General features: G+C 32.1%; 3 protein-coding genes and 3 pseudogenes across 3 annotated transcripts in view; 5 read left to right on the forward strand and 1 right to left on the reverse strand.

Moving 5' to 3' along the window:
• Positions 1 to 3,038: 3,038 nt before the first annotated feature.
• LOC129308458 (protein SENSITIVITY TO RED LIGHT REDUCED 1-like) lies at positions 3,039 to 4,288 on the reverse strand. The gene is made up of 2 exons (XM_054949572.1): positions 4,236 to 4,288; positions 3,039 to 3,996 (listed from the first exon to the last, which is right to left on the reverse strand). Exon 2 carries the CDS (start codon positions 3,955 to 3,957, stop codon positions 3,049 to 3,051), a length of 909 nt encoding a protein of 302 aa, XP_054805547.1. The 5' UTR covers positions 3,958 to 3,996; positions 4,236 to 4,288; the 3' UTR covers positions 3,039 to 3,048.
• A 30,301-nt stretch (positions 4,289 to 34,589) lies between these two features.
• LOC129293445 (trypsin inhibitor DE5 alpha chain-like) lies at positions 34,590 to 40,709 on the forward strand (annotated as a pseudogene).
• Positions 40,710 to 43,012: 2,303 nt separating this feature from the next.
• On the forward strand, positions 43,013 to 44,006 carry LOC129293523 (trypsin inhibitor DE5 alpha chain-like). The gene is made up of 3 exons (XM_054931569.1): positions 43,013 to 43,031; positions 43,192 to 43,207; positions 43,304 to 44,006. The coding sequence occupies exons 1-3, from the start codon at positions 43,013 to 43,015 to the stop codon at positions 43,986 to 43,988; spliced, it is 720 nt and encodes a 239-aa protein (XP_054787544.1). The 3' UTR covers positions 43,989 to 44,006.
• A 3,497-nt stretch (positions 44,007 to 47,503) lies between these two features.
• LOC129293599 (kunitz-type trypsin inhibitor alpha chain-like) lies at positions 47,504 to 55,265 on the forward strand (annotated as a pseudogene).
• An 11,275-nt stretch (positions 55,266 to 66,540) lies between these two features.
• LOC129293682 (kunitz-type trypsin inhibitor alpha chain-like) lies at positions 66,541 to 67,175 on the forward strand (annotated as a pseudogene).
• A 4,174-nt stretch (positions 67,176 to 71,349) lies between these two features.
• The window catches only part of LOC129305055 (trypsin inhibitor-like), an 853-nt gene continuing 113 nt past the window's right edge, over positions 71,350 to 72,089 (forward strand). The window contains exon 1 of the mRNA XM_054944969.1: positions 71,350 to 72,089. This exon is cut by the window's right edge and continues 113 nt beyond it. Within this exon, the coding sequence (XP_054800944.1) occupies positions 71,356 to 71,991 (636 nt within the window). The 5' untranslated portion in view covers positions 71,350 to 71,355 and the 3' untranslated portion in view covers positions 71,992 to 72,089.

Genomic DNA, 72,089 nt, shown 5'->3' on the forward strand with positions numbered 1-72,089 from the left:
GGCAAAAATTTAATTTTCATCAAAAATATTTTTCTTCATTAAAGAAATTTAAACTCTGAAAATTTTTTATTTTGAATTTGAGACTTCGAAAAAAAAGTCCCTAGAAGAAACATGTGCCTGCATTTTTTTTCTTATTTTATTTAATTTTTAAACTTAAAATCTAGGAAAAAGAGTAACTGTGCATGTGATTTTTCTAAGTTCGAGCTTTATTCTTGAATTTTTATGTGGTTGAAGATCACCTTTCATCTGAATCTATATCTCCATTTTCAGCGTTATTCAATAACATTGAGAAATGGCCGCTAAGTCTGAAAAAGAGATAATTAATGAGATTTAGTTTGCTATTAATTTTTTTAAAAAAAGTTACAAACATTGATTCAAATAATTATAAATTCAAAACTACAAATAATATATTTAAATTTTAAATATAAATTCAGTTGAATTGAGATTTTTGTATATAACTAGCTAGATTAATATTTACAATTCATTTTTCATAATATTATGTCAGAGAATTAATTGTAATTAATTTTCACTTTGGAGACTTTTTCTGTCATTCTCCTAATAATATTTGGAAGAACCACCATCAAGGCCATGAGAAAAATTATTCTGTGGACCTATAACAATAGAAAATTTAGCATGCACAATTGAATCATTAAACTTTGTCCATTACATTGCTAAACCTTCTATTGTTTGGGCCCTCAATGTCATTTTATCTCACCTCGGGGCCCCATAATGTTTCATCCGGCCTAATGATTTACTATTTATTTATTATTTATTAGATTTTTGGTTCAAATATGAAAGGATAAATTAAATAGGTCTCAATAGATTAATTTGATTGTAGATAAGTCCCAAGTTATTCCTAAATTCCAATAATGGCCTAGGTCCTCATTTGATATGAACAGTTAAAAATACAGCAAAAATAAAATAAAATCAAATATTTTAGAAGAGAACAAATTTAGACCATCCAATAATTTTAAATTTAATGGTTGGAAATTAGAAAGAAGGGAGAGGGGAGGACTCCTCCTCCTCATTATTATTATTATTGAAATTTTTATTTTCTTTTGTTTATTCTAAGCCACCAAATTAAACTGATCTATTTTTTTAAAAAATATCTATATATTTAGTCTTATATATTTAAACCGCTTGTTTACAATTACATTAAGACTTGTGAATTTTTTTATATTATCTATTCTATAAAAAATACTCTATTATTAATATTATGAGCACTTTGAAATTCACTTGGTCTAATTTAATTGAATATAAATATATTAAGCATATAATGCTAAGCAGGTAATTTTTTTTTCTCATTTTTGAATAAATTCTCTAAGGCCCTGTTTAGAAATAAAAATTAAAATTCTTGGACCTTTTCTTTCTTCCTTTTTTCACTCGAAGGATATCCTATTTGACCATCTTTTTTGAATTTTTAAGTTAATTGTTCATAAGGGAGCAGTCCCAGACCTTATTTTGTTTTATATTTTTGATATTTTAAATACTAAATCAGGGGGATAAAAAATTAAAAAAATGTTAATTGAATTGTGACAAAAATGCTGAATATAGAGAGGATTTATTTTCATTATTTTTAAATTATTTGTATTTACAAATGTTTGAACAAAATAAACATACTTATAGATCAAGTTTTTTTTATATAATTTTAAATCCAAATGAAATAAAATATTAATTTAAAAATAAAAAAATTTACTTATAATATCTTAACATCGTGTTTTGATAATTAAAGGGGCATTTTGTTTTAATTTTTTTAGAATTTCAAATAAACATTATAATCTAATTATTTCAAACGTACTTCTTATATAATTATTTTTTTCTTCCTGATAAAGACATGCAGGCTCCTTCATTCCCTTGCTATCATCTAAGAACCTGTTTGGTAGGCCTGCCTTGCTTAGCTCGAAGATATATATTTTTTATTTTTTATAAAAAATAATTATTTTGTAGCATTAATTTGTATTAAATTTTTTTTATTATTACTATATATTTTTTCTACGGTTTTAAATTTTTATAATTTTCTTAAAAATTTTAAATTTATTTTTATAAATTTATAAGTTTGTATTATGTAAAAATAATAGGTAAATTTTAAGTATATAAAAAATTAAAAATTATTAATTTTAATTCTAGAATTAGTTTTTTTAAAAAATATTTTAATTTTTTTGTTCATTAAAAATTTATTTTCACCCTTTAATTTATTTTCACACACGCTCAAATCCCTTCCAAGTTCCAATGTCATTCAAACAATAATTATATATGCTTATATATCTTTTAAAATTGAAAGTACATATGCTCGTTTTGTTTTTATAGCAACATTTCCAAACTCTTTCCTATTATTATAATAGGCAACAAAAATACAAATATTACATATAAGTTTTTTTTTGGCAGAATTTAAGAATTGTTGTTTATTGTTTTTCTTCCCATAAAAAAATATTTTTATAGATTTTTATAATTTTTTATATATTTTTATTTATTAATTTTATTAATTTTAATTTATTATTAAAATTAATCAAAAATTAATTTAACAATGATCTATATATATATATGTATGTATGTATGTATGTATGTATGTATGTATGTATAATATTTTTCTTTATAATATTTAATAGTTATGTTGGAAGAGTGGTTAAAGTTGCCAACTCTATTGAAGAGATTCAAGGTTTGAATTTTAGGTGGAAAAGGAATATTACATTTTGCCTATTTAATGTTCTCACAACAGTTCATAAATGTTGCCTATTTTATGTGATAAACAACAATTTTAATGAAATGTGGTTATCAGTGCCAGTTTTCATAGTTCTTGCCACATATTTTAAATTTTCCTAAAAAGCAAACATGTTGTAATGTTTCTAAAAAAACTATCAACGAGCTAGTCAATCAAAATTGAATACACAAGAACCAATAAAAGAAGGAGAAATAAGAACAATTTATTCTGATATAATTTGTTTGTTTGAAATAGAAAAAAGAGTACAATCTTTCACGTACTTTATTGGCCAGATGATAAACATCAAATGTTGTTAAAAACTAACAATTTTGTTCTGGAATACGAGCATTTTATATATGCTTAAATAAATATTTCTTAACATCTAAGTAACCTTCATCAAGACTCAACTTTGTCTCCGTAGCATTGCTGAAAAAATGCCAACTTAAACCTTTAAAAGGATGGAAACTATTACGACCGGGCAATTCATCATAACCAGGAAGACCATAGTCATCGAATCTTGTTCTGATTGGAAACTCATTTGCAAATTTTTTAGCAACCCAAATATACCCTAAATCTGATTTCTTTATTTTTTGATCATCCCCAGAAACTAACTTCAGATGCCTAACCGAAATATCAATGTTTCTCTTAAAAGAGTTCCCTAACAAGACAATGTTCTTCAACAGACTAATTTTCCAATTTGTTTGTAGGAGGTTGTCGATTAACGTTCTCTGACAAAATGGCATGAAAAATAGAGTTGGCTTTAGGGCCTCCCTCCTTCCATGTTCATTGAATGAGCAAACGGAACAGCCTAAAGCTTTCATAACTCGACATTCAATAGTTTGAAGAATAGGATCAAATATTTCTATATCTCCGATCCATGTAAAGTCTTTTTTCATCAATATTGGAAGACTAAGTTGCATCCTATTTCTCTTCTCATGCCATTCAATATTGCCAATACCGTAAATTATCACTTGCATCTTCGACTCCGATCCCAAAACCCTCCGCATGTGTTTAGAAATCAGTGGAGATTGCAATTGTTCTTTAAGTTTACGATAAAATTCAGATTTCTCAGTCTCAATTATGCATCTTTCCATTTCATCCAAAAGTACTTTTTCTCTCAAAGGATCAATGTCCAATACCTTTGGAATCCATGGTTCAGGTGTTTCTTTCAGAACTATACCTTTGTCAGAAATTTTCCACTTGGTCTCAGTTTCATTCGAATGATCCATAAGATTGTTGCCTGATTCTGATTGTGCCATTATCCTTGCTTGTCTTTGTTGTTTCTGATGTGCTCACACCTGGTGGGGATGAAATGGCGAAATATGAAATTATAGAAGATATAATAATATAATTCAGGTATGAAATTAATATACCACGAGTCCACATTATTTTTACATGAGAAATTAAAGAAAGAAAAGACTATATTTAACAGATTACATGAATTATACATGCCTTTATTAAAATAATGACATTAAGATTATATAGAAGCTAAAGAAGAAGGTAAAGATATGAAGCACTAGAATTTAGAAGGACTAACCTGTGAACCACGAATTTTGATAAGATAGATGGGGAGTGGAAGGGAAGGCTACCTACATCTTAAATAGATTTTTAGTTGTCAGCTGGAAATTTAAATTTAAATTAACGTTAAATATAGTTATATGTTATGATATTTTATATGATATCAAATTTTGGATAAAAATAAATTTTATAGTATTAGTTAGTTATATCATGCAAAGTTACACGATGACATTTCTCAAGTAAAATGCGGATCGGAACAATAAACTGGATAGGAACAAGTCTGAAGGAGGAAGAAAATGTTGAAGGGTTTAATTAAGTTCAGCATTTCACCAATAAATATTTTCATCACTTTATTCTCATGTTTTTTTACATTATTTAATAATTTCATTTTTTTTTTCAAGTTTCAAAACTGTAGCCGAGTTCAAATTTTAAAAGCGAACGAGTTTGAGGATTAGAGCGAGAAAAAATGGGAAGTAATATAGGAAGTAACTAATTAAGAAAAAGAAAGGATCTCAAGAGAGGATATCTAGCCAATAATCTAGTGTGGGTTGTTGTGTGCTGTTTGCTAGGTGTGTATAACCCCTTCTAGGGAAAAAAATTGTTTTGATTTTATTTATAATTGTCAATGATTATTGTATTTATTTTTATTTTTTTATTTCTATTAAATATTGGAAAAGTTAATTACTAAATATTAGATTATTTTATTTTTAAAATATATATATTTAACGTGGATAAAGTTAGATGAAACTTATTGAATTTTTATATATAGTTAATGAGGTTTAAGTTTTTTTTTTAATTTTGATGAAAATATTTGGAGTGATTTATAAATGGGATAGGAAGGAATATATTTCAATGAAAACAATATATATTATATTGACTTATTTATTAATATTCCCTTTTCATTTGTAAAAAGGAAAAGTACTTCATATTTATGGCATATACGTACATCTAGTCTTTTTTAATTAAATTGTACTAAATTCATCATCATAAAAATTGTCTATTTCTATGAATCTATATTTAATATTTTTGTTATTCAATTTGAACACAATATAAATTAAAAATAATTTAAATTTATCAAACATTTAATTTTTTAATGAATTTATTGGTTTATTAATTTTTTTCATAAAAATTTATTATTTTCTATCCTAATATTTTTAAAACATCAATATGTAATGACAAATGAAAACATATTTATAATATAAGCATTGTATTTGTTATATTTAACTTTTTCTCATAATTAATATAATAGATATATGGTATCTTGTATTTTTTTTCAGTTTTCTTGAAATGCTTATGTAATTATACTTCTAATAATTATCATATAATAATGCATTTTAACTGATAAAATTATTTTAAAAATTTAAATATACATTTATTTTCTTAAAAATTGGCCACCTACAATTTGAAGGTTGGTTCCGCCCTATATATCCCCTTCCTGTAGGATAGAGTTAGCTAGGTTATCAAAAAAAAAAAAAAAAACGGAGAGAGAGAGAGAATATCTCAACTGCATACTTTCATAATTAAATAAATAAATAATTAATTTTAAATCCTTAGGATTATATTATATTATAAACTCAAGAATAACCCTATATTTTGTCAACTAATAGTATATCTCAGTGCCAAATGAAAATCATATTTATCGAGCCACGTGAAACTAGTTTAAGTATATATGGGTCAAGAGTGGAGTGGTGTACAGGTTAAGATTTAATGATTTTATTTCGGTGACAAAGATTTAATGATTCAAACCAATAATTTTGAAGGATAAAAAGACACAAACATCGATTCTCAGTTAAATGTGATTCTGTTATAATTTTTATTTGGATTTTTTAAGGTTTATTTATAATAACAAAATAATAACAATAATAATAGAAAGCATATGGTAGGTTAGTCATTCATAACGCATAACAAGTTAAATAATGACAATTCCACTAATAGGGGTTATGTTTAAAATTAATTCCTTACAACATGATGAATTAAAATTTAAATCCTCATAAATAAGCAATTTATTTATATAGACGTAGCCTACATCTAATTATATCATATTTATCTGGTGAAAGGTGATGGATAATAATTGGGATTAAAAATAAGTGTCTCACATAAATATTTTTTTTAATCTTTTAAATGAATGTTTACATTTCTATTCAGGGAAAATAAAATAATCCATGAGAATAAAAGCTTAGATAGGAGGCAATTATGTCTACCAATATAGGGTTCGGTTTTTCGCGCGCGCGCGCACACGCATATGTATGGTTTGGTTTTAATGACTCAAGACTAAAATAATGAACACACAACACTTTCACAAACCGAACAAAACTGATTTATTGAAAAAAAAAATAAAAAAATCAGAATAAAACTAGAATATTTTAGTTAGATTTAGTTCAATCCACCCCATTTTCGAGCCAAATTTTATTAGCATTTTTTTCTTGAGCCTACAAATTAAAGTTAAAAAGTCATCCCAATTTTAATATAACAGATCAGAAATAAACTTGATAAAATTAGAATTGTAGTAAAAAATAAAGTTAGACTAGTTGCAAAAGATTGTAATCAAAAGGTATTGATTATGATTAAATTTTTTCTCTAGTTGCCAAACTTGAGGCAATAAGGCTTTTACTTGCATTTTCCTGTATAAAAGATTTTAAATTTTTTTAAATGGATGTTCAAAATACATTTTTAAATGGACTAATCAATGAAAAGTTTATACCGAACAATCTCCAAGATTTGAAAAATTATCTTTGCCAAATCATGTTTATAAATTAAAAAAGGTTTTATATGGTCTAAAATATGCTTCTAGAGCTTGTATGACAAGTTAAATATTTTTTTACTTAGTAAAAATTTAAAAGAGATTTAGTGGATAAAACTTTATTTTTTCAAATTGAATTTTGTAAGAAATTTGTTGAAATAGGCATACTCTTCATGTAAGCATAAACCTTGTTTTTTGGTTGTCTTTACATTTTTCCCCTACCTCAACAAAACAAGAAAGCTCATAACGGAGGAGAGGACAATACAAAACCGGGATACTGGTCCCCGACGCGTCCTTTCTTTATGCATCCCTGTTCGGCTCACACATCAAAGTCGTTCATTTCATCCAGCGTTCTGCATTGTGCCATGTGTCCAATTTGATGGGAACCAAAGAAGTCCCGCTTTCCTCACCCTTTTCTCAACTTTTGACCAAATAGGAGCCAACTCCATCCTTATTGGGCCTCCTATTAATTTGGAGTGTACAAATTTAATTTTTTTATTTAATCTTTTTAAAAATTATAAAAATATTTTTATTATTAATTTGGATTTAATCAGAAAGGAATAATTTAATGTTACAAAAAATTATAATTTTTATAAATTGACTTTCAACATATGTATCCTGTACAATTTATATTTAATATTAAAATTAAAAATACTTAAAATTCATGTAAATTTTTATTTTGGCAAATACAATATAAAAAATAATGATAATCCCCTTATGGGTATTTTTTGAAAAAATAACGAGGTGTAGGTTAAGTTAAGAAGTGGTGCATTGCATGGTATTGGAAGATCACGTAAAAATTAGCACCATTTCCCTCCACAATTGTGAAGGTAGTTTGGCCAAGTCAAAGGGAGGTTGAAGACCACAACCACTTAATAAGTTTTCCACACTTTCTCTCATTTTCCTTCTATCATATTTCGTGTACTAGCTCTCCCATTCAGATTCTCTCTCATTTTCTCTCCTTCAAACACTATTCTCTCACTTTCTCACTTGCTCATCCACTTTCTCTTTCATTTAATCACTCATATTTCTCTCATTATTTCTCCAACAAATCACTAAACCTATCTCATTCTCCTCTGCATCTCAATTTCATCCTATCCCTAAGATTTGTTCAAGGCTTCAAGTTCTCAAATCTTCATTGGAGATGAAGCAAGGGTATGGTCTAATAGGGTTTCCTCTTGAAGATTTAAAGACACTAGTGCAAAAAGCATATTTCGCGACAGTTGAAAACTCCCTTTCGCGACACAAGAAGCGGTGTAGTAGAAACGGGTGTAGTTATAAGTCGACACCTTTTACGACAGTCTCAAGAGGTAGAGAAAAGTATTAAACTTACCACGACAGTTATATTAATAACTATCGTTGTAACTACAATTTTCTGCGACAGTTATAATAACATCTGTCGTGAAAAATAGCTAGCAAATCAATCCTTTATGGGTACTTTTCGTGACAGTTATAATTAGAACTGTCGCGAAAAATACACTTTTAATGACAGTTATCACCACAACTGTTGCGAAAAGATATATTTTACTACAGTTTGGTACACAACTGTCGCCGTATGTGTCCTTTTTAAAAAAAAGAATGCATATTCGGTATTCATTCAATCCCTTAATTACAAAAGCCTGCATATATACATAAACAACAGCTCCAAAGACAATTACAAATATATTCATTAAAATTTCTATATATCCAATACAAATATCTATCTAACTATTTACTCTAACTTATTAATTTTGGAAAGTAAGTAGACCACATATTCTGTATATGTCTCAGTTCTTGTTTGAAAAATAGCTCTAAACTGTTAAAATACTGCATATCAATAAAAATATGTGCATGCATATTAATTCAAGTGTAGGGTAAAAATGTAAAATATAAATTATTTTTAACAAATTATTACCTTCTTAAATGAGTAGGTAATGTCTTGAGTGATAATTTCATACATAAAAATTATCACGTAATAACCACACTCTACACTTTTTGGTCGTCGAGCACACTGTTAAAAAAATTAAAACTAATTCAATTTATCAAATCAATATTATAATATTTATTCTAATTTGGGAAAGAAGTTAAAATACTTACTTGTATATGCACCCACTTGATTTCATTTTTTTTTCTTGTCAACTATATCCCCCATCCTTCAATAACAATGTAAAGATCTATTTTTCAAATATACAGACTTAGAATATATTAAAAAGATGCTATAATATCACAAAATAATTATTTAAAAAACTTACGATTCAAACAATGACTTCATTTCGTCGCTTACTTCCCATTGTAATGAACAGAACCAATATATAGTATTTTCACGGAGACAAATGATAGGAAGCATCCAATGATTGCTACAAAACATTAGTTTGTATTAATATCACATAATTATGCAAATATTTTATAAATAGAGAGATGAATAGGATGTTTGATACCTTCCAACAATTGGTGCAAAAAAACACCTCTTCTTTAGCTTATTCATCGCACTTTCAATATAAGATGCTTTTTGATTCGGTTTCCCAACTGATGTTAAGAGTGGGGATAAGAATCTATAATAATGATTAACATCAAGTTGGATGCACAATTTGTGGAGGAACCTTTGATAATAACAAAAATATTAACAATAAATAAAAATATTCAATATTAAATTAGAAATAAAAATAAACACTTACATGATAAAAATAAAACAAACTCTTAAATTAGGTGTAACTTCTATGACAAGAGAGAATATGATTTAGGTCTAGCTTTCAAGTTCCAGCCCCCTACCAAAAGAACTAACAATTAATATTAATATACTAATAAATAGAGCTGCCTAACATGGCTATTTCCACGTACAGTCAGAGTAGACAAAAAAAGATTGAAAAAAAGTCAAATAATAGCACAGGTTTAATTAATAAAAAAATGCAAAGAGTATGGAAGAAGTGATGAAAGCAAGAATAGGAGATGGCAAGTGGCGACGCTAGGGAAAGGGCGTCCTAGATTTGGCAAAATTTAAAGCCAAATTATTAATAATTATTATTATTATATCAATTAAGAAATAGATAAATTTGCCAATAGCAGCCGCCTAACATTTTCAAATGCATCTCCTATTATTATACTCCATGGGAGAAACGGGAACCTAAATCCATGTTTTCTTTTAAATATCCTTATTGTTAGTACAAAACAAAATCCTTACTATTAATGTTTAATTAAAATGCATGCACATCTTCATCTAAGGGTGTATAGTAATTGAAAATGTTCATAATTGGTGTTAAAAATTATACACAAAAATTTTATATCAAATTTATATTAAAAATAAATAATTAATTTAATACAAAAGAGAGCTGAACATGCATAATGTGTGTTAAAAATTATTCCTAAAAATTTCATTATATTAAAAATAAATAATTTATCTCATACAAAAAATAAGAAAACAAAGTTACCTTAACATGCACATGGAGAAAACCTTAAAAAAAAAAAAATCAAAACACCAAGGAGCTAAACGAACTTACTTGGACTGATGCGTAGAGCTGGAGGCCTAAGAAAGAGAAATGACAGCTGGGTGAGCTAACGATGGAGAGGAGAAGTTGAAAGGCAGAGAGCAGGAGCTGAGGGTGGAGAGAAAGCAGCTAAAACAGGACGGTGGGAGTAGCTAAAGGTGGAGGGAGAGGAAGCAGTTCAAGGAAGGGAGCTACGGGTGGAGCTGAAGCTAACAGCGGAGTTGAAGCTAAGGGAAGGCGCGAGACTAATCTTTACTGTGAAAATTGAAAGCAGGCTGTCAAGTGTGGGTGGGTAAAAAGTAGCATAATTATAATGATAGTTAATAGGTAAAACTGTCATTATGGCAACCTTAATTAACGATAGTCATTAATTCACTGTTGTTACACTTGCCTTTCGTGCCTTTCACGCATAGCTATATATTTATTACTTGCCATAACTTAGCTGACAAACACAGGTTCCCATGCATGTTTTATTTATTATTTAAATACTATTATGTTATTAAATACAAATTTATAATAATATATGTCATTAAATATTATATTTATCTATAGTTAATATTATTAATATTATTTATTTTATAATTAATAAAATTATTATTTATATTAATATTAGTTATTATTTATTACTATTAATTTATTTTCTCATAAATGTATATCACGATAGGTGAGATAACACCTGTCGTGATATACCATTGTTTTATTTTTCTTTATATTATAAAATTGTGTGTTTAGTAATATAATTATTATAATATATATTAATATTTTTTAATATTATTTATTTTACAAGTAATAAAATTATTATTTATATTAATATTAGTTATTTTTTATTACTATTAATTTATTTTTTAATTAGTCAACATATATCACGACAGGTGAGATAAAACCTATCGTGATATATACCTTTTTTTTTTCTTTACGTTATAAAATTATGTGTGTGTATATATATTAATATAATTATAATTAATTATTATAATATATATCTATTGTTAATATTTTTGATACTAATAATATATTACTATTAATATTACTATAAATAAAAATAGTATATATAATATATTTATATCATTTAATATATGATATTAAATTTATCACCCTATTAATATTAGTTTTTAAATATATTAATAAATAAATATATTAATACGATAAATCTAAGGGTTTCCAACGAAAGGTCCCTTTGGACGAAAAGTTGAGGGTTTTTAATGAATATATAGTAATAAATGAATATATAAAATAATTAAAATTATAATATTAATTAATATTATATATATAATATTTTACATGTCTAAAAATGTTAGGGTTTCAAAATATTAATGACAGGTCTCTTTAGACCTGTCATTAATATTTATATCTAATGACAGGTCATGCTTGACCTATCGTTAGATATGTAAATTTAAATTTATAATATTATTTCTATTAATAATATTATTTATATTAATAATACTAATAATAACAGAATTAATTATTTGTGAAGACATAGATGACAACGACAGTTGAATTAAAGACCTGTCATGATAATATCATAATATTTACTTTTGACATTATAACCACAGTTATATTTATAAGTGTGGAGAAAATAGTGTCGTTAAATTTGTATTTTGCACTAGTGAGATGATGATGAGAGGCTAGAGTTCTCAAGGGATCCTAGAGGGAAGATGAATCAAGGGACTACACTTGGCTAAGACTCTCTTATCTGCTAGTTTTTCTCATTTGATTTGATGATTAATTCCTTAGTCTAGGGTTAACTCATCATTGGTTTGTAATTCTAGTTGAATTCATATACTTGTAATGAGGAATACTTGTTTGGTTTACTATATTCTTGTGAATTTGTTGATTTGATTTTAGCCATCAATGATTAATACATAGTTTTGTATTTTTCTATTGGTGAATGTCTTGCTATCCTCTTACATAGTCTTGCAGGTATTGTTAAGGCACTATAGAGGATCTTACACAATTTTGTGGTTTGCTTAAGCACACTTATAGCCACAGTTTCACTAAGAAAATGGTTAATTAGAACACATGGTCAACTTTAAAACCAAATGAGGGAGATAACCTAAGGGCATTAGTTGATAACTTAGAGAATTAAACTATCGAGGTTAAGTTTTCTATAATAGTCTTCTTAAAAGCTTATATTCAGCTAAAGAGGAGAAATCTAGTATAAATGCCATAATCAATAAAAAAATAATTCTTCTTTTATCTAAACTCTAGGGTTTCATTTCATCATAAGAGATTCACAAACACTTTCACTAGTTTAGATTTTACTTGCATTTTGATAGCTTAGTTCACTCAACAATCATTACATTTGGTTAACTTGTAGCGCTTAGATAAAGTCTAGCTGATTTGGCCACTCTCTAGAGAGATGACCTAGGTTGCACTAAAATTAAAGAAATACACTAACAATATTGTGTAAAGCTAGAGGATTAGACACTACCAAAAAAAAAAAGACTTTTGGTGCTAGCTGCCAAAAGTCGTTGCTAACTGTTTTTGGTTGTGATAATACTAATAGGTTTTTGTGGTAATAAAATATAGTTGTCGTCAAAGGTATACCTTTAGCAGCAACAATTGTCACCTCCAAAATTTTTTTGTCTCTTAAATTTTATCTTTGGTAGCGACAAAAGTGCCCTTAAACTTTTTAGTGCAATATTTCTCTTTAACTTTTAAAAGTAGTACAATTTGCCCCTTACTATTAACAAAAGTTAACTTTGATTATTCGTTGATTAAAAAATGATACAAATGTTAACTTTAACAAAATTTATCATTTTTGGTCAACTAACGATTAAAGTTAACTTATGTTAACAATAGGGGCCATGTTGCATTATTTTCAAAAATTAAAGAGGAACATTGCATAAAAAAAATAAGTTTAGAGTCCTAGAAACTTTTTGACCTATAATTTAGGGGCCAATTTGCTATTTTACCTTTGTATTTTTCATTTTTAATTCATGACAAGTTAAGGAGCCAAGGAACTTATGTGAAGTTTTTATAATTGTTGAGACTAAAATCACTTCTTTCAAAACTTAATTTTCATTTTTCTTTGTTCAAATCGTCCTTTTGATCAAATTATCCATGTGTTCAATTTTCTTCTTGATCAATGTCAGATGTTAGGGAAATTGACAAAAGGGTGATTCACTATTACTATTATATTGTTGTTTTTGTTGAAATTTTTATTTTCTTTTATTTATGATAAGCCACCAAAATAAACTGATATATTAATTTTTAAAAAATTATTATATACTTAATTAGTATTTTATACTTAAGTTGTTTGTTTTTGTAACATCCTAATTTTTAGATAAAAAAAATTTATGAAATTTAAGTTTTATTAAAAAATGATGATAATAATAGGAATTTATATTATTTAAAATTATTCAAAAATAATAATATAGTTAGGCATTTAATTATGAATTAAAAACTTAAGTTTAAAATTATATAAAAAATAATTTGTTAAGATGTAATTTTAAGATTTAAAATTAAAAAAATTATGTGTGTGTATGAATTAAAAAAAAAGAAAAGAAAGTAAAAAAAAGGGACTGTAAAAGTCCTACATCGATTAGATGTGGGAAGGTGAGGCGCTTCCTCACATATAAAATGAGGAGGCACAGGCGAGGAGACGCAGGAGGAAGCAAAAGAAAAAGTTTTTTGCAATTGTAAAAATTACAACTAATGGCCCAAGATGCAATTTGTAAAAATTGCAAGTAATGGCCCAAAGGTTTGAATAATTAAATTCAGACCTATAATTTTTTTTAATATAATTGTGGGACTCACAATCTCATTTTTATATTATTTTTCTCTCTTCCTCTCACGTTGCTTGGCATGTTCTCGCAAGGGGGATTATTTTCTTTTTCTTCAGGTATGCTCTAACTTTCTTGTTTAGATTAACATTTAAAAAATTATTTAATTACAAAATTAATTTTATAATTATTTTCTAAATAGTATTAGCTTTCTAGTGATATGATTATTTTGTAGAATAGAGCAAATATTTTGATTAGGATTTTTCTATAGGATAGTTAATCTGATGATATGATGGATTAAAAATATAGGTTGAAGTTCTTAGAGGTATAATAAATATTATAGAATATTTTCTTGAGGTTGAAACTCATGTTTAAGAATTTTTGAGTTAAACTCTAGATCTATATGTTTGAATTTATATTGAATCTGAGATGTAGGGATGATCATCTGATTATTAAATATTTATTTAAGTATGAATAGGTATTTTTGAGGTTATAGAAAGGTGATTTGAGGCTTGAGGATAATTTTGAAATTTTTAATTTATTTTTGGACGAATTTTTAGAATATAAAAGGATGAAATTGTGATACTAGAAGTGATTTGAGGCTTAAAAATAGTTTATTAGGATACAAAAATTTTAGAAAAGAATTTGGAAAGTTAAATGAGGAATAAATCTTAAATTAGTGTTAATATAGATTATAGATCTAAGACTTTTTAACTCTTTAAATTAGAGTTATTTATTTTAATGTAAAATTAATATATAGTATTATGAAATAACTATGTAGATTGTGTCGACAAAGATAGTGGTGAAAGAGGAGTTGTGAAGGGAAACTTGTTATTCAAGACACAAGGTAACCATTATTAATGTGTTGTGATGGGTGTGTTTGTAAATGGTTATGTGTTGTTTTGTTATTTGGAGAAAATTATGAATTATTGAAAATAAATACTGTATATACTTGTTTGAAATTATTACCAAGTGGGTTAAAAATTTATTTTTATTTATCATGATGAGATATTATTGTTTGGATATATTCTTGTTTGAATATTTGAATGACGTATAACTTGTCAGGGTATTTTAATGTATGGTGTTAATGGGAATTTCTGTTTGATTAATTATTACCACGTGGTAAGCCCTCATTGGACCCAATGAGTGGTGTGTCGCTTGGTCCAACTCACCTTTGGCCGGGTGATTTGGCGTCCGAGCATGGTGAAAGGAGAACATAAGGTGCAGTCATGCAATTAAATACTTGTTCGGTTTGTTTGAAAATATTGTTCGGTTAAATGTTTTGTGTGCCCACTTAGCAATCGCATGATTAGTTACATCTGCATGCATCATTACATATTAATTTTTGATTATTGGGACTTTTAAGTCTCATTCCCTGTGGTTAATATTTTTACAGGAGAGAGTCCGGCCGAGAAAGCACCAAAGGTGTAACTTTGGTGTATGAGACGCCATCTTTTACGTTGCCTCTCATTTTGTATTATATAATGTATCTTGTGCCAACCTAGGACATACCTTATTTTGACAACATGTAAACTCTAATCCTTTTTATTAAAAGAATTTATATGACCAAGAGGATTATGTTTGTCCCTCTTGATTCATGACCTGATTCAAATATCATGCCATGAGGATCCTATCTGTCCCTCATGGTTCTAATTATTTTTTGAGATATTTTAAGACCTGTGGTATATTGTCTTGGATGTATCATGGTAGAAATTTTTTTACCATGATAAGGGTATGATAAGGGTTCAATGAAAAAAAAAGATTTGTTGAATTAATAATTTTCAAAAAATCGGTTTGTAAATTTCAGGGTGTTACATATTGGTATCAGAGCATCATGTTTTGAGCCTCTATTTTAGTGATACTTATTTAAACTTTTGTTTGAAACTATTACTTGTGTGAATTTAATATGTATTTATTATGTATGGTGCATTGCATATAGTTGGTTGGCAATATATATTGTTATGGTGCTTCTCATTGTATGGCCATTATATAGTTTGGCTAATTTTATTATTTATATCTTGTATCCTTTAGGAGGGGAGAGAAAATGCCTGTTATTCGCGGTAACTCAGGATTCCAACATGAGCACCTACCACCGCCACTGCCAAATAAGGAGTATGACTTGGCGGAATTGAGAATGCTTGTAAAAACATTAACAGACAAGGTTCAAGGATACGAACGAGAGTTGACAGAGCTAAAGAGGAAAAAGGTAGCTGAAAATAGAGATAGGGCTCATGTTGAGAGTTATGTAGGGCAAGGCAGTTCCTCACATCCTGCCATTTCGAGAGATCATAAGTCTAGAAGGGAGGAAACTGGGCAGGAGGAACAGAGAGCCCCACCAACCATTACTGATGTGTGGGAAACTGTTAAGAAGTTTAACCCTCCTACATTTGATGGTAACCTTAAACCATCCGTGGTAGAGGAATGGGTGAAGAGACTCGAGTCCATCTTTCGAGTAGTCACGTGCACCAGTAATCAGAAAGTGCAAGTAGCATTAGTGTTCCTAGTGAAGGGAGCAAGAGATTGGTGGGAGACAGCAGGACCCAAGGATGATTCTACACTCACCTGGGAGGAATTCAAAGAAAAATTATTCAGGCATTACTTTCCATCAGAGTTAAAGTCTGAGAAGGAAGCTGAGTTCTATGCTTTTAAGCAAGGGAACCTCGATGAGGACACATTCATTGCTAAGTTTCAGGAGTTATCTAGATACTCCACATACCTGCAGTATAGGGATGATTCTGAATGGAAGGCCAAGCGTTTATTGAAAAAAGCTAGACCAGAATTAAGGGAGCAATTGGCTTACCTAGATATCCGAGACTATGATGAAATGTGCATAAAATTACAAGTAGTAGCTCGCAGTAAGAAGGAGGTCGAGAGAGAGAAGAGGGGTTATTCATATAGTAGACCCCCAACCTACCCTTGATCTACCGGAGGCATTACGAAGAAGAACCATCAGGGTTCGAGTAGCTTATGGAACCAGGGAAGGCAGAAGGGTCCATTTCAAAAGGGCCAAGGACAGAGGAGCTATCATAGTGGTTATCAAGGGTCACAGAGGGGCCTAACTGTATCTACACCTGCCCCGAGTATAGCGAGCTCTTAGCAGTGCACTAAATGCAGGCACCGTCACTTAGGACAATGCTGGCTTTGTTACATTTGTGGCAAACCCGGTCACATTGCAAAGTTTTGTGGGGACAACCATGGATCAAATATGAAGAACCCTTCCCAACATTCTACTGCCTCTGGCCGTGTGTTTGCCCTTACTCAGGACACGATGAACTCCCCAGATGCCATTAGAGGTAACATCAAAATCCTTCATCATGATATTGTTGCACTGTTTGATTCAGGTGTTACACACTCTTTTATTTCTGAAACTTGTGTAAAGAACCTTGATTTGCCTGTGTGTATTTTACCTTTTGAAATGAATGTGTCTACTCCCGTGGGAGAATATGTGAGGACCGCTAAGGCATGTCTTAACCTAGTGGTCGAGTTTAAAAATAGGAAAATAACTATGGACTTAATTATCCTACCACTGAGAGGTATGGATGTAATTGTGGGAATGAATTGGATGGCTGTAAATGATACTATGCTAGATTGTAGAGAGAGGAGTGTGTCTTTATCTTCTTTGTCGGTGACTCCAGTCGAGACTCAAGATCATATTTTCTTGTCGGCAGTGCAAGTTGATAGATATATGAAGAAGGGTTGCCAGGCCTACATGGTTTTCTTCTCTATCCAAGCTGAGATTGATGAAGGCGTAAAGAATATCCCTATTGTCAAAGAATTTGCAAATGTATTTCCAGACGAAGTCTCCGGTTACCCCCGAAGTGCAAGGTAGAGTTCTCAATTGAATTGGTACCTGGTACAGGACCAATTTCTAAGGCTCCTTATTGAATGTCCCCCTCAGAGTTAGCAGAACTGAAAAAGCAAATTGAAGAGCTACTTGAGAAGGGTTTCATCAGACCAAGTGTTTCACCTTAGGGATCTCCAGTTCTTTTTGTGAAGAAGAAAGATGGAAGCCTTTGATTGTGCATTGATTATAGACAATTGAACAAAGTAACCATCAAGAACAAATATCCACTTCTAAGAATCGATGATTTGCTAGATCAGCTTGTAGGATCAGCAGTTTTCTCAAAGATTGACTTAAGATTAGGGTACCACCAATTGAGAGTAAGAGTGAAGGATATATCTAAGACAGCATTTCGAACGAGATATGGGCATTATGAATTCATGGTGATGCCGTTTGGACTTACGAATGCTCCTGCGGTATTCATGGATTACATGAATAGGATCTTTCGACCTTATTTAGATAAGTTTGTAGTAGTGTTTATTGATAATATTCTTATTTATTCAAAGGATGAGGAGGCTCATGGCAAGCATTTAAGAATCGTCTTGCAAGTTTTGAGGGAACATAAGCTTTATGCCAAATTAAGAAAGTGTGAATTTTGGCTCCAAGAAGTAAAGTTTTTGGGCCATGTTGTGTCCAGAGATGGAGTTGCGGTGGATCCTAACAAGATTGATGCAGTGATGAAGTGGGAACAGCCAAAATCTGTGACGGAGATACGAAGCTTTCTAGGTTTAGCAGGTTATTATCGTCGCTTTATTAAGGGATTTTTGCAAATTGCGATGCCCTTGACTAAGGCTGTGCAAAAGTCTCATGGTCTCGTTCGGTCCGGTCCGACCCATGAAAATCCGGTCCCGTTTAGTCCTGTAAAATGCTGGTCCTATAGGAACAAAAAGACTAAAAAGACAGGACTGATTTTTCGGGTAAGACCAGACTAGAGACCAAGCATCTAGACTAAGTGGTCCGGTTTGGTCCTATATAATTATTTTAATATAATTAAAATTAATTTATAAATTATTAATTAATAAGCCTTAGAAAAAAAAAGTCTTAATTCTGCCTTGCACTTTGCACTTTGATCGAAAAAAAAACCTCAACACTGTTACTTAACAGCACTTAGCGTCTCAACCACTCACTCAACTTTGCTCTCATTCTCAATTTCTTCAGTGCGCCAAAGCCCTGGCCCCTGCCTTGCACTTTGCACTCTGATCTTGATCTGTTCGAACTTTAAAGGAACATATTTGTGGGCTGATTTTTATTACTTCTGTTCTTGCTGATTTTTTTTCTCTGGTCTATTTTTGGTCTTTCCTCTGGTTTTTTATTGAAGTTATGTATTTAAATCATTTAGAGTTTGGACTGTAACTAAAATATTATTTTCTTAGTGTTAGAAATTATTATGAATTTATTATGATTATAAGTGTTTTTATTATCTTAATTAAATTTGTTAAGTTGAAATAGATTATTGGTCATCATAGAGAAAAAAAAGGAAAAAAAAAGGCCAAGTGAGTATTTGACTAACAGGACCAGTCTCCCAGTCCTATGGACCAAGTCCAGTCTTGTTAATTTTTAGGTTTTCACAGGACCAGACCGGACTACGGGTTACCTAACCCAGTCCTTTTCATGAAAAGGACCAGACTCCAGGTTAGGCTAAAGTCCAGTCCCGTCCAGTCTTTTGTGCAGCCCTACCCTTGACTAAGCTGACTAAAAAGGATGTCCCATTTATTTGGACTGACAAATGTGAAGCTGCTTTCCAAGAATTGAAAAAGAGGTTAACCACTACTCTAGTGTTGACTATTCCTGACCCTGTGGTGCCGTATACTCTGTACACTAATACTTCTTTAAAGGGTTTAGGATGTGTTTTGATGCAAGATGACCGAGTGGTTGCCTATTCCTCTAGACAATTGAGGCCACACGAGGAAAATTACCCTACACATGACTTGGAGTTGGCTGCAGTTGTGTTTGCTCTGAAGATATAGAGACACTACTTGTATGGATCTAAGTTTCAAATCTTCAGTGACCATAAGAGCCTGAAGTATTTATTTAATTAGAAAGAGCTTAATATGAGGTAGCGATGATGGATGGAATTTCTGAAGGATTATGACTTTGAATTACATTACTATCCGGGTAAGGCTAACGTGGTAGCTGACGCCTTAAGTAGGAAGACTATTCATGCTGCACATTTGATGGTTCATGAATATCATTTGTGGAACAGTTTTCATGATGTTTCAGTGGATATGATTGAACATCAAATGGCCGCACTCCAGGTAGCAGACTTTGAGGGCAAATTTTAAGAAGATCTCAAAGTCTCACAGTAGAGTGATGACTACTTGAAGAATATAAGAAAGGAGATAGTGGCAGGTAAGGCCCCAAATTTTACCATCTCTGATGACACAGTGATGAGATATAAAGGTAGAGTTTGTGTACCTAATGATCTAAGATTGAGGAATATTCTTTTAGAAGAAGCTTATAGGAGCAAATATATAATTCATCCTGGTATAACTAAAATGTACCATGATTTGAAGCGAGGTTGGTGGTGACCGGGAATGAAGAGAGATGTAACCGAATTTATTTCTAGATGTTTAACGTGTCAGAAGATAAAGATAGAACATCAGAAGCCAACTGGAATGCTGCAACCGTTAGATATTCCAAAGTGGAAATGGGATGATATTTCCATGGATTTCATCACTGGACTGCCAAGAACACCCTCGGGTAAAGATGCTATTTGGGTAATCGTGGACCGACTCACCAAATGGGCTCACTTTTTGGCGATCAAGTTTACCTCTACATTAGAAAAATTTGCTGAGATATACATTAAGGAGATAGTTAGACTTCATGGTATACCCTCTAGAATTATGTCAGATCATGACCTAAGGTTCACTTCAAACTTTTGGGGTGCGCTACAGAAGGCTATGGGTACCAGACTGAGTTTTAGCACGCATACCACCCCCAAACAGATAGACAAACAGAGAAGACGATCCAAACTTTGGAGGACATGTTGAGAGCTTGTGCTATTGAACTACCAGGTAGTTGGGATAATTATTTGCCATTAGCTGAACTTGCTTATAATAACAGCTATCATTCTAGTATTGGGATGGCGCCTTATGAGGCCTTGTATGGAAGGAAGTGTAGATCGCCTTTATGTTGGACAGAATTGAGTGAGAGGAGTATCATTGGTCCAGAAATTGTAGAGCAGACCACCCAAAAGATTGCTATGATTAAGTAAAAATTGCTAACAGCTCAGAGTCGACAGAAGAGCTATGCCAATAAGAGGAGACGGCCGTTAGAGTTTGAAGTAGGAGATCATGTATTTTTGAAGGTTTCTCCGATGACAGGCATTGGTAGATCCATTAAGGCAAAGAAGTTGACACCTAGATTTATGGGCCCGTATGAGATCTTAGAGCGAATTGGATCTACTGCATATAGAGTTGCATTGCCTCCACAGATTGCAGGTATCTATAATGTGTTCCACGTATCATAGTTGAAGAAGTACAACCCGAATCCCTCCCATGTTATTGAATTTGAAGAAGTAGAATTGAGGGAGAATTTGACCTTTAGATATGAATCGGAGCGAATTGAGGACTTTAAGGACAAACAACTGTGCAATAAGACCATCCGACTCGTGAAGGTGATTTGGAAGGGTGGAGCCCTAGGTGATGCTACCTGGGAGACCGAGGAGAGTATGAGGCGAGATTATCCACATTTATTTGCTTAGGTACATAGTTTTTAAGCTTACCAACATTAAATTTTGAGGACAAAATTTCTAAAAGGATGGGAGAATTGTAACATCCTAATTTTTAGATAAAAAAAATTTATGGAATTTAAGTTTTATTAAAAAAAATAATGATAATAATAGGAATTTATATTATTTGAAGTTATTCAAAAATAATATGGTTAGGCATTTAATTATAAATTAAAAAATTAGGTTTAAAATTATATAAAAAATAATTTGTTAAGATGTAATTTTAAGATTTAAAATTAAAAAAAATTATGTGTGTGTATGAATTAAAAAAAAGAAAAGAAAGTAAAAAAAGGGACTGTAGAAGTCTCACATAGATTAGATGTGGGAAGGTGAGGGGCCTCCTCACATATAAAATGAGGAGGCACAGGCGAGGAGACGCAGGAGGAAGCAAAAGAAAAGTTTTTACAATTTGTGAAAATTGCAACTAATGGCCCAAGATGCAATTTGTGAAAATTACAAGTAATGGCCCAAAGGTTTGAATAATTAAATTCAGACCTATAGTTTTTTTTAATATAATTGTGGGACTCACAATCTCATTTTTATATTATTTTTATCTCTTCCTCTCACGTTGCTCGGCGTGTTCTCGCAAGGGAGGATTATTTTCTTTTTCTTCAGGTATGCTCCAACTTTCCTGTTTAGATTAGCATTTAAAAAATTATTTAATTACAAAATTAATTTTATAGTTATTTTCTAAATAGTATTAGCTTTCTAGTGATATGATTATTTTGTAGAATAGAGCAAATATTTTGATTAAGATTTTTCTATCGGATAGTTAATCTGATGATATGATGGATTAAAAATATAGGTTAAAGTTCTTAGAGGTATAATAAATATTATAGAATATTTTTTTGAGGTTGAAACTTATGTTTAAGAATTTTTGAGTTAAACTCTAGATCTATATGTTTGAATTTATGTTGAATCTGAGCTGTAGGGATGACCATCTGATTATTAAATATTTATTTAAGTATGAATAGGTATTTTTGAGGTTATAGAAAGGTGATTTAAGGCTTCAGGATAATTCTAAAATTTTTAATTTATTTTTGGACGAATTTTTAGAATATAGAAGGATGAAATTGTGATACTAGAAGTGATTTGAGGCTTAAAAATAGTTTATTAGGATACAAAAATTTTAGAAAAGAATTTGGGAAGTTAAATGAGGCATAAATCTTAAATTAGTGTTAATATGGGTTATAGATCTAAGACTTTTTAATTCTTTAAATTAGAGTTATTTATTTTAATGTAAAATTAATATATAGTATTATGAAATAACTATGTAGATTGTGTCGACAAAGATAGTGGTGAAAGAGGAGTTGTGAAGGGAAACTTGTTATTCAAGACACAAGGTAACCATTATTAATGTGTTGTGATGGGTGTGTTTGTAAATGGTTATGTGTTGTTTTGTTATTTGGAGAAAATTATGAATTATTGAAAATAAATACTGTATATACTTGTTTGAAATTATCACCAAGTGGGTTAAAAATTTATTTTTATTTATCATGATGAGATATTATTGTTCGGATATATTCTTGTTTGGATATTTGAATGATGCATGACTTGTCAGGGTATTTTAATGTATGGTGTTAATGGGAATTTCTATTCGATTAATTATTACCACGTGGTAAGCCCTCATTGGACTCAATGAGTGGTGTGTCGCTTGGTCCAACTCACCTTTGGCCGGGTGATTTGGCGTCCGAGCATGGTGAAAGGAAAACATAAGGTGCAGTCATGCAATTAAATACTTATTCGGTTTGTTTGAAAATATTGTTCGGTTAAATGTTTTGTGTGCCCACTTAGCAATCGCATGATTAGTTACATCTGCATACATCATTACATATTAATTTTTGATTATTGGGACTTTTAAGTCTCATTCCCTGTGGTTAATATTTTTACAGGAGAGAGTCCGGCCGAGAAAGCACTAAAGGTGTAACTTTGGTGTATGAGACGCCATCTTTTACGTTGCCTCTCATTTTGTATTATACAATGTATCTTGTGTCAACCTAGGACATACCTTATTTTGACAACATGTAAACTCTAATCCTTTTTATTAAAAGCATTTATATGACCAAGAGGATTATGTTTGTCCCTCTTGATTCATGACCTGAATTAAATATCATGCCATGAGAATCCTGTCTGTCCCTCATCGTTCTAATTGTTTTTTGAAATATTTTAAGACCTGTGGTATATTGTCTTGGATGTATTTTTCAACCATGATAAGGGTATGATAAGGGTTCAATGACAAAAAAAAGATTTGTTGAATTAATAATTTACGAAAAATCGGTTTGTAAATTTCAGGGTGTTACAGTTTTCAATAAAATTAAGACTTGTGAATATATATATATATATATATATAGTAATATTATCAACAATTTAAAATTCACTCATTCTAATTTAATTAAACATTGTTAAATTAAATATATAATGCTAGGTAGATAAGTGTTTTCCTATTTTCTAATCAATTCTCCAAGGGCCTATTTAAAAAAACAACTAAAATTCTAGGATTTATTTTTAACACGAAGTATATCCTTCTTGACCATTTTTTGGGATTTTTAAGTTAGTCCCCCAGAGCATTAACAGACCGTATTTTGCCTTATATTTTTATATTTTAAATGAGAAATTAGGAGTTTGAAAAAATTTAAAAAGTATGCAAATTAATTTATCTCAAAAAATAATTAAAGTAGAAAGGAATTTTTTTGCATTATTTTTTAATTTTTTGTAATTACAAAGCTTTGACCAATACAAATATATTTAAATCAATTGTTTTTCATATACTTTAACCAAAAAAAAAGAAAAGAAAGTTAACACACTTTCAGATCTGACACTTCAAGCCTATTTCCGTAGTTCATATTTTATATTTCACCCTACCTGACTGTAACCAAATTATTTTTTTTCTTTTTCATTTAGGGGGTTTAGAAACTTTCAAGCTATACTAACTAAAAGGTAAATTAAAAGAGCATATTAGCCTCTAAATTATATCTAGAACTCTAAATTCATTTTTTGTATAATTTAGTCTTAGCCTTTAACTTTTGAAAATGGTACACTATGACTCTTATTGTTAACAAAAGTTAAATTTAACTATTAACTGATTAGAAAATAATACAAAAGGACCCAAAAACTATAGTAAAGGAACCAAAAACTATAGACAATGATCAAGAAAATTTTATTAGTCATTTTTGTAATTTTTAAGCCCTTTTTTGTCATTTTCTAGTTAACCAATGAGTAAGGTTAACTTTTGTTAGTAATAAAGGTTAGATTGCATTGTTTTCAAAAGTTGAAGGAAAACATTGTGCTAAAAATGAGTTGAGGATTTTAGACATTTTTGGACCTATAATTTAGGGCCGGGGCTAATTTGCTGTTCACCTTCAACGTAACTAAATGATAATTAAGTCAAGAAAATTTTCTATTACCATACTAGAGCATTTTATATTGTAAATTAAAGGCTTCTATAAATTGACTTATAAAATAATCCCATATGTATTTAATTTCCAGTGCTGGTCACACATAAAAGAGCTTTTTCTTTTCTTTTGTTTTTTTTTTTCTAGATGCGCTCCTGTACGTGCAATCTCAGATCATCATATCACATTTTTATAGCAGCGATGGCCTAATTAATTAATATTTTTTGTGTTATAATTCTCTACGTAACTTAACTTTTCATAGGGATGTAATTCATAAGGATATGATTATATGCCAGACAACATCTCTTCATTTTGAAAATTGAATTTCTTTTCAGAATTTCAGGTCCCACGTACACAAGTTTCACTACAACAAAATAAGTTAAATATGGCACCATATATTTAATAGTTATAAGTTAAAAACAACAGATAAAAAAGGTGCAAAATACTTAACAGTTTTTTCAAAACAATCGTCAAGTATTTAGTATATATTTGATGATTATATTATAATAACCATCAAATATATCTGTATCTCAGATTATGTTTTTTTTTATAAATAAATTTGATGCTTTTTTTAATATAATCATCAAGTATATTTTAATGTACTTGATGGTTATATGTAAACAAGCATCAAATATATAATTTAAATAGAAAAATAAAAATAATAATTACTTGACGTTTGTTTTTTAAGAACCGTTAAGTATGTATCTGGCTATTATTTGACAATTTTTTAGTAACAACCATCAACTAAGGTATACTTAACGATTATTACTAAATAACCATCAAGTATACTTGACTTTTGTACTGAGAACCTAAGCCATGTTAACTATGTTGAACTATCAAAGTCTCGACATATGAGTATAATAGGTGGAGAGGGGATAATGGAAAATAAAGTTGTTACTACCTCAAGTGTATAGTAGGAGCAAGCCTATTTGTATGTGTTGCACAACACCGAAGAGGTTGAAGAGTATGTAGACAAACATATGGCTGAACTTAGGAGGGATAATCTCAATAGATTAGAAATTTGCTATGTTAGGAAACACAATAAAAATTTTACAAGATGGTTTAAGGAGTACATTCTTTAAATGTTAACTGTTGATTCCAATTTAATTTCTAAAAAATTGAGATAGTTAGCTAATGGTCTAAGTAGACAGGCCATTTCTTACACTGCTTACCTTGTCAATGGATACACATTTTACACAAGGGAGCAATATGATAAGAGCACAATGCAAAATAGTGGTGTAACTCTTTTAGCTCATTCCATGCATATTTCTACTACTAAGGATAAAAATTCTATTTATGCAAACATGTCATACTTTGGTGTAATTAAGCATATATGGGATTTAGATTATATATCCTTTCAGGTTTCGATCTTTGGGAGCAAGTGGATTGATAAAAAAAATGGCTTAAAATTTGATTATCAATTTGAATTTGTACAAGTGAATTTGAGTAAGGAAGGGTATAAAGGTAAGCTTTTTATTTTGGTGCAACAAGCTAAACAAGTGTTTGATGTCCCTAACTCTACTAATAAGGGATGGGCTATTCTTCTGTTACATAAAAAATTAAATGAAGATGTAGCAGTTGAGGATGATTCATTTGAAGGGACATCAAATTAAAGTAACGACACTGCAGATGATACTTTATACATAAGAAATCATCACAATGAAGTCATTTAGATTTTAAAAAGGGGTAAATTATTTTAACATCAAAAGACAATATTTTAAAGAAGGGGAAGTAAAAAACAAGAGTCAAGGAAATGAAAAAGAGCGATTTAAACATGTAACCTTTGAATTAATTGTGCCATTTTTGTTTAAGTTAACTAATGTTTGAATTATGTGTGCCATTTTTGTTTAAGTTGATTAATGTTTGAATTAATTATGGTTGATTAATTTTTGAATTTCTTGCGTTACAAATACATGGCTTCAAATTCTGTATCAACTGAAATCTCTCTATCAGATCTAGCTACAACTTCTATCGATGCTCTGTTGTCACAAAAAAACTGGAGCAAGAATATAACAACATCCAGTGGGCTTAACAAAAATAAAAGAAGTTAAAAAAAAAACAAGACCTATAGGCAAAAAAAAAAAAATAGCAGTGCAGTAGAACAAGAAAGGGCAAGCAATCAAATTTACAAAATTTATAAGTTCTATCAAGGTGGTGGCAAAGGCAACCGTACCTATCACACAGAAATTATGGCGCAAAGTTGATCAAGCCACAAAAGGACATTGTTTAGGAGACTATGGCTATAAGTTACATTTTACTAAGTTATATTCTATTGTAGTATTTTAAATTGATGCACATAACATATTTATTTTATTTTGTAGTCAGGATTTGAAATAGATGAGAGTAAAAAGGATTTTGCCCCTTAAAAGGCTAGAGGGCACTACGGTCTTTAAGACATTTCATCACACATAAATATTTGAAAAACTTTGATGTTGAATTTGTAGCCTGAGTTCCTCTCCTATTACAACCTTTAGTAAGATAGGAAGCTTGGTATGCTTTTGGTGCCTCTTGGCATGAGAAGGAATTCAAGGTGTTTGTATTTATAAAATTTAAATTTTGGTTTATTTTATTGAATGTATATATGTGTACTAATAGGATATTTTTGTTATTGATTCAAGAAACTAAACACCCAAAATAAGGAGAGAGTGGCCAAGAATAAATATTCTTGCAAAGAAGAGAGATTGGGTTATGCAGGCATGGAGCAGAAACAAGTGAAGGTGGAGGGATCAGATGTTACCATATCCTACCAAAGATTTTGGGCATTAGCTCGAACACACAAAAATGGAGTTTGTCATGCCTTGAAAATATGGGAGTAATCAGCATGAGATATGCACCTCAACGCACATCCCTTAAGTTTAATTTAAAAAAATTTATTTTTTTTATACTTCACTTAAATGAAGCCTTAATATTTTGTGAAAATTCTGGCAAAGTTTCTCCTATAAATGGAGTTTCTCAAAATTTTATAATACAAATGTTCAAACAGATATTATATCAATTAGGAGCTTTGCTCCTTCCAACTAGTAGACTAAGTATTTAACAAAATAAAGACCCTAACCATAACCTATGTGGAGCACCTATAACATTATTTATATAAGTACAATATATAAATTAGAATTTTACATCAAAAATAAAGATTAACCAAAATGGTATCTCAACTTTAATCTAGTAGCAGATTTGTTGAATGATTCGATGGAGGTACAAGCTATCTGAGATCAAAAATATTTTTTAGTGAATAACGTCCTAACCATAATATTTTGTAAAATAAAAAAAATAAAATATAACCATTACATAAATTAAATGAGAAATCAATTCAAGGTAACAAATTTGTAAACTTAGAATAAAAATTTTACAAAACTTTATAACAAGAACATTTAAATCTATAATAACAAAGTAGCTTTAACATTTGATATTGACAAATCAAAATAATTAAATAAATTTATAAATGAAAATAATAACATTTGCTAATTAAAAACCATTAGAGTGTGAAATCATCAATTAAATAAAAATTTAAATTTTCAAGGATTTAACAGAACAGTTCACAAATGTGGACACATAGTCCACGAGGGAAAATAACCAAATGCAGCTTATGTCACAAAGATAAATATAGACACACAGTCCATAAGGATAAGTAACCAAACATAATTTGAGTTAAAAAACAAACATAGACACACAATCAACGAGGGTAATACTAACCAAGTGCGACTCAAAGCCACAAAAACAAACATGAGTATGAGATTCACAAATAACAAATGTGAGAATAGAGCTCACAAAAATCAAACTAACTAGTTATCGACCATGACATGCCAAGGGCTAACAAAACTACTGTTAGCAACTAGTATTCTGTATAAAATTCTCTCCAAATTCATTTTCAAAGATGAGAGAAAATCACCAGTATAAAAATATAGTTCCCATCTCAAAGTCAAACTCGCATGAATATCTTTGAGCACTAAAAACTTGCCAAAATAAAATTTCATGACTAATATCCATGGTTGGCATTTATTTAATAATTTAAAAATAACCAAAGTTGATGAAAATAATTCATCAATCATGAAAGTATTCTTCATAAAGAAAAACATATACACATGCCATAATTCAAATATCCTTCAACATCTTTTTATAATTTTTCAAGATAAAAATAATTTAACTAATAAAGTATTAAATACATAATATAATTGTTATTGAATGACCTGTGTGACAAAAAAAATCTTGAAAAAAGAATTTAATTGATAAATCAGTTGGGACGCTATCTATTTACCTATAGTATCACCTGTAGTATCCTCAAGGCTCAAAGTTCATTTCTTATGACCCCAATCGAGCTTCCCTTCTTCCAAACATCCTATAACATATAACAATATTTTAATAAACTTTATTTTTAAACTATCAAGATTCCTTTTTAAGAAAACCCACTCAACCAAAGTTAGCAATAATAACTTTGAAGTTTTAGGAACACAACTCACGCATGAAGGTTTTTCCATAACATTGAATCATAATTAACTATTCGATTAAAATATAATATTTCCTTGGGCTTTTTGTTAGACACCTACTATACAACATTCCAAACTACTCAATAAAAAGTTATAACTTTTAATTTTTTTGCCCAACAAATTCCAAGTATCCAAATATAATTTCTAAAATGACAATATATCTTAAGAATTATAAGCCATATAACTCTCAATAATTCAAAATTTAGATAAGATCTCATTAATTCCTTAGATAAATTCCTTCACAAAACTCAATTTAGATTAACAAATTAACAATCCCTAAGCCCAATCATGCTTCTTGTGAGATTAACAAGATTACATAAAAAAAAAAAAATTAATCAAAACTCTCCTAGGCATTTTATCGAATATTTTGCAAGCGTTCAATCTTAAACTAATATCCAAGTTCTTCTTCCTTGATATCCTTTTCAAAATTTCTTAATATCAATATTTAGATAAATCAATCTTCCTAAATTTCATTCTTTTAACTGAATCAAAATAATGCTCAAATAAAATTCAAACTCATACTACATCTAGCTCTAATTATCTGAAAATTTCAGCTTACCTAAACCTCTCCTTCTCCATTCGAACACGTGCAGCAGCATAGTAAGGGGAAAATCACGATATCTATGATTCAAACACTCACACAAGATCATCAAGAAGGAGATTTCAAAGCCCTTTGTCACTGTAGCAACAATTCCTTCAACACATATGCATAGAACCGAAGAAGGAGGAAGAGAGCTGATAATTTTTTTTACCTCTGATCAACAACAGTGAAAGCTAGAAGGAGACGCTGCTGCTCGCACAAGAAGGAGGACGGAAGAGATCTTCACGAGTCCACAACAGCCACCCGAATAGAGACCAGAAAGCATCGCGAAACAGGGGAGAAGAAGAATGTACAAACCAGAGACAGGTTCAGGGTAGTAGCAACAGACGATGGAGCACTACACCAACGACATGAGGGAAGAACGAAGGAAGGGATGGATGCTTTTCAAAACTGTGTCTCACTCTTGCTCTCTTGATGCGCACAGACGAAAATCAGATGAGATGAAGAGGGAAAAAAATGATGGCCAGGAGGGCAAAATGGTAATTTCAAGAGGTTGTGGCCCAAAAATAAAATTTCCTTCCTAGCACCTAGGGGTTCGAACACTAGACCTGTAACTCTAAACCCACAATAGTTACCACTAAGCTACAAATTTATCTTGTTAAACTAATTCCAATAGTTAATAAAAATACGCTTAAAACGTTTAATTACTTTTTTCCAATTTATTTACTTTATTTTTTGAGTCATTACATAGTTATTGACAACCCTCATGTGAAGTAGGTTACTAAAAAAAATTATAAACATTATTATTATCTATCAATTAATAAATGATTATGAAAATGCATACTAATCATATATACTTTCCACAGGATTCTCTCTCTCAAGAAGTTTTATAGGGAAAGCTTTTGAGCATGAGGATATCTTAGCTAGAGTGTTAGAAACCCTTGACCACCCTGGTCGTGTCAAGGGCGTTAGCCTTAGTGTCATGAAGAAGCAATACTTTGGCAAGATTAAGAAGCAAATATCAGCTTCTTCATCCGAGGACCAAGAGCTGAGAGAAAAGCAAGCCATTATGAAGCAGCAAATGAAAGCCTAGGTGAAGTTAATTAACATGCTACTGAAAGGGAAGATCCTTGGGAGGCTTTTGGCTGACATTAGCCCTAGCAGGAAAGATAGCTACACAATTCCTTCAGACAAAATACTTGAGGTAATACATTTTATCTTCTAAATTTACTTAACTATTTTTTTGTCGTAGAAACTGACATTGTTTGTTTATTTAAGGTGAGAATGACTACAACTGTCTAGCAGACAATCCTTTAAGCAAAGTAGTTGCAACAAGACACATGTACAATATTGTCGGGGACACAATCCATGACCTTTCCTTCCTACTTGATTGCTTTAAGGTTTCCTTGCTTGTTGCAATTGACCCCGAGTATCCATTACCTTATCTTACCGATGAGATGCAGATGGTAGAAGATGTGTTGGGGAGTTTCATTGCACAGCCTAGCCACCTTATAATGGTGGGTACACCAAAGTTGGTAAAAGACTCAAAGTTGTCAAAAGACCCATTGCCAACAAAGAAAAAGGTATATATGATTTGAATAATTGTTTAGAATTTTTTTAATATACATGTCTAACTTTTTTGTTGTATAGCTGAAAGGGAAAAGCAACTTGAAAGGTAAGGTATTGAGCCGTACCAAAGAGTCAGTCACGGTTTCACAGCATTCAGCGTTTATTCCTGTTGTAGAAAACAAATTTTGTGGCTCTCTTGAGACTTATGCCAAATATCGATTGGGGATGTCATTAATTTTAACGATGGGCTATTTGGTAGAGAATCATTTGAAGTCGTTTGGGATGAAATTTTAAATGAAATCCTCAAGCACAATATGATGAGTATTAGTTTGATGACCTTTTACTTGAGGTAATTCTTAAATATTGCTCGATTAATTACTTGAATCATATATATGTGTGTATCCACTCACTAACTTATTTATTTTTTCACCCAAGTCACCTTTATATCTCATTCGTGGTTCCTGGTGGCCTTGAGTCAAGGATCAAGCTTGTTAACCCTCATGATGTCTCTCCCCACAATGATATTACGAAGGAAGCTCTTGAAGATCAAGCAAAAAGGCTTTCAGATCAATTTTGAGAAAGGGGAGCAGACAATGATACTTTATTTCTCGCTTCTTACTGCCAAGGGTAAGCTTCTAATACTTGTTATGAGTAAATATTTTTTTTATATTTACTTATTTAACACGTACTATTTTTTGTTAGAGGATACTGAATGTTTATTATGGTTAATCCCATTAGTCCAAAAATATGGTATCTCGATCCCCTTAATGGAGAACCAAGCAATAGAGAAGATATGATCGTACTTTTTAACAAGTAAGTTGGATTTTTTCACTTGTTATTTTTAGTTTTCATATACATATATTTCTCACATTCATTCGATACTTCCTTTTTAGAGCTATAGTATTGTATCGCATTGCAACTGATAAGAGTATGTCCCTTAGGATGTGGGCATTCAACTCTTTAGAAAAATGAGTCATTGTTAAGGTACTCATCTAATTGGCCAAGTTTTTTAATCAAAAAATTATGTCATGTTTTACAATTTCATTGATATGTGTTTTTTTTACAGTGTCCACTCTAGCCATATCAGAGTAATAACTATGGTTATTGGTTGATGAAGTTTATGAAAGTCGTTATCACCCATGCCCTTATTACATTATCTGACAAGGTTTATATATTAAATTTAATTACATTTCAATTTTAAATTTTAACCAATTTTAATTAGCTACCTATTAACTTAAAATTATTGTGACCATTTGCTTATAATATTTTGAGGACGTCTACTGTGTTCGTTATGTAGCTGCATATGCAGAAAAAATCCTTAAAGAGGTGGCCAATGTGTTTTCAATATGTGGGTAGCGACAATGGTTATGCTGGCATAATAGTTAGTTACGTATATATATACATTTTACACATTATATTATATTTTTTTAGCCAATTTTTATGGGCTAGGCCACTTAGTTTTGAAACTTTAGTTTGCAAATTAGCTGAGTATAGATTTTTTAGGTTTTAAGGCTAAAAGTATAGGAATTTTAATGTTACCTAGATAGTAAATACATATTATTAAAAACATTCATTATATTATTTGTAGTTGCTGGTTGGCTGTTTCGTTTTGTATCTATATCTTTATGTAGGGGGCTTTCTTTTAAAAGCAGCCCCTTATTAAAAAAATGCCATAAATACTTGACGGTTATTTCGAGATAACCTCAAATATTCCTAAATACTTGATACTTATTTGGAAACAAATGGTTCTGGCCATAAACACTTGGCGGTTATTTTGAGATGACCGTTAATTATTCCCAAATACTTGACGCTTATTTGGAAACAAACGTCAAGTATACAAATATTTGACAGTTTTTTTCAAATAACCATCAAGTAATACCTAAATACTTGATGGTTAAAAACCATTAAGTATTGGAGAAAAAATAAGTATCAAATATGGGGCTTTTCTATGGTAGTGTTTTTTGTTTTAGTATACAAATGAGCTAGCTCCTTGTAAGATGCAAAGCGTCACATATGCATATACATTGATCGATCAAGAGTATGGCTCCACATTGCTTTGATCTAAGTCCTATAAGAAGATTATTGATGTGACTTCATCAGGTAGACCTAGTTTGGGTGCTTATCACTATGATGAGATCTAGACCATTCAGATTTTGATCTGGATGGTCTAGATTTAAATGTAGATCACATTATAATATATAATAATGGTTTAAATTTGAACCATCCAGATCAAAATCTGGATGGTCCAAATCTCTTCACAATGATCAATACCCAAACCAAACTCAACTTTATCATGTTAGAAAACGTGCACTATATGTTTTGAAGACATAATCTATATTAATAACCAAAAATGAAAAGAAAACAATTAAACAAAGGACTCGTATGGCATGAAAGGTGTCTTTAATGCACATAACAAGATGTTTCTTATTTAAAAAGCACGACATCATTTTGTGGATACGTATAAGGAATCACGCAAACGCTATACCTAAAAGAAACAAAACACCTTGGATTCCATCCAAGCACTGCCGTTGAAATAATGAAACGTTTTGCATTTAAGAGGGCCTCTCTATTAGATGGAAAAACACACAAAAGTCAACATCCCATAATGACTCAATTGAATCAATCTCGCTTATCTGCAAAATGATCACCCCCTAATCCAATAAGGTGCATTGATTGTTATTAGCAAATCTAACCTAGACTTGTTTTGGTTTCAGCAAGGTTTCACTGTGGCCATCACATTCCAAAAAAATAAAATCAGAGAAAGAAAGAAAGAAAGAAAAGATCATCATTACATGATCCAATGTACATCTACAAATACAACCTTAATCATGTATATAAAAGCACAGCATATTAATTACAAGCCATATATAGCTTTTCTCAAACCTTGAACAAGATGAAGACTGTGTTGCCTCTGCATGCCTTCATCTTCTTCCGCTTTCTCTTTGCCTTGCCCACAAGTAATCTTGCCAGAGAATTGCTCGATGCAGATGGCAATATATTAAGAAATGGTGGCTCATACTATATTCTTCCTGCTTTCAAAGGAAACGGTGGTGAAACAGGCTGAAACAAATAAAAAAAACTGATGCACGAGAGTTACAGAAATGAAGCCAAAACGTGTTCCGTTACCCCTTCATTAAGCCAATAAAAAGTCTAGCATTTACATTTGTAACATTTTAGTTGTTTGCCTGTTTTCGTTCAGATTCCTAACACTATAAATAGGACTCGCTTTGTTGTAAGAGAATTCAGACTTGAAAAGAATAAGATTTGCTTAATTTCATTCGGTTTCTGTGCCATTTTGGTATCAAAGCAAGGTTTAAAGAGCGAGAGAGTGAGTTACAGTTGAGAAAGTACGCCGGAGAAAAGAGAGATTTAGTGGAGGAGCCCCTGATGTCTTCGCATTTTGAAATCCAGGCATTTTCTCAGAAAACTAACATCACCATCGTGCTCAGGAGGTCTAAAAATGTGGAACAGAAGGTTCACCATCACCGAAAACCAACACACGTGCTGTCACCCGCTGCCGTCGGAAGTCCACGCACCTCGCCGCCGTTCCACGTGCTAACACATGCCAGCCGAAGGTTGAAGACGCTGACGTCATCTAACATGTTATCGATCTAACCAATCAATGACAGGTCAGCCCAATAGTTGTCTGCCACGTGTCATCATCGCCACGTCACTAAATCTAGTTAGCCATATTTCCAGAAATTACATTTTTGCCCCAAATCTTTCAATAATTCCATATTGACCCCAATATTTTCCTAAATTCCATTTTTATCCCTAATCTTTTTGAAATTCCATTTTGACCCCTAATCTTTCCTAAAATTACACTTTACCCCTTTATTTTACCTGAATTTCATTTTGACCCCTATATTTTCCATAAATTGCAATTTGACCCCCTTATTTTCAGAATCTCAATTTTACCCCTAAACTGTCCAAAATTCTCATTTTACCCCTAGCCTTTCTAAAAATCCCATTCTATCCCTATATCCTTTCAACGTTTCCATCTGCATTTCAATCTTTCCCATATCCTTAGTCTTGACACTTATCTAAAATGCCTCTAAGACGAAGACATGTGCACGAGGTTAAGATAGAAGAGATGAGACATAGGATACGAGAGTTGGAAACCACTGTGGAATTGCAACAAACTCTGTTAAACAACAACAGAGAAAACTTAGAGGGAGATTCAGGAAGCAGCAGTTTGTCATCAACCGACAACCGCCACCATCCACGACAACAACAATTCCGCCCTAATGATATTAAGGTAGACATTCCTGAATTCGAGGGAAGACTCCAGCCAGATGAGTTTGTAGATTGGCTATAAACTGTTGAACGAGTATTTGAATACAAGGAGATTCCAGATGCGCAGAAAGTCAAAATTGTCACCCTAAAACTCAAGAAACATGCTTCTATTTAGTGGAAAAACCTTAGACAGAAGCGGGAACATGAGGGAAAGCGCAAGATTGAGACCTGGGAGAAAATAAAATGCTAGCTCACCAGGAAATTTCTGCCAAATCATTACTACCAGGATAATTTTATCCAGCTATAAAATCTTCAACAGAGATCTTTATCTACAGAAGAATATACTAGGGAGTTTGAACAACTCATAATGAAATATGACATTCAAGAGAAGGAGGAGCAAACAATCGCCCGATACCTTGCAGGCTTAAACACAGATATCAGTCGTCCAGTTCAACTTCAGCAATATTGAACCTTAGATGATGTCATCCGTCTAGCCATGCGTGTTGGGAAGCAGATGCCCAAGAGATCCACTTTCCAGCCTTCGTCCTCTAGGGGTTATCCAGAAGGCCGTAAGGCAGAATTTCAGCAGACCAACTCCTCAAGCAAGCCACAACCTACTACTATGCACAAACCACCATCCAATGTTGCTAAGGAATCTGGTTCTAAAGCAGTCAAATGCTTTAAATGCCCAGGATTTGGCCACATTGCTGCAGACTGTCCTACTCGAAGGGTTGTCACCATTCGAGAAGGATTAGGGTATGAAGCACTTGGAGAAGATGAGGAGGACACTAAGTTCTACAGCACTGATCCCATATATGATGAGGAGGTCACACCTGTTGATCAAGGAGAAGCATTGGTGCTTAGACGAAGTCTGCATACAATAGTAGTCAAAGAAGAACCTTGGCTACAACGCAACATTTTTCACACTCGTTGCACGACCCAAGGAAAAGTTTGTAATGTCATCATTGACAGTGAAAGCTGTGAAAATGTAGTATCTGACTACATGGTGGAGAAATTGAAGTTGCCAACACAAGATCATCCGCAACCTTACAAGCTTCACTGGCTCAACAAAGGGAATAAGCTAAAAGTTTCTAAATAATGCCTTGTGACCTTTTCTATTGGGAATCGATATTGTGATGAAGTTTTATGTAATGTTGTTCCCATGGATGCATGCCACCTTCTCTTAGGGAGGCCATGGCAATATGACCGACATGCTATGCACAACGGGAGAGCAAACACCTATTTTTTTTATGAAAGATGGTGTCAAGTTTACACTAGCGCCTCTACCACCCAGTGAGATTAGCCAATCTTCAAGGGAATCTAATGTCTTTAAGCCGTTAGTGTCTTTGATGACTAAGGAGGAATTCAAGGTGTCAAAATTCGAAGCCTAAATGATGAGCTTTATTCTGGTGCTTGAGGTGAACGATGAGACGACCAATCCACCTGGAGTCATTCCGCTATTGTCAGAATTTCCAGATGTAATATCTGATGAGATACCACCAAGGTTGCCTCCCATATGAGACATATAGCATGCCATTGACTTCGTTCTAGGAGTAGTCATTCTTAATAAGCCTGCTTACAGGATGAGTCCCCAGGAACATGCCAAAGTCTAATGGCAAGTTGAAGAGTTATTGAAGAAAGAGTTAGTTCGAGAAAGTGTCAGCCCTTGTGTTGTACCTATTCTTCTAGTACTTAAGAAGGATGGGAGTTGGAGAATGTGCATTGACTGTCGAGTCGTCAACAAGATCACTATTAAGTATCAGTTTCTAATACCTCAGCTTGATGATCTGCTAGACCAGTTTCATGGTGCCATTACTTTCTCCAAAATTAACCTTCGTAGTGGGTACCATCAAATCAAAATTCGGCCAGGAGATGAGTGGAAGACTACTTTCAAGACCAAAGATGGCTTATATGGGTGGAATGTGATACTTTTTGGGTTAACAAATGCCCTTAGCACATTTATGTGCCTGATGAATTAGATATTGAGACCTTTTATTAGCCAATTTGTTGTTGTGTACTTTGACGATATTCTTGTTTTCAGTAAGAATCAAGAGGAGCATTTAGATCACTTGCGACAAGTTTTGCAAGCCTTGCTTGAACAAAAGCTTTATGCAAATCTCAAGAAGTACACCTTCCTTACCAGCGAAGTTGTGTTTTTAGGTTACATCATTACTGCAGAGGGTGTTCGCGTTGATCCAAGCAAAGTTGCAGCCATTGACAGCTGGCCAATTCTAAAATCTATCCAAAAGGTTCGAAGCTTCCACGAATTAGCTTCTTTCTACAGGAGGTTCATCCATAATTTTAGCTCAATTGCTGCACCACTTACAAGTTGCACTAAAGGAGAGAAGTTTTATTGGATAGAGCCAGCTCAAAAAAGCTTTGAGGAGCTTAAGAAGAAGTTGACTGAAGCTCCAATCCTAGCTCTTCCTAACTTTGACCAAGTATTTGAAGTTAGTTGTGATGCTTTTAACACCGGCATTGGTGCTGTCTTAAGCCAGGAGGGCCATCCATTGCCTTTTTTAGTGAGAAGCTTAATGATGCTAAGTTTAGATATTCTACCTATGATAAGGAATTCTATGTCATTGTTTGAGCTCTCCAACATTAGAGTCATTATCTCTTGAATAAAGAGTTCATACTTTTTTCGAATCATGAGGCTCTCAAGTATTTGAGTTCCCAGCAAAAGATCAGTTACAGACATGCTCGTTGGAGTGAACTTTTACAGTCTTATCCATTCCTTATCAAACATAAGGCTGGAACTCTAAATTCCGTAGCTGATGCCCTTAGTCATCGCCATGTGCTACTTATAACACTGCAAACTAAGGTTGTTGGATTTGACCTTGTCAAAGAGTTATATCAGGATGATCTTGATTTTTGAGGAGTGTGGGAAGTAACTGTAAATCAACCTTTCCACTAGTTCTATAGACATGATGGTTTTTTATTTTGAGGTAAAACCCTCTATATTCTACAGGGTTCCTTGAGAGAAGCCATAATTTGAGAAGCACATGATGGTGGATTAGCTAGGCATTTTAGACGGGATAAAACAGTTGACTTGGTGAAGGAGAACTTTTACTGGCCTCGACTTGAACGGGATGTCAACAGGCATATACAGAGATGTAAAATGTGTCACTTGGCCAAATCCAAGGGTCAGAATACGGGATTATACATGCTTTTGCCAATTCTAGAAGCACCTTGGGAAGATATAACTATGGATTTTGTTCTGGGTTTACCACAAACTCAGAGGTAAAAAGATTCTGTCATGGTGGTTATGGATCGTTTCTCAAAATTGGCCTATTTCGTTCCATGCCAGAAGACTAATGATGCTGTTCAAGTAGCAGACTTATACTTTAAGGAGATTGTGCATCTTCATGGCATTCCCAAGACTATCACTTCTAACCGTGATGTGAAGTTTCTCAGCCACTTTTGGTGGACACTATGAAAAAAGATGGGAACTAAGCTCCAGTTTAGCAGCGCTAGTCATCCCCAGACAGACGGCCAAACTAAAGCTATAAACAGGATTCTTGGTAATTTACTTCGTAGTTTCGTGGGGAAGAATTTAAAGTAGTTTGATCTCATTCTTGCTCAAGTTGAGTTTGCTTATAATAACTTTGTCAACCAAGCAACTGGGAAGTGTCCGTTTGAAGTTGTTTATGGTACTCGTCCCCTTAGTCCACTAAACTTGACCCCTTCACTTGATAAGCAGCAATATAGCTCTAATGCTGATCAAAGGGCTAAGGAAATTAACAAGTTGCATGAGCAAGTCCGCGAGCGAATCCAAAAGCAGAATTTGAGATACAAGGCTCAACGTGACAAGCATTGAAGATAGCAGATTTTTAAGGTAGGAGACTTGGTTTGGATACATCTATGAAAGGAATGATTTCCTAAATAGCCAAACGCCAAGTTGTCCCCAAGAGCTGATGGTCTATTCAAGATAATGCAAAGGATCAACAACAATGCTTACAAGGTGAAATTACCTGGTTCTTGTGGTGTATCTGCTACCTTCAATGTTGCTGATCTATCCCCTTACATTGACGATAATGCCCAAATTGACTCGAGGGTGAGTTCTGCTAAACTCGAGAAGGATGAAACGGACTGAAACAGACAAAAAAAATTGATGCACGAGAGTTATAGAAATGAAGCCAAAACGTGTTCCGTTACCCCTTCATTAAGCCAATAAAACGTCTAGCATTTACATTTGTAACGTTTTAGCTGTTTGCCTGTTTTCGTTTAGATTCCTAACACTATAAATAGGACTCGCTTTGTTGTAAGAGGATTCAGACTTGAAAAGAATAAGATTTGCTTGATTTCATTCGGTTTCTGTGCCAGGTGGTGGCCTTGAACTCACCAGAACTGGAGACGAAACCTGACCACCGTCGTCCAGACTTTGTCGGAGACTTCTAGAGGCCTGCCGGGGAGATTATGGACCCACCTCTAATCAGTATTCTCTCACCAGGATTTTATCTCACCATTGAATTTCAACCTCAAAAGCTCTAGGTTACAGTGGAAGGTTGAGTAAGAGTCGCGAATGGTGAAGATTGCGTCACCAGAAGAAGAGAAGATGTACAGTCAGTTCCAATTCCACCCATATAGAGATGACTACAAACTTGTTTATTGTGATACTGGCTCATAAGTTAATAGTGATCATCACTGTAAGGATCAAGGGGTTTCCATTGACGATGAGAATAACAAGCTTTTGGTTGTGAAGGACGGAGACCCACTAACAGTTCGGTTCGTGAAGATTAATCGCAGAGACAACTATGATCGAATGAGAATTTTTTGACGTTCATCACTCCTCAATTGTTTCTGTTGTTAGTTAAAGTTTATGCAGTTATTTTGTTCTAAGGGAAGTGCCTCCGTACATTTCCTCGTTAGTTTCCGTCGCAGCTATATGTAATAAGACTGCACTGTACTTGTCGGCAAATAATAAATTTATTCAAGTGATCACTTCGATCATTATTGACTAATTTTATTTGTTAATTTTTTTAATTTCCAATAGCCTTCAATATATAATGATCTGAATCTAAACTAAAATCATTTTATATCTTATCTCAGACTTGAAGAGCTCTTCTGATTCAATTGTAATTTTCTTCCACAGCATCAGTAATGAACTCAGGGATCAGATATGAAACCATTTTTTTCTATTTTTAGCACTGACCTACATGATGCACATAGTGTCTTTATGCATGAATGTAACAAATTAAACTGCCTTTCGTTATTATATATGGATCACAAAATGGAATCCAAGAATAAAATTACAATATTCACACAAATGTCAGCCTTGCACTGTTGTACATATGCTGGATGGACAGAATTCTAGCAAATTAGTGTGCATTCTCGTAGTGTGTGAGGTGCCTGCCAAGCTAAATGAATAAAAGAATGAAAAAATTTCAGTTAGAGATCCTTGACCAAACTTAATAAAATAGAGAACCTCAAATTTTTTGAAATTTCATTGAAGGACCTATATGGAATTTATGTTGAATTTGTAATAGAAATGATAAAATTACTCTCATTTAAATAAACAACATAAACGACTTGTTTATTCCCTTACTGTATGTTATTCATTTACTTACGAAATATTATTCGTTTCTTTATTTTATTTATTTATAGCCTTAGTTTCACTTGATTTTATTTCTTGTTAGTTTCATGATAAAATGACTTGTTTATTCTCATATTGTATGTTGTTCATTTACTTACAGGATGTTGTTTATTTTCCCACTTCACTTATATATATGTCTGCTTTCACTTGATTTCATTGAAAGGGCTATACACCAGTGAAATAGGAAAATGAATAACATTTTATAAATAAATGAACAATATACAATATAAGAATGAATAAGTTATTCATATTGTTCATTTAAATGAGGGTAATTTTATCATTTTTATCATAAATTCAAAAAAAAAAATTTCGTACATTATGTTTGATCAAGGGTTCCTGACTAAAATTTTTCCTAAAAGAATACTACAAGACGTCAAAGAAGAAAACATGACGTGATCTCTGACGAATAAAAAGAAAAAAGAAATAAATGAATAAAAGAATACAATAGTCTTAGAGAATACAGAAAAGAAGGCCCAATACTACGTAACAGACTTAGGCTTTGTGAGTTTGGGCTTACTGCTGACATTGATTAACAACAAAAAGATCCATTAAATATTCTTCTGACATGCTTGCCTAAAATTTACACAAAATGAGCTTAACTGATGATTAAAAAAAAAAAATCATCTCCAAATCATATCAGTCCATAATTCCTCTTAATTCATCATACAAAACACTAAGCACATTTTCAGTTCCATGTAATATTATTTGTTTGATATATCCAATAAAATATTTCTAATATACCTCAAAATTAAAATAAAAAAGGTGCTAATAAACATAAAAAAGTTAAGTGATCACTTTTTTTTTACACATTTTATGCGGTCTGGCTTTTGTATTAATATATATATATATATATATATATCATGAACGACAGCCTAACACGTGGATGCTCAAAGTCCGCGATAACCCGCATATATATTCAAATAGAACTGTGAGATTTATGCATTTTCCCTGACAGCAATTATCTCCAAACACATAACACAAATACACACCCCGCCATAAAAAAATGAAAATGAAACACTTTATCACAAATATGCACTCCACCACAAAAAATGAAAATGATCTATACCCTTTATTAAACAGAAAAATAAAAGGCCACAAAAAAATGATATATTTTATTTTATTTTTTTCTGAACATTTGGCAGACTATATACTCTTCTGGAAGTACGCATGCATGAGGTGTCTCAATGCATGTCAGAAACAGCCGTTCCTTTAAACACCACAAACTTTTTTTTTAAACAAATGAAAAAAGAATAACATATTGTCCAAGGTAAAAGTTATAGTTCATCGTTAATTTTGACAAGTTAGGAATGATTGAAAAATTAGTCAGTATTATTATTAACCCACGAAACACACCTAAAATCATCAAATATTGAAATCGCTTGCGAGAAATATCAGCGAAACAAATGAAACTATACCAGAGTTTACAACCAACACGCCATTCCAATCATAATTATTGGTCCCATGTACATGTTTTTGTTTTAGTATACATGGGTGTTGATAGAAATGGTAAGTTGCATGCATGGTGCAAAGTGGACGACATGCACACATATATAACAGAGCAGAATACACCCTCCAGTCATGAACCCAAATCCTTTTCAAAGACATACATGCATATGTAAAAAGAACTGTCTTCATACATGAAACAAATTGCTTTTCATTATGACAGCTCAACATGTTGTTTTGTGGGTATAAGGTACCACGTAAATTAAATTGCTATGATTGAAAGAAACAAAAGACCATCACATGGTGCAACGTAAAATGCATCAATAAATACAAAGCCTTCATGGAACACAAACTACATGCAAGCGATCGACATGGCTTTTTCTCTTAAAACTAGAACAAAATGGCAACTATGCTGCGTTTGCATGCCCTAAGAGCCTCTTCCTTTTTGCCTTCACCACAAGCACTCTTGGCCATGGTCTTCTTGACATGGATGGTGAGCCTATGAACAATGGAGGCTTATACTATATATTTCCAGTTATAAGAGGAAAGGGCGGTGGCCTTGAGCTTGCCAGAACTGGAAAAGAATCTTGCCCTCGCACCGTCCTCCAAGCTCCCTCGGAGACCTCTAAAAGCTGGCCAACAAGATTGGCGTCCCCAGTTCTAATGCTTACTCTCAACCCAGGATTTCCTCTAACCATTATATTTCACCATCAAAATCCACCCTGTTGCCACCGCCACTCAAGGTTACAGTGGAAGGTTTCGAAAGAATCTCAGATAGTGAAGATTGCATCCAGAGAAGAAGAACAGATATTTGGTCCATTTCAAATCCAGCCTCATAGAGATGCCTACAAACTTGTTTACTGCGTAAGTCACTCGCGAGATAATCATGGCTGTAAAGATCTCGGAATCTCCATCGACGATGACGACAACAGGCGTTTGGTTGTGAAAGATGATGACCCGTTCATCGTTCAGTTCAAGAAGGCTGATCGCAGTGGCGACGAATTACATATGGTCGAATGAGCAATTCACGTGATATGATCGTCATCCCTTCCCTCGCTAGCTTTCTTATGCAGCCATGTAATGATAAGCGTAGCTTCTTTTCGATCAGTTTCTCTCTCGTAGCCATGTAATAAGACTGCAGTTAAATCCTCCAATAACAATTAAATAATTTATACATATAGACGTATACAGTATATAACTATGTCACCACCTCGCTATTAATTTACATCTTTATTTTAGTTTATTTTGTTCTCTATCAACACATTTCATTCCATTCCATTTCTTTTCAGGACCTAATACTAGTCTCAATTAGCTTATTCACGATTCTATATACCCCTAATTTACTTCTTACCATAAGGTGTAGGAATTTGCTTTTTTAACAAATTGAATGTATCCAGCAGCCACGTGCCATGAACTAATTTTTTTTTCCCCTTTAGATGGTCTAGCCATGGCTATTATATTTGAAAAAATTAAATCATCATTTGGGTCCGTTCAGTATGTAGAATTTACAACAATACAAAGTAAAAAAGTAGTCTTGGAATTTGGAACTTGCTTATTCACTAGCATCATCATGTGGATGCAGAAATCACGATTGTATATACCCCTTCCCATACGGCGTAGGAATTTTCTTTTTAACAAATTGGTGTAAGTGTAACCACCAACCACGAGCCATGAACTTTTTTCTGTTTGCATGGTCTAGCCATGGCTATTATATTTCAAAAAACTAATTAAATCATTATTAGGGACTGTTCAACATGCAGAATTTATTAGAGAATTTACAAGAAAACAAAGTAAAAAAGTAATCTTGTAATTTGGAGAGTATCTCTTTTAAGTTACTGAATAACTAAATTAATGGAAAACTCTTTTTCCATAAATTAATTAATGATGCATGATAAAGTATAATCAAAATTAATTGTCTCATTTATTGTAAAAGGAAAAGAAGAAAATTGAATGGATGATAGCCAAGTTAAGTTTTCCGTATGACATACCATGTGGTGGTGGAGACAAGAGAATCAGGGCTGGGGAGCCACAACTCCTCTACTTTTTTTTAAATTTTTTTTTAGTAAAGTATAGGAGTTATATAATTTCAATCATCCCAAATATATTTGATATTATTAAAATTTAACTTTACCTAAATTGTAATAATCACTTATTTAAAAGTTAAGAGAGTATAGTTGGGATTGTCTTATAGAAAAAAGTTACTTCTTTAATTTTGGAACAACAAAGCTATTGAAATTTCTTATATGAATTAATTTTTTACGTTGATACAACTTGATCTCATTAACACAAATACTATGTGTGACAATTGATCATCATTATTGCGTTGATATATTTTTTTTATAAAATTGTGTTGATATATTTAATTTGTCATAGTTTATTGATTGAAAGAATTAAATAATAGATTAAGTGAGCAAGCAATAGAGCTTCTTAAATTGAGCATAACATAGAATCCTAATGATATATTTGAATCATTTAATGCAAACAACATCTACAATCTTTTTGAGAAATTTTATTCTTCATATTTTTTAATAAAAAAGATTTGATTGGAATATGAATTACAACATTATGAGCTTGATGTGTTCAAAAATAACCCTAATTTTCATAACTTGATATGGGTAAATTATGTCAAAAGTTTATTGAGATTGGAAAGTCTAATTTTTATCCCCCGATTGATAGATTACTAAGGTTTGTATTTACTCTTTCTAAATCAACAGCAACCATTGATCGAATGAATTTTTTAAGCCATAAAAGTTATAAAAACAAGGCATGGAAGATAATTACTTAAAAGTTTACTGCAAATATGACAATTGATTTTTTTTGGGTCATGAATCGACAGTTAAAATTTTAAAACTGAAAGTAAATGTTTATTTTGGTTATGTATTTGTAAAATTGATTGTGAATATGTTAGAATATTAATGTTATATATATATATATATATATAAATTTTCTTCAATTATTGTATATACTTTGTAATTACGGTCCCCTTGAACTAAAATTCTTGGCTCTGCCCAAGGTACCATGGATCGCAATGGATTTTTAAAAATGTTATAAATAAAAGATAAATTTAGTCTCAATTAACGTTAAGTAAAAAAAGTTGAGCATTTTAATATTTCAAAATTAAACTATTAATAACCTCATTCCAATCCGAATATTAGTCGAGTAAATGATACTTAAGGACCCTTGAAGAACACTGATTACAATAAGAACTATACATTTTATAAATTTCAAAAAAGATCAAGATCATTGGTTGGAATAATTAAAATTTTCTTAAGTTCATTTTTCACTACGCGTATTTAATTTTATGATATTTTTATTTATTTTTTTAGCATTAACTGTTTCTATGTCTATATTCAACTTTGATCTTTTGGATACTGATATTTAAGATTTTCGGTAATGAAAAAACTCAAAGATAAATGTTAAAAACATGGAATACTATAAATGAGTTAGGGAAATGTTAAAAATGGGTACTAAATATAGGAAAGTAGAATGCTGAAAACATCAAGGACAAGTACCAAAAAACAAGGTCAAACAATTTTTAATTCCAAGGATCAATTTTTAAAATTTCATAAATTCATGGTCCTAAATTGTAATTAATATTCTTTAAGGGTCCTTAAATAAAGTAATTTACCCTTTCAGGTCCCACACAACATTTTAGTTTGTTGGTTGCCGTTACCGGAAGTAACCATACGAAATCGGTGCTTGTTGGTTTCCAAGGAGTGGTTAAGAAGGCCGTAAGGCAAGGCGGTTGGTATTTTCGCTTGAAACTTGCGCCAATTTAATTTGGATTACTTCGAAAATGGATATCAGTATTTGTGTTTTGAGTTTTTGATACCTTGTGTTTGTGTTGACGTCTTATTCCGCTTGATGCTTGTATTTATTTCCCATCACTTTCACAAGTTTATTAAATACATTAATTTTAATATTATTCTCTCTCTCTTTATAATTAATTTCCATTACTTCTCTTTTCAATATATTAAATGATGAGTATTTTGAGAAGTTTATATTTTTATTTTAAAAAGATAAGGTTGTTAAGTATATTTAATAAGTTTTATTGTTATGTGAGATTTTATCTAAAAATATTTTATAATTTGAAATAGAGGGAGAGTAAGTTTTAAGCGCTAGAGGATTAGTCAAATTTTTAGATTTTCTTCATCTCGTCAGTTGAGTATTTTAATATTTCTTCATGCTCTAAATTAAACCATTAATTACCTCATTCCAATCAGATTATTGGTCGACTAAATGATATTTAAGTACTGTTTAAGAACATTAATTATAATTAAGAACTATACAATTTCGAAATGTCAAAATGATCAAGATCATTGGTCGGAATAATTAAAATTTTTTTAAGTTAAATTTTTTCAGTACACATATTTGATCTTTCTAGTATTTATATTTAATATTTTTAGCACTCATTTTTCAATGTCTGCAATGCTCAATTTTATCTTTTTAATAATATTTAACATTTTTTGGTAATGAAAAAAAAATCAAATATAAATGTTAAAAACATTGAATACTAAAAATGAGTTATGTCAAAAATGGATACGAAGAATAAGAAAGATGAGTACTGAAAATATCAAGGACGAGTACTGAAAAAAGGTCGAGAAAACGCATGGTCTTAAATTGTAATTAATATTTCTTCAAGGGTCCTTAAATGTCATTTTTACTTTCAGGTCCCCCACAACATTTTGGTCAGTATACGTGGGTGTCGTAAGAGAAATAACAAGCTGCCCCAGATGCCGAGTGTGGCACATGCATTATAAGAGTCTGGCACACTGATCGATCAACACTATGGCTCCGTCATTTTATGGCCGTGAGAAGATTATTGTTGTCTTTTGTCATGTTGGAATCCAAACCCTAGCAACAAATAAAAAGTCCCAACTAATTCAAATTGACATGAATGATAAAGGTTTTTGTCATTTAAGTGGGTGATTGGGATGCAAGTCTCAATCATTATGCATGTAGTTATTTAGTTGAAAGAAGTATATCATTGCCCTCAATACCTTAGGACAGATAATTTTTGCTATGGACGAAGTTTATTCCTTATGCTGTATAAAAATAAAATAAAATTAAAAGATGTCTTAATCTATGAAATTAAATGAGATGTTTCTCATTTAGACGCAGCACAACATGATTTGTGGGCATAACGAATCACGTATATAAAGGGAAGGAGCGATGATTTATCTATAAGAGGGCCAAGATTAAAAATCATATAATTAAAAAAAATTTTATAAATTGAGAGGTTAAAAATATATAACATCTATATAATACTAGAAAAAAATTCAAGTCTTCTCCCTTTCGATCCTTATATATATATATATATATATATATATGAAATTATGAATGAAAGAAACAAAAGACCATAATATGATGCAATAGCACAATGCATCTATAAATACAACCTTGCACTTAATAGAAGCACACAGCATGTAATAATTACAAGCCAAAATGTAGAGTGTGCTGCCTCTGCATGCCCTCATCTTCTGCCTCTTTCTCTTGGCCTTGCCAATAAGTAATCTTGCCCAGAGGTCAATTGCTTGACGCTGATGGCGACATATTAAGAAATAGAGGCTCATACTATGTAGTTCCAGCTTTCAGACACTACTACAGAATATATCTTTAGGAGCGGGTATTTAGGAGCGCTTCTTTAAAAAGCACTCTAAAATGTAAATGCGGAATTTACCGGAGCGCTTTTTTAGAAAAGCGCTCCTGTATGTCATGGCTTTTCAATAAGATAATGCTCCTAATTAATATAAATAAAATATTATAAAAAATTTAAAAAGACCTTCGGGAGCGCTCGTAGTTAAGCGCTCCGGAAGATCAACTCTTTCGGAGCGCTCTTGGAATGAGCGCTCCGGAAGAACAACTCTTTCGGAGCGCTCTTTTAATGCGCTCCGAAAGAGTTGTTCTTCCGGAGCGCTTGTCAAAGAGCGCTCCGGAAGAGGTGGTCTTTTATATCTCTGCCTCCCGTCAGTTTTCTTTTCCCTATTTATGAGTTTCTTTCAAACCTCTCTCTCATTTGCTGAGGTTGTGCGTTCCCAACGAGTTCTAGATCATCGCTGTATCAGTCTATCTTCCGTCGCTGTTCACTGTTCCAGATCGTCGTCCGCCGCTGTTCGCTGTTCCAGATCGTCGTTCGCCACTGTTCGCTGTTCCAAATCATCGTCTGCTGCTGTTCGTTGTTCCAGATTAGTGTTCATCGCTGTTTGTTCATTTCTGTGTCATGTCGCGCCATCTGTCTCTGTTTTTGCGCTGCCGTCGCCGTCACCGCCATCTCCTGCATCACTATTCTAGATCTACATTGCTGTTCCAGATTTGTGCGGCTGCTGTACACCGGAGGAAGCGACACCGTGAAGACCTCCGTTGTAGCCGTGTGTCATTGCTGTACAGCCGAGGAAGCAACGCTGCAAAGACCTCCGCTACTGCCGTGAAGACTTCCGTTTTCTGCCGTGAAGACTACACTGTGAAGGTATTTTTTTAATAATTAATTTATAATGTAATATATTGATATATTTATATATATTTGAGAATAAATTTCACATATATTTTTTTAATAATCAATATTATAGATAATATATGAATTGGAGTTATTTATATTAGAATTATGGAGTATTTGTAGTTGATAATTAGATTAAAGTTGAGGAAACTACTTGAACATTTTTATTTTATTTATGAAATATACTTTTAAGGGAGATTATTGTTATTAATTAAATTACAATTGATTGACAGAATTTAGATGCATTATGCTACTAAATTTTTATTTGGATGAATTAATTTTTTGAGTTTAAATGTATTGTGTTGTGAAATTTGATTGTTTGATCATTTGGGAGGTTCTTCTTTTAAGGAAGATGTTGTTGAATTTTTTTTTATAGAAATCTAAGTCTTTTGTTTATTGAATTTTGATAATCATATTAGTGATATGGATCATAAGTGGATGTCGCCTAATCAACTATCTAGAGAATATTGGGATGGTGTGGATGAATTCATTGAATTTACATTTTGTTGTGATCAAGACCCCCTTGGAGTCATATGTCCTTGTTTGAAATGTTGCTATGGAAAAAGAGTAAAACCAATAAAATTGAAAGATCATTTAATCTATAATGGGATTGATCCAACTTATATTTGTTGAACCATGCATGGGGAGACAAGGAATGATGCAAATGATTGGAGGGATAGTGCGAGCTACTCAACATTTGATCGTGATAGTGGGACATATGATGTTGACCGTCTTGATGAAATGAGTCATATATATAACTTCATCGCTGAAGTATCTTAAATTAAGTTAGAATTTATTTTCACCATATTTTGATAATGACATCTTTTATTGTTTTATAGGTACCTACACAATTACAAGGTTGGGAGTGTGGATACTATGTTATGAAGTTTATGAGAAAAGTAATCACACAACAAGAGTTGATCATTCCTGAAAATGTAAGTCAAAAACTTTAAAATTAAGTTGATATAATGTTAATTCCTTATATATTGCTTTCATATCTTGTGTAGTATTTTGTTGGAGTAAGATGTTCGTATTTTACTATGGAGCAAATAGAAGATTTAGTTGAAGAGTTGTCAGAATATATTATTGACTGTTTGTGATAGGAAGTTAGATTTCAATGTTAGAAAAATAACAATAATTTCATTTGTTAGGCTTGTTAGAAATTAAACTAGGTTAGTTAGGAAATTAAAATTTTTGTATCAGTTTCAAATTCTTTTCTTGTATATAAATTTTTATGTTAATATTATTTTTAAATTAGTTTTTGATATTATGATTTGTCATTATTAAAGAGACGTAAAAGGAGAAATTTCAAAAAATCTGATTTAAAAAAAATTAAAGTAATATACAGGAGCGCTCATTTGAAAAGCGCTCCTGTAAAGTAACATACAGGAGCGCTCTCTGCTCCTATATGGTTCATACGGGAGCGCTCTTTATAAAAGCGCTCCGGTATGGTTGCATACGGGAGCGCTCTTGTAGAGAGCGCTCCCGTATGTAGCTCCCTTACAGGAGCGCTTTTCGAAAAGCGCTCCCGTATAGCGTGTATACAGGAGCGCCGCTCCTATACATTTCGGAACGCTCGATACGAGAGCGCTTCAAAAGCGCTCCCTAAAGTAAAAAAAAAAGCGCTCCTATAAACTTATTTTGTAGTAGTGAGAGGAAAGGGTGGTGGCCTTGAACTCACCAAAACTGGAGGCGAAACCTGCCTTCTTGTCACGGACGAGTTTGACAAGTCAAATGGACTAGGTTGAGTTGTCAATTGATGGGCCAGAGGTTACTATTGAGCTCAAGAGTTAAGAGGTTAATGGGAAGAATTGGGTAGATGAAGTGGTAAGGCAATAATGAGACGCATTGAGGAAATTTATAAGCACTCTCTTCGCTGTCTTCGTTTTCCCTCTGGCCATTGTCACTGAGACTGGAATTTGGATGGGTTCGAATCGAATAGGTGGTTTGACCAACTCTACAGCACCCATTGGAACTGCTAGCGAGTCTGTGGTTGAACTCTTGGAGTCTAAGCTGCATGACTTGGTGAAATCGCCAACTTCGATGAATTCTTCTTCAACATCGGCTGTGCACATCAACGTCATTGTGGAATCAGTAGAGGTGAAATCTTCTAACTCATTTGTTGGGCTAGGGTTTGATTGCAGAGTGACCTGAGAAGGTGGCCACTGTGTAGAATCTGAGTGTGGAGTCTTCATAGTTGGAGGTTCGTCCACTAGTCCTAATCGATTGTTGAGAGCCGAAATCCTAGCTATAAGATTGTCAAGGCGAGAAGTATCCTTTATAGTAGCAAGAGCAGCGTCCAGGCGAGAGGAATCATAAGATTGTTGCTGTTGTTCCATAAAAGTCGATTCTCTCAACGAAAGCACCATTTGTCACAGACTCAAAATATATAAACACAGATTTGCTAAAATTCTCAATCCAAAATCCAGATTCAGTAGAGGAAAATTACAGAACTACAAGATTATAAAAATAAGAGGATGTAAAGAAAAAGTAATCATAGAAGAAAAAGAAAATCCACAGTCACAGTGACAATGGCAAGAGGGAAAGCGAAGACAGTAAAGAGAGTGCTCATAAATTTCCTCAATGCGTCTCATTATTGCCTTACCACTACATATACCCAATTCTTCCCATTAACCTCTTAAATCTTTACATTCCCTTATTTCTATAATCTTGTAGTTCTGTAATTTTCCTTTACTGAATTTTCCTTTACATTCCAAGTCACACCCAACCACTCTGCATTATGATGGGCTATATCAGTCAAAATGTTCAAGGATCTTTAATGTTTGAGGGAAGCTTGGATGATAGCATAGAGGACGAATTGCTCAACAACCTTGCCTCTTCTTGTCTTCAAATGGGGTCTATCAATCTGGACCTTCCTTCATCCGCAAATTTTATTGGTGAGCCTCCTCCTCCTCCTCATTCACTCTCCTTTTCCCAACCTCAATGTTCGACAGGTTCACATTTATCGATTAACAAACTCTCATCAATTGAGGGTTTTGGCTTTTCTCATCTCTTTTCTCCCTTGATTTTTGGGCACTACATTCTTCAATCTGTTAAAGAACATTTGGATATGCGATTGGTTTATGACACTGAACAAGTTAAAAGACATTGTAGCTTCAATTTGTCTACTAGGATCTCTCAATTACTTGTTGCTGTGGTTGACCTCTGCTGCATTTATCCTGCCTTTTCCATTGTTATCTTTGACCCTGGAGATGTTACAAGCAATGAGTCTGTGCAACTTGTTGAAGCTGCCCTTAACATAGCTTCCCTGCTATTCTGTTTTGCCTTTGTGACACCGCTTAAATTCCTGCAAAATCATATGAATGGTGGAAAATCTTGTGTGTTTAAATTAAGAGTGCCCCATTTAACAGCTCCGAGTCAACAGAGCATATATTGCTGTTATGCTTGTACAATTTTTCAGTTTTTCCTACTGCAAGAGATTTGTCTGTGTTCAAATTTCACACTGCCCATGCTCAATTTAGAACTCATGATCAAAGGGCATCATCTGGCTATTGTGCATGTATCATTTTTTATAATGGAGCATCATTGTCTCTATCATGATGGTCATTTTTCTGTCAAAACTCCAAGGGATTTGCTGATGGAAATTACTGATGCTTTAGTTAAGCCACAACTAGTTACTGACTTGAGATTTAGAATGATTTTTATCCGGGTTCTTTTGTCTGTGGTCAGTTTTCTTCCACAATATGCTGCCTTGAGTTGCCTCTTACCTCTTCTGCCACAAGCCGATTTTCGTTTTTTAGATCAGTGGTGTGCCTAATATATGAGGCCCAATGGATAATGAAATTGCAACATCATGAGCTTACTGCACATGCTCATAAACCACCCATATATCTTGAAGGGAGTCTCAATGATTTTGCTCTGGCGGGTGTCCAGTTAAGGAATGATTCCTCTTTACCTAGCAATCATTTAAAAAGCATTATTGAAACATTGGAGGCTTTTTCCACGGCATTTTCTTGTGTGTGTAGATTGCGTGCGTCTTTTGTACTTATCCTACCAACTGGAAATTTCTCTCAAGTAACTTTGAATGGAGAACATGGAAGTAGTCTGAGTTATAAAGATTGTTTTATTGATGGCAAAGGGCATGCCATTAAGATCTTAAAGCTTCTTGGTGATATTTCACCAGAATTTATATTGGACCTCACAATTAACATTGCTTTGAAAGTAAATGATCTTCTTCTCGGATTCTGCTGTGACTGTGAGGGTGCCATTCTTCTCTTAGCCTATATATATGTCTCAAGAGGATGCCTTGGAGACTATCCGCCACTTCTATTCATTTTTTATCTTGATGGACAAAAGCCACTTAAACTCAATTTTGGTGAATCTGAAGGATGCGAGGTGGCCATGGATGTTACTTCACAGAAATTTTTCTTATCAAGATGTTATTTTGAAGACCATACTTATGATCTAATGAAGCATCCACCTGTTTTTTTATTGGAATGGAAGGTATGAGATGGTAACAGGTGGTGATGAGAATTCATATTGCCAACCTCTAAATTGCATAATTATTGTTGCAATCACAGCATCCATTGGGATCATATTAAATTTAATTATGAATGCTGTTGTGCATATCGGTCTTGTACATGGTGTTGTTCTTACAAGCATTCTAAATGGCTTTTCTTGGGTCTCTTGCAATTATATTTCTTGGAATGCACTTGACCCACTTTTTTGTACATCCTTGAGCTCCTCTCAAATTATTTTTCGAAGTTTGGACCTTGAGGACAAGGTCCATTTTACGGGGAAGGGTATGTCACAGATGGGTTTGACAAATCATATGGACTGGGTTGAGTTGTCAATTGATGGGCCAGAGGTTACTATTGGGCTCAAGAGTTAAGAGGTTAATGGGAAGAAATGGGTATATGAAGCGGTAAGGCAATAATGAGATGCATCGAGGAAATTTATGAGCACTCTCTTTGCTGTCTTCGCTTTCCTTCTGGGCATTGTCACTGTGACTGTGGATTTTCTTCTTCTATGATTACTTTTTCTTTACATTCCCTTATTTCTATAATCTTGTAGTTCTGTAATTTTCCTTTACTGAATCTGGATTTTGGATTGAGAATTTTTAGCAAATCTGTGTTTATATATTGAGTCTGTGACACTTCTCACCGTCGTCCAAGCTCCGTCGGAGACTTCTAGAGGCCTGCTGGCGAGAATAGGGACCCCACCACTAATTGCTATTCTCACACCAGGATTTTACCTCAACATTTAATTTGAACCGAGAAATCCATTCCCTTGCCACCAACAACAATCTAGGTTACAATGGAAGGTTGAGGAAAAATCACAAGTGGTGAAGATAGCATCAAAGAAAGAAGAGAGAGTATTTGGGCTAAAATCCAGCCATACAGAGATGACTACAAGCTTGTTTACTGTGATGATGATGATTTGGAAGGCAACAGTGATGATTGTAAAGATCTGGGGATTTCCATTGACGACCAGAACAACAGGCGTTTGGTTGTGAAAGAACGAGACCCACTCGCAGTTCGGTGCACGAAGGCTAATCGGAGAGGCGACTATGCTCGAATGAGCATTGTTTGATCATCATCGTCACTTGCCGTTTGTGTTGTTCGTTAAAGTTTATGCAGTCATGTTGTAAGAGCAGCTTCCTTATCAGTTTCCATTGTAGCTACATATAATAAGACTGCACTCTACTTGTTATATATAATTACAAATAATCTGAATCCAAACTGAACTCATTTTATATTTTAATTACAGAAGAGAATATCATGTCATCCAAGCTAAACCTAGATTTTTCATCATTGAATGGGCTGGTGGCTGAGTAAAAGAAGTCTGACCGTTAGTTACTAGCTTGTGGATCACATTGGGCATTTTAGGCTAAAAAAAAGTTAGAAATGATTTATAAATTTAGAGTAAAACATACCCTCAATTATTCAAGGGAACATGATTGAGTTAATATGCAAAAGGTATTGTAAACAAGTTCTTCCTAATGAATTAGCAAGCAAGTATCATTGAAATGACAAGATAGGGTTTTAATAAGTTCACTTCGCATTGCAACAAGACAACATGATTGGATATGCAAAAGGTTTTTGTTAACAAATATGACATCATTAATCAAATGAATAATTAAATGAAGGGATGTGATTGAGAATTGAGAGATGTATCAAGTCACATGATCCTTACCATCAATGCAAGGGATTTGATTACGGTGTTTGTTAAAATGATGAGATTTGGGTCAAGATTTAAAGGTTTTATTTTATGTTGATTAAAATAAAAATACAAAAAATTTTAATAAATCTTTTTTTCCCATCAAGGGCAAAACAGATTTAATCTGAAAAATCCAATTTAATATTAATTTTTTTATAATGTTTATTATCTAAAAAAATTATAATTTTTATAAATTGACTATCTTCAAATGTATTTTAAATTGTCTAAATTTAAGATTAAAATTTTTTTAGAATTCTTTTAAATTCTTGTTTTGGTAAATATGATATTAAAAATAAAGATAATCTCTAAATTAAATTGGCACTTTTAAAAAATATTTTTTTATAAAAAATTTGCAATTATTAAAAATTTTAAATTTGGATTGTCTAAAAGACATCTAAATAGTCAATTTATAAAAAAAATTTAATCTTTTTTAATATTAAGTTAGATCATCTAAATTAAATCTTAATGTTTAGATGGATAATAAAATAAATATTTTATAATTTTTAATAAATATAAAATAAAATCTTTAAATTTAGATAATTCAAATCTCATCATCCTATTGATGAGCACCGAAGCAAGCTCTTGATGCAAGGGATTTGAGGATTAATTCCCCAATGTGGTTTAGGGGAAAAAAATTGTATGCATGGCGTGGGGACGTGTGGTTTGTGTGCCGTGTACGTGTGGAGAACCTCTTTCGTGGAAAATAATTAGATAAGATAGACAAAAATAACAACAAATAGAGGTTGTAAATGTATCCTTTCGTTTTTATAAACAAGTAAATTTTATCCAGCTCAGTACATTTTAAGAAAATTGAAATCCTTCCATTTATAAATAGAACTCCATTTTCATATACACAAATTACTTCTAAATATCATACCGAAACTAAATATAGTTACTCGTAGGGCAAAAAATAAAACAATTGGGAGACTCTTTAGCAATTCTGCCAAAGTCTCAAGACATGTAACATATCACACTATCCAAATTTACCGATTCAATCAGAGAAGTTCAAGATCATATTATTTTATTCAGAGTGATTGGATCGTAACCTTAAATCATGTGTTGGATATAAACAAACAGTTTGTGCCTACTCGCTTATTCGCTAGCGTCATCATATGGATGCAGAAATCACGATTCTACATATAACCCTTTCCATAGGGTGGAGGAATTTGCTTTTTAGTAAATTGGTGTAACCAGCAACCACGTGCCATGATTTTTTTTTTTATTTGCATGGTCTAGCCATGGCTATTATATTTCAAAAACTTAAATAACTCATTATTAGGGACTGTTCAGCATGCAGAATTTAGAGAATTTACAACAAAACAAAGTAAAGAAAAATTAAAGTAATCTTGTAATTTGGGGAGTATCTTTTTTTAGTTGCTGAATAACTAGGAAATTTTTGTTACCATAAATCAATTAATGATGATAAAGTATAATCAATATATATTAAGTGTTTCATTTATTCTACGATTGAAGGTGTGTGTGTGTCTATATATATATATATATATATATAGTTTTGATAGTCTAATGTCAAATAAAAAAAACAAAAGAAAAGAAGAAAATCGAATGGACTGATACCCGAGGTAAGTTTGACAAACTGACAATCCCATGGATCACATGGACTTGAAAAATGTTTTAAGTGAGTTATAAAAATTTTGTCTCAGTTAAAATTAAGTTAAAAAAAAGTACTAGAATTGGCCACAACTTTATTAAGGTAAGAGAGGTTAAATGATCGATTCCTGAGTGAGAAATAACTCATGTACTATCATAAAAAAAGTCGCACGTGGGCTCGTGAGGGGACACGTGCCAGCACTGCATTGCCAGTGTAGGGGGTTGGGGGCCATGTTATTACATAAAATAAGTTGTAATAACTCACTTTACTAATCACAGTTAACCAAATAAAACTTATGGTAATCAAAGGATTAACACACAAAAAATGATTACCAAGTTTTAGTTTAAATTCAAGGGATCCCAAGTTTTCTAAATAAAAAATAGTTTAAATTTGTCAAAATCTCTTATATCAGAGTAAAGATAAATTACGAAAGTATGGGATATTTCAGAGAAGTGAAAGAAATCGAAAATGATTGAAAAACAACTCATATGCTGTGAAATAGGACAATGCGTCGTGGTTCGTGCACGCTACACCGCGACATGTTGCTCTCTGTGTCATGTGCTGCGGCTCAAACGCCATGTACCATGGCGTGTTGCATGAAATATCACTAAATTCTGCTATCATTTGATAGCAAAATTGGTGGACTTTCGACACATTTCAATTCTCCATCCGACATTTAAATGGCGTGATCTAGATATCTACGAAAAGCTCTTTATATGAACTAGCTAATGGAAGGGGTTTTACTTCCAAAACAAGTCACACCAAGAAGTTAGACACCAAAACACATTTTGACCTCTTTTCATAATTTTCACACAAAAAGGGTGTCCAAAACCCACAACAATTGTCAAAAGCCCTTCTTAACACCTAGACCATGTCCATTGGACCTAAGACTATCAGTACAACATGTCTCACGCACTAAAACACAAGTATAGCATAAATTCACTCCTCAACCCCATTTCACTAAAAACAGAAGGAGAAGGCATTTTCAATTGCATTGCATCCCAACCAAAAAACATGTTCAAAATATAATTCCCACACTTGCACTAGTATTTTGACCCTATCCACAAATCTATATAATCATGCACAATTACTCAAGGCTTAAAATACAAATCAGATGTTTGCAACAACACAATAATGCAAGTGTGAAGGCATGCAACTTAGAATTGGCAATTATATATTATTACACAAAGTAAATCTAAACTAGATGCATACAATAGGAATATGTTAATTCTTAGCCTCTTAAGCCTTCTCTCTCTCTCTGTACCAGAGCTAGATTTTGAAAAGTGTTAAATGAAAGGGATAAATCTAGTCACTCAATAACTAAGGTAAAACTTACCATATGCAGTTATATATCAATTGTAAATCAAACACATGCATATAAACCAAATACTTAAAACATGCTTTAATACATATCAGCACTTATTAATCCAATTACCATCTTTCATCCCACACATGCTAGGCACATGATCACAAAACACTCACACATGTGATCATGACCCGTTACAACACATGACTTGCCACAACTCTAAAAACGCGTGACACGTCATATATTTACATACGCAATAATCAACCAACCTGATACCCTCCTTATTTTCTCATACTAAAATTGTAGGCTATAACATTGAATAGAGCTCTATCCGTGTGATTGTATTACCCAAGCTCACCAATCGTGAGGTGTGACTCAACCAAAGATATGACTCACTCACTACTAAAAAAATGCAAGTTAGTGAGAGAATTTAGTGAGGGATCATCAATTCCTTTTTAAAATACCAAATTAGTGAGGAAATTAGCAAGGGATGTTAATTTCATAGCTTGACTTAAAATTAGTGAAGAAAATAGCAAGTGACTGTCAATCCCTCTCTAAAATAAGAGAATTAGTGAGAAAAATAGAGAAGGACTACCAATCTCTCTCTAAAATAAAATAATTAGTGAGAGATTCTATCCCTAGCTAATTACTGAAAAAAAATTTAACTTTTGACAATGACCTTTAATTATATATTTAATTATTTTCATTGAAAAATAAAAATTAAATTTAAAAATTAACTAAAATATCCATAATAAAATTATTTAATATTTTCTTTATTTTAAGTTGATTTTCATTAATAAAATAATATTTTGTTAAAAATATAATATAAATAATAATTTAAATTAAATATAAATATTTTTAACATATTAATAATTGAAAATAAAATTTAATATGTATATATGTGTGTATTTTTATAATATATTATTTGATATATGTATGTAACTAAATAATATATATTTAATTTCTTATATAATAATTACAGGTGTCTTTCAGTTCAACTGACAAACAAGAAGAGTATAAGGCTTGAAAGGTATGAGATCAAGAGTTAAGGGTTCAAGTCTTGGCTTTGGCATGAACATAATAAATAAGTGACATGATAAGAAGCAAGTGACGTGGCATAGGGTAGATAATGATATGTCATAAGTTGTCACACATGTAACGAGTGATGGGGCACGAGATGGTAGATGACATGGCTATTGATAAAGCACGAGATTGTTAGTGACATATTACAAATTGATGCACACATGGTAGGTGATGTGACATCTTTATTTTTAAATATAGGCATATTTAGCGAGAGACTAATCCCTTGCTAAAGTGATTGAATTTTGAATAGTATTAGTGAGGGACTTATTAAGTATTTCAGTCTCTAGCTAATTTTAGTGAGGGATTTAATCCCTCACTAATTAGCGAGGAAAATACGATTCCTCACTAAATTTAACGAGCCCTTTTTTAGCTACGAATTTAGCGAGAGACAAAATCCCTTGCTAAAATGCAATTTAGCTAGGAAAAATGGCATTTAACGAGGAATTTGTCCCTCGCTAAATTCCATTTTTTAGTAGTAACTCTTGGACCACCGCTTCCCCTATTCTTGAATCTATGGGGTGTCTCATAGGCTATTCTTCTCATTGAATTGGTGGAGCAAGCTAGATTCTAGTCCCTCGACAAACTATGAGATAAGGTTATACCCCTGTGCATTGAAAGATAGCCTAAATACCATATAAATTTCTCTTTACACCCAATCCTTAGGTGAAGTCCTACCCACTGATCATGCCATCATCAATACTCACTCATTTTTCACATTTTCATTTATTCAAAATCAATCAACATGTTGGGCTCACAACCATGTGCTACCTAAGTGAGCAAAAATTCTCATTTTCCATTATAACACATAAACACCTCACTTTTAACCTCTTATATTCCTCTTTAACATATTCATTATCAATCACTCATTTACAACACATTGGAAAGGGAAATGCTTTTCGAACATCACATTTACTACTTCAACACTTATTTTGAAACCACTTTCACATTTTTAATTTACATCACACAATTACAGGAACATCAAATTTCAATGCATGCAATCCAATTTCACAAATAATAATTTTTATGATAAACACACAATTCACATTACAATTAACATACAACTACCCAAAGCAGGGTTCCCCCGATTACCTCCAACCTTTGAGAGGTTAAAGGTTTACCCATCAATCTAATAACTTCTAAGCTTGAATTTTCTAAACTAAATAGGTGTCCAAGAGCCAAAACTACAATCAATCAAGTTGATGTCCATTAGTAAGGCTAAACTCAAGCATCCATCTCTCATCTCCACTTTTAAATTGCCTAATGTCCACTCTACATGAGTTTTAGTCTATTCATTAAGTTTATTATCTATTTATAACATCACATAACTTCATTGAATACCAACATTACCATTAATACCTCACCAACAATAATAATGATAGATTTAATATCTATTTTTAGATATTAATGGAACTCACCATCCAACAACCACCAAAATCATTAATACTAGATTTAAATACTCTAAACAACTTTCATTAACTCTATTTGAGTCAATGGGTTCAGACCCATACCCCATATGAACCAAAATCATCATCCTTATTTAAACCATAACCCAAATCCTTGAGAAAATGGAAGAAGAAAGGAGAAAAAGGGTTTAGGAATCTTACCTTGGATGATTTAAAGCTTCAAACCTTCTCAAATCCTCCCTTAGATCATGCCCTAGTAGAGCTTAGTGCGTCTCTTCCATTTTCTCCTTTCTTTCTGTCTATTTCTATCTCATTTTCGTAATTAATATCTGCAGAATTTGGACAGTGCGCCACGACACATGTCCCCATGCACCGTGGCATGTGATACAGAGAAGGAAGCTTTTGTTTTGTGGCCCTGTGTGTCACATCCCAAAAAATCAGGTGTGACTGGCACGGGATGTACGTATAAAACTCATATATCTTAAGCCTTAATTAAAGAAACTCATATTCTATACCATAAACATATTTGACATTCTAATAGCATTTTATTTTTAATACTTTTCATGCAATGAGATTCGTAAATTTTTGTAGAAAAGTCTAGCAGTACCTCACCTACAAGTAAGATTTTCCAAAATCTTACAACAACAGAGAACAACAACAACCTAACAAAATTCTGCTCCTAACCAACAGATATACAATCTCATAAGAAAGACATGGATCCTACTATAATACCTGTAGAGCACCTAAGATCCAATCAAGTTGAGATTTGCTTGAAATAATTTTTTCACTTCAATTCATCAATAAAGCCTCTCAATAACCAATTGGAGCTATAAGTTCAACAATCCTATCTGAAATCAAAATATTTTTTAGTGAATAACATCCCAAATTTAAAATTTAAGAGAAGTAAAAGAAAGAAATATGAATGAAGTAGGAATGAGTTTAAATAAAAATAAAAGAAATCATTTAGAATAGAAGGGTTTCATAACTCAAGTCAAATTATTCCATTCACATACTTTATTCAAAAAATTCTCATATGATAATAACATAGTAATCCACATCCTAATTATCATGCTCATATCAAACAATTAGGAGATGTATCATTCATTGTAAAGAAATCTATTCATAAAAACCATCTTATTTAAAAGGATTAGTTTAAAAACAATAATTTTAAAATTTTTCTTTGGTAGGACTTGATCAGAATGATTAACAAGCGTGGATATACAATCCACGAGAGTAAATAACCAACAAACACAGCTAAAAGCTACGAAACAAGCACAGGCATGATGCCTACGAAACAAGTGTGAGTATGATGCTCACGGATATCCATCCCTCTGTTCCACATGCGTTGGCCTGTGCATGGGGTTAGCACCTCCTACAAGCACCCTACTAATTAGGTGTACCATGACACATCAAGGGCTAACAGGACTGCCGTTAACAACCAGCATTCTGATTTAGTCTCCAACTTAAATCAAACACTTTCAATATAATAAATAATAGTAGACACCCAATCATAAAAGAATTTTATCTCTTCTTTCAAAACTCAGTATACTAGAAGCAATTTTTTTCCATAATAATCAATGGTAGAACTTAAGTCATGGATATGGCTAAATGTTATTTTGGAGGAAATAAATTTATAAATAAGTCATTTTGAATGCTATTCACTTACTTGAGATACTTTTAAATACATAGCATACTTATAATTGGCTGTTTTTGTGATATTGTTCGCTTCTTAATCCCTTAATGCCCCAAGTGATATCATTATTATTTCTTTTATTCATTTTTATAAATCTAAATTTTTTAATCCAAGTTAATTTAGAGGAATAGAAAAGAAAATCTCAACTTAAACCATTCACAATAAAATTTTAAATCTCTAGGGTACTTATATAAACACATTTAAAGTCACCAGGTTTTCTAATAAAAAATAGGCAACTTTTATCATGACTCATTCAACATCATCGATCATATAAATCTATTTTTCATAATCTTCCATTCACAAACATTTGGTCAAACGACTTATATGCTTAAATACCTTTTCCCCATAATTTCTAATTTCATTTCCAATCTTTCATTACAAAGATAATTGCCTATTATAATAATTTAACTAACATTAATACATTTATCAAACCATAAGTCTTTTACCAGACAAGACATTTCATCGAACATATTGTGTATATTCATAATCCAACCACACAGCAGCATCTTATTCTTTAAAGCTCTTTTTTTTCCTGCAATTTCCAATATCAAATTTTAATTTACTAAACTTGTCTAATTTCACTCCTTCCACACAGATCAATTAAGCTCAAGGAAAAATAAAATTGATTTATTCATCATATAGTAACTAAAATATATGCAAGTGAGATTATCAACCAAGAATTATGCTTTTAAACTTAATTTTCAACTTGATCAAACCCCATTTACTCCACCCCCAATCACGCACAGGAACAATAATAAAGAAGTAAACAACTTCAACCAATTAACACACCCACACACAAAATCCATGATAGAAAAGAGGAGATCCACCAAGAATCAATTACGTTTTAAGAAAATTCAAACGCAAATAGAGGGGAGAAACATATTCTTTTAAAATTTATCTCAGCTTGTTTAAACCGCCAGTTATATCCCATCCACGCATCACATTGTAATAGAGGGGAAAAATCAATTTCACACCAACCCATTCAACATGAGCTTGCTGCTGCAAGGAGAAAAAGAGATAAATCCAACTCACCAAGAAAGCCTACAGAGAACGAAGGAAGGAGATCATCAAGCTCCTTCAACTCTTGTGAGCAGCAGCAACAGAAACAGGGGAGAAGGAAGGAGTTAACCACTTGAACAGGGATGAGAAATTCACAATCGAACCTCCCCTAACTCCTCACGTGTTTACCACACACAAATGAACAGAATGAAGGAGGAGGAGGAACGTTTGACAGCACCGACAGCGGAAGGAAGACTGAAATGGACGATGAAGCTGGGAACAACTCACAACTTGGACCACAAACAGCAGCAACAGATCACAGCGTTCATGGCCCCTGTGTTTGCGAACTGAACAGCAGAGAAGGAAGAAGAAGACGGAGGTGGCAGAGCTCTGCGTTCAGAGCTTCCTTCTCCTCTGGGTTTCTTTTTTTAAGTCGGTGAAGAGAAGGAAGGAAAGGAGATTTTCGAATGCTCTGTTTCGGACGGGAGAGAGATAAAATTCCGAACAAAGACATAATTGGGGAACTACAAGAAATGACCAAGGAAAATTACAAGAAATGACACAAATTTTTTTTGTAATTTAAAACAAGGTAAAAACTAACTTATACTCAATAGAATTCGAATTTTGGGACTTGAAGAAAGATATTAATATAAATTTCTCTAAACTACTACTCTCCACTTACTATAAAATTAATTTAAATAAAATATAAATTATAATAATTTTTTATTTATTATTATTATTATTATTTTAAATTTTAAGATCATTACACATCCACTTCAAAATGTAATAGAATGCTTTATTATTAATTTTAACTTAAATTTTTAGGTCATTACACTGTGTGCCGCAGCATGTGACACAGGTTTTGTAACTTGTTTTTCACACTTTTTGGTTCTCAAGTGATCCAATTTTACTTTGAACATAAAATATACCTAAAAATTTAACTAAAAATACTTATTATTTTTATCTGATCACACACCAAGTCAACTTATTTAATTATCCTAATTAAACTTAATAAATCAGGGAATTAAAACTCAAAATGTTGCACGAATCAGAATATTAAGCCTTAAGGACTCATTAAGAACATTAACTATAATTAAGACATTATTTTGGAAATTTCAAAAAGTCAAAGATCAAGATATATCATTGTTTGGATTTAAAATTTTCTGAAGTTATTTTTTTTTTCTGTACACATCCATCTTTCAGTATTTATATTTAATATTTTTAGCATCCATTATTTCAATGTCTTCAATACTCAACTTTGATCTTTTTAATACTCATTCTTAACATGTCGGTAATTAAAAAATCAAAGATAAATGTTAAAAACATAGAAGATAAGTATCGAAAATATCAAAGATGAGTATCGAAAAATTCCGAAAAGAATGAGTTATGAAAATGTTAAAAATGGATACTAATAATGGGAAAGGTGAGTGCTGACAACATGAAGGACAAGTACCGGAAAATAAGGTAAAAAAAAAATAATTCCAATGATTATGGTTTCCTCTTTTCTCTTTAAATTTCATAAATTAATGGTCTTATATTGTAATTAATATTCTTTGTTTTAAAGGTCCTTAAATGTCATTTACCCTTTGAGATCCGATGCAAATTCTTAGTTTTGGATGGGCCAACTAGAATAAGTCAAAAATTTAGGATTAGACTTAATAAAATAATACATTTTTAATGTTCTGACTAATTCTGGCCTAAATAATTAGAAGCTGCATGTAAGTCGCAAAGTGGAGCACATGCATTATAACAAATTCAGGCACACTGATCAAGTAGGCGATCGGTTTTGGTGCTCATCGATCACGTCGGCATTCGGTGTTGGCGCTCATCAGGTGATCGTGCTCATCACCTGATGAGCAATCTGGACTAAAAATCTAATCGGTCCAAATTTATCACTTTTATTATTTATATTTTAATATATATTTATTAAAATATAAAATATAAAATTTTAATAAATTTATTTTATTATCAATTTAGACAATACAGTTTAATTTAGGTGATTCAATTTAATATTATTTTAAAAAAAAAACTCATAAATTAACTATCCAGATGTACTTTGAATCCAATCTGTTCAGAGTATATCTGAATAATTAATTTATAATTTTTTTAAAAAAATTAATATTAAATTAGATCATTTAAGTTAAATCTATATTGTCTAGATTGATAGTGAAATAAATTTATTAAAATTTTATATTTTAATATTAAATATAAAATAAAATTAGAAAAATAAATTTTATAAAATCCAGAACGTCCACACTTTTAGCTAGTATGGCTCCATCATTTCATGACCCGTGATAAAGATTACCGTACCGTCTTTTGTCATGTCATGTTGGGAAATAAGTTCAAAACAAAGGATTTAAATCCTTTAAAGTTCAGATATTAGTGAATTTCAGTGAAGTTCTTTTTAGTATTTTTTCTTATTTTATTATTTTTAATAAAACATAAATTTTTTCTTTTTTCATTAAAGAGGAAAACTTCATTGTAATTCACTGATCTCAACTTCAGATAATTTTAATCCCAAAACAAATGAGAATTAAATACAATACCTCCATGTGTCATATGCGTCGAACCTCGAATCCAAACCCCTAGCAATACATAAAGGGTGTCATAATGCATGAAATGAGATGTTTCTCATTTAGACAGAACATGCATTGTGGGCATGCGTAAGGAATCGTACATGTATGTAAAAGCGACATATGAATAAATGAAAGAAACAAAAGACCATCACAAGATGCAACGTAAAAATGCATCTATAAGTACAACCACCTTATGCATAGAAGCACACAGCATCCAATTGCAAGCCAAAATGAAGAATGTGTTGCCTCTGCATTGCCTCATCTTCTGCATCTTCCTCTTTGCCTTGCCCACAAGTAATCTTGCAGACAGATTATTGCTTGACACGGATGGCAACGAATTAAGAAATGGAGGCTCATACTATAATGTGGAGGGCTAGAGCTTTCCAAAACTGGAACCGAAACCTGCCCTCTCACCGTCGTCCAGGCTCTGTCGGAGACTTCTAAAGGCCTGCCGGCGACAATCTGGACCCCTCCTCGAATTGCTATTCTCATACCAGGATTTGACCTCAAGATTGAATTTGAACCACAAAATCCATCCCCTTGCTACCAACAAGGATCTAGTTTACAATGGAAGGTTGAGGAAAAATCACAAGTGGTGAAGATTGCATCAAACCAAGAAGAGAGAGTATTCGGGTCGTTTCAAATCCAGCCATACAAAGATGTTAGCTGCCGTCCCCTTGACTACAAGCTTGTTTACTGTGAACGTAAATATTACTACTCGCGAGAACGTGACTGTAAAGATCTTGGAATCTCCACTGACGGCGACAGCAATAGGCGTTTGGTTGTGAAAGATGGAGATCCACTCATAGTTCGGTTCGTGAATGCTGATCGCGGAGGTGACTCTGCTCGATTCAGCATTGTTTGATTAATTTGATCATCGTTGTTTGTTAAAGTTCATGCAGTCATCATGTTGTAAGAGGAGCTTCCTAGTCTGTCTCCGCCATAGCTAAGTTTAATAATAAGACTGCACTCTACTTGGTTAGTAAACAAATATTCCCTTGGATTCAGTTTATAATTGATTTAGATTTGGTGACTGTACTTAATGAAAACATTGAATGCCTATCTAAACTGTTAAAATCAGATCAACGGTTCAAATAAACTTATTTATTCATTAATATCAAGTGGAGTATAAATTCATAACCATTGATCTAGACTTTAACAGTTCAAATAGTACAACCATTCAATGCTTATATCAAATACATTTATCAAATTCAAATTCATTTATAAGTCACTTCGTATTATCACATTAAAATCATGGAGGTAATTAAATTATTGATGATGCTTAAAGTACAAAACAAAATTTTCATTTTATTCTTATTAAATGTATCATTTTTAAAAATATTTTCTCTCTCAATAATATAGAGCATATTACTCTGTGCTTGTTAAAAGTTGTGGAAGGGTAGAATGGGAAGAAAGTACTTAATGATCCAGCTTTTTATGCCAAGTGATTCATAAAAAGGATAAAAAACTCTTTCTAGAATGCAACTTATAAGCAGAATCAGGAGGGAATCAATTTTATTCAATTGATGATCACACGCTAATATATTTACTCTCTCGTATCCTTAATATGAGATACTTAATTAATCAACTTCATGTTTATTAAAAATAGTAGTTATATCTTTAACGTTGTTAAAAAAATGTAACTTATAAATTTTTCCCTTATTTTGCAATTATAATAAACATAAATAATTGTTATCTAGAAATTCAAATGATAACAAGTAAGGATAAATTTTCAAAAAAAAAAATGTATTACTCTAATTAAGTTTAAGACAAAAAAATTACCCGAAGAGTTATTGAAGATACAAAGCTTCAAACATTAAAGAACATGATAAATCCAACAATCTACAGATACACTTGTACTAAATGGGCTCCTCCACAAGAAGAATGGGTCATTTGATGTAGATATCTCTGATGATCGAAGAGATATAGTTACTTGCATGGCCATACTTCAAGACAAAAATGGTAATTCGATCACATACTTCCCAAAAAAAAAAATCATGCAATTACACCCCTTGCACATCTATATATTATATGGGAATTATGGGAATTCTAAAAGTATTAGGGCTCAGATGGAACTAGAATTTCAGAGAGAGATAGCAGTCCTTATTCCAAAGTCTTAAGACATGCAACGGAACACTAAATTAATCATTCATTTATCCATTCAATTAGAGAGGTTCAAGCTCTTATTCTGAGTGATTGGATCGTCAATTAGGTTATTTTCACTAGCTTATTCACGATTCTATATATATATATATATATACACCCCTTCTTACCATAAGACGCAGAAATTTTCCTTTTAAAAAATTGGTGTAACCAGCAACCACTTGCCATAAACCTTTTTTTTTTTTTGCTTCGCATGATCTAGCCATGGCTATTATATTTCAAAAAATAAGTCATTATTATTAGGGACTGTTCAGGATGCAGAATTTAGAGAATTTACAGTAAAACAAAGTAAAAAGGCAATCTTGTAATTTGGAGAGTATGTCTTTCGAGTTGCTGAATAACCAAAAATGGAAAAAAATTACCATAAATTAATTCGTGATGATAACGTATAATCAATATTAAGTATCTCATTTAAACTACGATTGAAGATGGATTAGATATATAGTTTTGATTGTCTATTGTCAAATCGAAAAAAGGAAAATAATAAAATTGAGAAGGCTGACAGCTGAGATAAGTTTTACACTTGATAGTACCATGGATCACATGGACTTAAAAAATGTTATAAATGAGCTATTAATTTAGTCTCAATTAATATTAAGTAAAAATGTTGACTATTTTAATATTTCTTAATGTTCTTAATTAAACTATTAATTATCTCATGCCAATGAGAATATTGGTGAGCAAATAATTGTTAAGAATCATTTAAAAATATTAATCACAATTAACGGTGTTAAAGGTGTTATATTAGCACGTTTTATCAGTGTTATAATCTCATCTTTAGAACAATAAGAACCAAAACCAATAACTAAAATAAACTTAAAGGATTCCATCAATAAATTAAACTCAAGTGATCAAATTAATAATTAAAACAAATTTAAAAAAAATTAAAAGTTTCGTTACCCTTTCTTTTAAGATTTCATAAATTCATGGCCCAACATTGAAATTAATATTATTTAAAGGTCTTTAAATGTCATTTACCCTTTGAGGTTCCACACAAATTTTTAGTTATAGTATACGTGGTGTTGTAAGGAAAAATAAGCCGCATGTAAGATGCAAAGTGTGGCGCATGCATTATAACACACAATCAGGCACATTAATCTAGAGCAAGGCTCCGTCAATGGCCAGTGTTAGAAAATAAGCACACAAAAAAAGAAAATAAAAAAGACTTCCACGTGTCATATGCATGGTCCATCCTCGAAACCCCTGGCAATACATAAAAGGTGTCTAAATGCATGAAATGAGATGTTTCTCATTCAGACAGCACAACATTTGTGGGCATATAATGAATCGCATATGCGACCGAGGCAGGATTTATCTATGAGGGGGTCAAGTATACTCCCATCCAACTATTTTTTAAAACTTTTACTTGATTTGAAATATAACATATTGAATAATTTTTATAATTATTTTTTTAACTATATCTCTATTTTATTTATTATTTATTTTGAAAAAAATAATGTATGAAAATTTTAATTACTATTATCAATATCTTTATATAGAGTATTTAATAAGCATTTATTAAAAAGATATAAAAACATTTTAAAAATTAAAGTTTTGACTAATATTTTTTAAGGATTGTGAATTAATTACTAATGTCCTATATTTTGGTCTAAAGGAAGTATAATATAGGATGTTTCCTAAAAGCCCTACTTAATCCAAAATACATGGTATTGACTAAGTTTTATGTATTTTTTTAATTTACTCTTATTTTATTATATTGTAACTTTACTCAAGTAATTAATGAGAGTGTTTTGATTAAATCAAATGTTATATTTATTCCACTCAAATATATGAATAGAAAGATGTAAAAAAATTGGAAAATCAAAATTTTAACTATTTTTTGTTAGAAAAGTAAATTAATTAACAATGATTTATATTATAATTTGAGAAGTATATTACACTATTTTACAAAATTTTTATAAATTTGTGGCAAGTCAGGCATATAACATCTAATAGCAGGGGGGGAAGGGAATTAAAACTTCCGTCCCTCCACCCCTGAATATATGTAGAGCCGTCAATTGGGACTAGCCCTAAGCCTGAAAAAATTAAGGGTCAGGTTGCTACTTTGATCTTTAAAAAGATAAATTGAGCTTAAAAGGGCCCTTTTAAGCCTGAAAATAAAAGGGCCAGCCCTTTTAAGTCCTAATACATTTTAAAAAACAACAATAGAAATATATATATATATATATATATATAAAAGAAGACACCACATCACTCAGACTCAACACTCACTCTCTAATCCAGATAATAGACACGCACATTATTATTTGCTTACTTTGAATATTTTTACATTCTTTAAATAACTTGAAATTATGATTTTGGTTTATTATTTATTGCAAATAATGAGAATGAAAAAGGAAGATATGAAAAGCTTAACATATTTACCATTGATGACGATACACAGGGAGAATGATCAAATCATATTGATATTAATGATGATGAAATTATTAAGATTTAGCTAATGATGCTACCAACGTATAATTGATGTCGAAATTGATTTTGGGATGTTATTTTTTTATCAGACTTAAAATTTTTGTTGTGTGAATTAATTTTATTTACTTTTTTAGACTTAATGTGATGTGAAATAACTTTGTAAGAATTTTAAATATTTTTTTAAATTCTTAAATTGAAAAATTAAAAAAATAAATAGGACCGAAGCCCTGAAGGCCAGGGTCGAACTGCTAAAAATAGAGCTCTGAGATGTAATCGAGCTTAAAAAGGGCAACTTGTTTAGGTCCTGGTCCTTGAAGGACCGGCCCTAATTGACTCTTATAAATATATGCACGAAAAAATAAAACCATCGCACGATAGAAAGTAAAAATGAATCTATAAATACAACCTTGTTGTATACAGAAGCACACAGCATCTAATTGCAAGCCAAAATGAAGAGTGTGTTGCCTCTGCATGCCCTCGTCTTCAGCCTCTTTCTCTTGGCCTTGCCCACAAGCAATCTTGCCAGAGATCAATTGCTTGACGCTGATGGCGAAATGTTAAGAAATGGAGGCTCATACTATCTACTTCCAGCATACAGTGGAAATGGTGGTGGCCTTGAACTCGCCAAAACCGTAGACGAAACCTGCCCTCTCACCGTCGTCCAAGCTCGCTCTGAGACCTCGAGAGGCCTGCCGGCGACGATCTGGACCCCACCACGAATTGCTTTTCTCTCACCACGATTTCCCCTCAACATTGAATTTGAACCAAGATATCTACCCCCTTGCTACCAACAATCAAGGTTACGATGGAAGGTCGAGAGAAAATCACAAGTGGTGAAGATTGCATCAGACAAAGAGCAGAGACTAGTTGGGCAGTTTAAAATCCAACCTTACAAAGATGACTACAAGCTTGTTTACTGTGATGATGATGATTTGGAAGGTAACAGTGATGATTGTAAAGATCTGGGGATTTCCATTGACGACCAGAACAACAGGCGTTTGGCTGTGAAGCACGGAGACCCACTCGCTGTTCGATTCGTGAAGGCTAATCAAAGAGGCGACTATGCTCGAATGAGCATTGTTTGATGTTCATCACTTGTGCTTTTTGTGTTTTTCGTAAAAGTTTATGCAGTCATGTTGTTGTGAGACGAGCTTCGTACGTAGCTACGTATAATAAAACAGCA

This window comes from Prosopis cineraria, unplaced genomic scaffold (assembly GCF_029017545.1).
Source record: "Prosopis cineraria cultivar Desert tree isolate PC_DT_omini unplaced genomic scaffold, ASM2901754v1 PC1, whole genome shotgun sequence".
In the NCBI taxonomy this organism is placed as follows: Eukaryota; Viridiplantae; Streptophyta; class Magnoliopsida; order Fabales; family Fabaceae; genus Prosopis; species Prosopis cineraria.

What these genes read in the sequence shown, in the direction of transcription:
- LOC129308458 (XM_054949572.1), bottom strand. Translation starts at nt 3,957, where the DNA reads ATGGCACAATCAGAATCAGGCAACAATCTTATGGATCATTCGAATGAA.